The 71,545-nt window shown below is 32.2% G+C and overlaps 7 protein-coding genes and 1 non-coding gene across 12 annotated transcripts; 5 read left to right on the forward strand and 3 right to left on the reverse strand.

Annotated features, from left to right (window-relative positions):
• The first annotated feature begins 23,920 nt into the window (after positions 1-23,920).
• On the forward strand, positions 23,921-24,559 carry AGP23 (arabinogalactan protein 23). The gene has a single exon (XM_018121134.2). It carries the CDS (start codon positions 24,229-24,231, stop codon positions 24,418-24,420), a length of 192 nt encoding a protein of 63 aa, XP_017976623.1. The 5' UTR covers positions 23,921-24,228; the 3' UTR covers positions 24,421-24,559.
• Positions 24,560-31,963: 7,404 nt separating this feature from the next.
• On the forward strand, positions 31,964-36,336 carry LOC148762823 (zinc finger BED domain-containing protein RICESLEEPER 2-like). The gene is made up of 3 exons (XM_088806641.1): positions 31,964-32,070; positions 32,167-33,188; positions 36,329-36,336. The coding sequence occupies exons 1-3, from the start codon at positions 31,964-31,966 to the stop codon at positions 36,334-36,336; spliced, it is 1,137 nt and encodes a 378-aa protein (XP_088662767.1).
• Positions 36,337-36,376: 40 nt separating this feature from the next.
• Positions 36,377-37,315, forward strand: LOC148762824 (zinc finger BED domain-containing protein RICESLEEPER 2-like). Its single transcript, XM_088806894.1, has 2 exons — positions 36,377-37,176; positions 37,272-37,315. Exons 1-2 carry the CDS (start codon positions 36,483-36,485, stop codon positions 37,313-37,315), a joined length of 738 nt encoding a protein of 245 aa, XP_088663020.1. The 5' UTR covers positions 36,377-36,482.
• Positions 37,316-39,829: 2,514 nt separating this feature from the next.
• LOC18599034 (serine/threonine-protein kinase Nek6) lies at positions 39,830-45,573 on the reverse strand. Of its 5 annotated transcripts, none has more exons than XM_018121113.2 (14): positions 45,554-45,573; positions 44,946-45,070; positions 44,496-44,562; positions 43,334-43,399; positions 43,156-43,202; positions 42,611-42,656; positions 42,438-42,518; positions 42,316-42,358; positions 42,161-42,210; positions 41,831-41,912; positions 41,699-41,748; positions 41,503-41,576; positions 41,283-41,334; positions 39,830-41,199 (listed from the first exon to the last, which is right to left on the reverse strand). In XM_018121113.2, the coding sequence occupies exons 2-14, from the start codon at positions 45,062-45,064 to the stop codon at positions 40,021-40,023; spliced, it is 1,956 nt and encodes a 651-aa protein (XP_017976602.2). In that variant the 5' UTR covers positions 45,065-45,070; positions 45,554-45,573; the 3' UTR covers positions 39,830-40,020. The 5 variants fall into 5 exon arrangements, with proteins under 5 accessions (XP_017976602.2, XP_017976600.2, XP_017976601.2 ...); XM_018121111.2 differs by lacking the exon at positions 45,554-45,573 and adding an exon at positions 45,305-45,460; XM_018121112.2 differs by lacking the exon at positions 45,554-45,573 and adding an exon at positions 45,277-45,295.
• A 1,659-nt stretch (positions 45,574-47,232) lies between these two features.
• LOC18599035 (chaperone protein dnaJ 6) lies at positions 47,233-50,198 on the reverse strand. The gene is made up of 8 exons (XM_018121130.2): positions 49,829-50,198; positions 49,283-49,381; positions 49,046-49,147; positions 48,746-48,805; positions 48,548-48,654; positions 48,381-48,463; positions 47,721-47,811; positions 47,233-47,621 (listed from the first exon to the last, which is right to left on the reverse strand). Exons 1-8 carry the CDS (start codon positions 49,934-49,936, stop codon positions 47,417-47,419), a joined length of 855 nt encoding a protein of 284 aa, XP_017976619.2. The 5' UTR covers positions 49,937-50,198; the 3' UTR covers positions 47,233-47,416.
• A 1,118-nt stretch (positions 50,199-51,316) lies between these two features.
• Positions 51,317-51,409, reverse strand: LOC148762825 (small nucleolar RNA snoR8a). The gene has a single exon (XR_016026858.1). It is a non-coding gene; the product is annotated as a small nucleolar RNA snoR8a (small nucleolar RNA).
• A 2,517-nt stretch (positions 51,410-53,926) lies between these two features.
• LOC18599036 (zinc finger A20 and AN1 domain-containing stress-associated protein 8-like) lies at positions 53,927-56,316 on the forward strand. The gene is made up of 3 exons (XM_007028827.3): positions 53,927-54,065; positions 54,227-54,285; positions 55,502-56,316. The coding sequence occupies exon 3, from the start codon at positions 55,515-55,517 to the stop codon at positions 56,031-56,033; it is 519 nt and encodes a 172-aa protein (XP_007028889.3). The 5' UTR covers positions 53,927-54,065; positions 54,227-54,285; positions 55,502-55,514; the 3' UTR covers positions 56,034-56,316.
• Positions 56,317-63,989: 7,673 nt separating this feature from the next.
• LOC18599037 (Leucine-rich repeat receptor-like protein kinase family protein) lies at positions 63,990-67,709 on the forward strand. Its single transcript, XM_018121107.2, has 2 exons — positions 63,990-66,405; positions 67,101-67,709. Exons 1-2 carry the CDS (start codon positions 64,122-64,124, stop codon positions 67,469-67,471), a joined length of 2,655 nt encoding a protein of 884 aa, XP_017976596.2. The 5' UTR covers positions 63,990-64,121; the 3' UTR covers positions 67,472-67,709.
• The last annotated feature ends 3,836 nt before the right edge of the window (positions 67,710-71,545 follow it).

Below are 71,545 nucleotides of genomic sequence, written 5' to 3' on the forward strand. Positions count from 1 at the left end.
CAAAAACCACTCAATCTCTTTCGATTGGATCCAAGATGTGAACCTTTCCATCCATTACCTAAAATCATCCTTCACCCTCATTTTAGGGCAAGATGACCAAAAGATGAAAATTTCCCAATATTTCCAAAACACCTCAACTTGTAAGATACCTTTTGTTTTTCTCTCGTTTGGAAGATAACATAAGCAATTCAAAAAATAAATTGATGAGAAGACTTTGAAAGGGTCATTATTATTAAAAAAAAAAGTTCCATAAGCCTTTATCTCAATGGCAGTTGAGGAAGGACACTCTTGGTAAATCTTTCATGTTGGAAAGTTTGATTCAACCATAAGTGTTGAAGGCACGAAACAAAAAGTAAAAAAAAAAAGCAAAAATGAGAGAATGGCGAGGACAAGTTGATTGTAACATCCTACACTTGAGATATTCAAATGATACCAAGCCAAGAAAAAGAAAGAACAAAGAAAAATCAAGCCTTGCTCCAAAATTCATCCTTTATAAGGATTTTTCTTCAAGGCAAGTAATATATTTGAGATGAGAAATGGCCATGTTTCATTCTTCCTTCACAAATGAGAAATTATCCGCTTGCTACCTTTTTGAGTCTATTGAATTTTTCTAAATGCATCCTAACTAAAAATCATCTCTCACATTGGGGGGAAAATATATAGGAGAATTTTTGTAAAAAACATGGATAATAGAAGTCCCATTTCAAGAAAAAAGAAATCCTCCATATTATAAAGGCAAATGTTAAGTTGAGTTCCAAAAATTTTTCAACTCGATTCATCCAAAAAAAGTACATGAAAAAATGAGACAAGGAGACAAAAAAAATAGAAAAGGAACAGAGAAATAAAACGATGGAAAGAACATGCTTTGAGAAAAAAGAGGACAAATGTCCCAAAAGATTTTCAAATGACTAGAAATGATCTTTGGTTTGATTACCATTAAATACAATTTTGAGCTTTTATATCCATTCTTTCAGAACCCCTAACCTTAGCCTACATTACGTGCTTACAGAAGTCCATTTCGATCAAATGTAGATACTTAAATTGAAAAACTTTCTTTGATCAAGTGTACCTCAAATTTTTTTCACATTAACTATTTCTTTTTCAGAGGAACTTTCCTCCATTTGGATTATGGATTGCTAAAGTGAATTTTTATTATTCTTGTGATTGTTGTGGTCACTCCCAACTCCAAGAAAGTATGGACACATAATACAAGTCATCAGTGGCGAAGGGAATGGGGGGATAATAGGGTCACCCACCCTCCAAAAGTTTTAAAATTTCATAGTATACCTTTGTTTTTTTTTTAGAATTTTATAGTTTTGCTTCTACAACAATTTTTTGGCTTATTAAGATGTCCTACAACAATTAGTCAATAACTAATTTTAATAGAATTAAGGACTAAAGTAAAACCTATTGTAGCATTATTATTCCCCAAGCCCCACTACCCCATGACCTCACTATTGACCCACTTCTTGTTCTCTTTTCTTTTTACCAAATGTAACAACAAAAAGTTATTTTTTTCCTTACACTCTTTTGCTTGCCATCAGCATTCTTTGTGCAAAAAACCTCTAATCAATAACTCAATTTTCATGTTATAATAATTGGTAAGTTTGGTTTATTTACTGTTATTTTATTTTTAATATTTTCAACTTTAAACTTTTTCTTTATTTGTAATATTCACATGAATTTTTTCATTAAATTCCTTTATATTTTTGTCAAACATTGAACTTCTAGTATAATTGTTTTATAGACATTATCTTCGCCCCTCCAAATATGAAATCCTAACTCTATCACTGCAAGTCATTAGTTTCGTTAAGAACATTAAAAAAAGAGATTATATTTGATGCACTGACACTGTATAGTTTCTATACATGTCAGGCCATGGGATGTGCCACTTCATTAAAAAATAAATATAATTCTTTGAGGGACTTAAAAATAAATATTTTCAATTTTCTTTAAAAACATAAAAATAATCTTTTTATCTCTTTTCAACTCTCTCTCACCAGATCTCATTTTCTTCTTCCCTCTTTTTTTGCCCATTTTCAACGATAAAATCCTAAATATAGTGATTGCTACTATAATTAAACTCAAACTCTATCAAAACTTGAATGAAAAAGATGGTGTTGTTATTGTTCATAATTAACTTGTAAATTTCAATTGATTACTCTTAATTTTCACATTGGAATAGATTTTGTAAAGCAAAAACAGATACAACATGTTGTGAAATTGCTACATTGAGACCTGATACTGTTATCTAATAGAAAGATAAAAGAGTCATTAGAAAAATCAATAAAAAAACTAATGATTAATTTTCAATGAAAGGAAAATTATGGAAAATTAACAACTATTAAGTGGTTTGACTCTAGTGCTTTTGGTGTTAGATAGCTTATAATTTAGATGTAGTATTAAAAAGACAATGACTTTAGTTCAACTTTAATTCTTTAGGTTTATCTTTGAAAATGAATTTTAATTAGTTTTACTTCTTTTTTATTTTAAATTATGGATCAGTTTTTCTTGTTGATTTTCAAATGACTCTTTTATCTTTTGATTAAACAACAGTATTAGGTCCCAATGTTTCAATACATTTTGTATTGGTCAGAAAATCTATCCAATTCTTGTACTCTTTAATTTTATCTAATTTAGTCTCTGAACTCAAAATTTAAGCAATTTAGTCCCTTGATTTCAAGAATTCTTTCGATTTAGTCCCTCCCCCTAACGACATCCAATTTTGTCATTAAATGGAATGACATCAGCGCTGACATGGCACATTTTGATAACATGGCATTGACATGCTGACATGTCAATGCCACGTGGCAAATCAAAAAATTTCCAAAATAAAAATATTATACCACGTCATAGGGATTAAATTGAACAAAGATATATAATATAGGAACCAAATTGAATAAAATTAAGATGTTGCGGAACTAAATTATAAAAAATATTTGAAAAATACAAATCTTTAAGTAGATTATTGATATACTTATTAATAAGCCAAATATTTAAATGTAAAAGATTTATGGTGTTAAAAAATATATATAAATATTTTCTTACTTGATTATTTGATTTTAAAATATGTATATTAATTTATCTTTTTGGCAAAAATTAAGTTTGAATTCTCTTTCTATAAAAGAATTTTGAAAATATTTCATACATAAAGTCAAATTTAGATGGATAACTTACATTATGTTATAAAAAAAATAATATAAAATAACTAAATAAATTCTTTTTTCTTTTATAAAAATTTGAAATTTATTTAACTTTAGTTTTTAACTTGAGCTGAACTCAAATTAGTAAGACAGGTTAATTTAGTTATAACTTTCACAATTTACAAATATCCATTCTTTTGAAATTATTCAACTCTTACCTAATTTACCTTTTATTTAAATTTACTCAGTTTCTTATAAAATGATTTTATTTAAGTTCAAATACCACAATCAATTTCTGTTAAATGGTACAAATATTTACAATTATATTTAAATTTATCAATCATAAATGTTGTCTTTAATCTAGGAAATTTCAACTGAAAAAATACAACTTGAAATATTAAACAAAATAAAAATATAAAAAATAAATAAAAAATTGTAAGGGTGGAGTTCAGATTCTATGGTTGTAATAAGAAGTATGTCATTTCCAAATTGAGCAAGTTAGAACTAAAAATTATTTTTATAACCATCGCTAAGTCCATATCTCCGTTTTTCATTTATTTTAAAAGAAAAAACTAAATCAACCTATTTTGCTTATTTGAGTTTAACTCAAGTTGAAAACTAAGTTAAATAAATTTTAAATTTTTATATTATTATAAATAGAAGAAAAAGAAATTTATTTAGTCATTTTATATTATTTTATTATAACGTAATGCAGTTATTTATCTAAATTTGACTTTAAGTATGAAATTTTTTTAAAAATTTTTTATAAAAGGAGAATTCAAACTTAATTTTTACAAAAAGATAAATTAATGTACATATTCTAGAATAAAATAATCAAGTAAGAAAATATTTATATATATTTTTTAACATCATAAATCTTTTACATTTAAATATTTGACTTATTAATAAGTATATCAATAATCTACTTAAACATTGTATTTTTTAAAAAAAAAATTCAATTTAGTCCCTCAATATCTCAATTTTGTTCAATTTTGTCCATGTACTATATATTTTTTTACAATTTAGTCCCTATGAAGTAATAGAATTTTTTATTTTGGAAAATTTTTTGATCTACCATGTGGCACTGACATGTCAGCATGTCAATGCCACATCAGTATTGTCACGTCATCATATTATGCCACGTGACATTGTCACGTCATCACGTCGATGCCATGCGACCTGCCACGTCATTAAAATGTACCACGTCAACACTGACGTCATCCCTTTTAATCGTAAAATTCGATGCCGTTAGGGAAAAAGACTAAAATGAAGAAATTTTCAAAATCAATGGACTAAATTGCTTTGATTTTGAGTTCATGGACTAAATTAGACAAAATTAAAGTGTACATGGACTAGATAGGTCTTTTGACCATTTTGTATTTGCTTTTCTTTACAAAATCTATTCTAATGTGAAAATTGAGAGTTACCAATTGAAATTTACTAGGTTGATTATGAATGATTACAAACACCAGCTTTTCCATTCAAGTTTTGATAAAGTTTGAGTTTAATTATAACAACAATCACTAGATTTAGGTTCTATTATTGATAATGGACAAAAAAGGAGAGAAAGATGAGATTGGGTGATTGGGTTGGAGAGAGATAAAAAAAAATTTTTGTTATTTAAAAATATATTTTTATCTTTTTTAAGAAAATTAGAAATATTTATTTTCATGTCCATCTAAAAAAATTATATTTGTTTTTTGATGAAGTGACACTATCTCATTACCTGATAGTGTATAGAAACTAGCATCAAGTATAATTTCAAAATTAAGTATAAATTTCACTTAACACCTCTTATGATTTCATGTCACCTGTTCTTTTTTATTATTTTGTGAATATCTTTTCTCTTTGTTAGTACCATGTGGATAATTAATTTTTATTTTTAAAAAAGGTTAGATTATTAATTTTATTTTATAAAATTATAAAAATATTTTTAAATGTGAAATGAAATTTCCAAAATGCAGTGTTTTAAGTTCAAAACATCCTGCTGCGTGGCACGGCATATGTCGCTGACTTCATGCATGGACAAATGCGCGAATCTGAATCATGGACCGGCAAATATTGTAAAGAAATCCGGAATATCGATCACCTTGTCAGTCTTGGCCCCTAACCCATTGAGAAACTCGTTATACATTTTTATCACCAGTGGAAGGTTATGCTATTTACTTAGTTAAAAGAAGAAGAAAGTCGTAGTCGTCTGACACATTCATAATGATAGCATCTGTTAAAAAAGAAAAAGAGAAAAAGGGATTTCACAATATATTTTTCATTAGATTAAATATTTAATAAGTTTGTGAATTATGTCAAAAAAAAGTTAATTCAACTCTTATCTTTTTATTGTACTTAAATAAGTTTATAAATTTTTATTTTAGATTAAATAAATCATTTTTTTAATTATTAATTAACTTCTATTGATTAAAAATACACATGATATTTTTATATCATGTCATTTGTCACATGACAGTTTAACGTGACATTTTGATAACATCGTTACCACATTACAAATGATGTGACATTAAAAATTATTGATTAAAAGTTATAAATTTACTTTTTTGCTCAAATATATGTTCAAAAATAATTGATTAAGAATTTGAAGTAAAAAAAATTAAAAAAAAAACTAATTACCTTCTTAATTTGTTGAAGAAACATTAAGTTCCTAAACAAACTAAATCATCTAATTTAGGGTTTAAGAAAAAAATAAAATGAGAATAAATTGAATTCAAAATAATTCAAGATTTTTTAGCTTTCGACTTCTTAACTTTTAAATTAAAGTTTGGACTAAAAATTTCGAGTTGATCTACAAAAACACAGTAATTTAGAACACAGAGAGAAAGAGATCATGGCTTTGGATGCAATCGAAGCTTTGTCTCTTCCCTCTCAATTCCTTTCCAATTTTTATGTAGTTTCCCTTTTAATATGGGGCCTCTTTCCATGATATAACACTCTGTTGTAAGGCTTAAAGGAATTGGATTACTAGGGCTTGAATTTTGAGAAATAATGAGAGAAATCAAGGGAATGAAAAAGATATTGTAAAGCAAGATTTGATTGGTGGATTTGTTGCAGAGAGTCACTTATCTCTGTCATTTTTAACGAAAATTTGAATGCTTCTTCTATTTTTTGCTTCTATTTTTTTAGATAAAACGGTTTAAATTAGTTAGAAAGATTTATTTGATTTTTTGTCTCTACAATAATTTAGTAAGTTTTGGATATAAACCTAAATTAGCTGATTTATTTTGTTAAACACAAAAGGTTTGTATTCTGACAAATTATAGAAAAAAGTAATTAGGGTTTTTTTGTTTTAAATTCTTAATCAATCATTTTTGAACATGTGTTTGGATAAAAAAGTAAATATACAAATCTTAATCAACAACTTTTAATACTATGTCATCTGCCATGTGGCAATGACATCATCAAAATACCAATCAAATTGCCAAGTGATAAATGACATAATATAAAAGTGCCACGTATACAGTCAACGGTTAGATAAATGGGTTTATTTGATCCAAAATAAAAATGTAGAAACTTATTTGAATATAATAAAAGGATAGGAATTGAATAGACTTTTTTTTACATAATTTAGAAGTTTATTTAAATATTTAGAGCATATTTGGTTTGGTTTTTTTTTTTAACTTAAAAACTATTATAAAGCTCTTATGAAAAATAGTACCTTTTAAAACTAAACTAAAATTGTTTAGTAAGTTTACTTTTTATAACCTTTTTTTTATAGATAGACTGTTTGGCAAAATAACTTATATAAACTCTAATTTTGGTTAAAATTACTATAAAAGGTATTTAATAAATAACTTTTTATTAATCACTAATTTCTTTGTTCAAAATAAAAAAATTAACTTTATTTTTATCTATTTAAAATAAATTTTTAAAAATATAAAAAGGATTTTTGTATAACGAAAAGTTTATAATTAAAAATAAATCATAAAAAAAAAGAGTTTCACAAATAATTTATAAGTAACACATAGTTCATAAATAACTCATAAATTAACCATTGACTTATTTGACTAGTTATTTCAATCATAATTAATAAATATTATATACACCATCAAGAAGTTAAGAATAAATAAACATCACATAATTGACATATCAAACAATAAACTGAAAAATATCAATCAATAAAAAAAGTTTTCAAAATCCTAAAAAAATAAAATGAAAAAAAATAGAAAGAAAAAAAATAATATCTGAATGCAGTTTTAAATTTTAAATTTTTTTTTAAATTTTTGTAAAAACGAAAAATCCCTAGAATGATGATTTGTAAAAGGGGAGAGAGAGAGAGAGAGAGAGAGAGAGAGAGAGAGAGGGAGATCGATAGATAGAGAGGGAGGGGGTATTTTTTGATAGAGGAATAACTTGTCGTGTTTTTTTTTTAAAAAAAAAAAAGAGAGAAAACTTCTAATTAGAGCTTTTTTTTTAAGTTCTTTTTCTTCAGATTTTGTTTTTTAAAAAAAATTATTTTTCTTAAAAACTTCTCACGAAATCCTGTTTGATCAAATTTCTACTTTTAAATAGTAGATAAATTAAAAATAAATCAGACCAAACGGGCACCTAACCTTTTCATTTTACTTCAATTCGGACCACTTTGTTGAACAACACAAAGTCGGACTTGTTTAACATTTTCGGCTTCCCAATGGCAAAGGTTATTACAAATTTACAATGCTTCCTTTTCTTAATTGTTGCACCTTTCAAATTGGAGTAAATATTTTGAGATCTTTCGTAATTGCCACTATGCCGAATAACCCAAAGAAACGTTCCGGTGAAAGCAGAGGAACCAACCCAATAACAGGTCTAATCAAAATCATAAGCCTTTACTAACTACACAAAAGTTGAACACTGCTCATATACATAAATGCCAATAACATTATTCATTACAAATCAAATAGTCAATACAAAAATTTACATAACAATAATTAATAAGTAATTCGATACAATCCAAAATCACTCAAAAAATTATCAGAACCAATGTAACTCACTGCTTAAGAGCAAGAAGACAAACAATAAGAGAGAATGCAACAGCAACGCCTGAGACGGGCAGAGAGAAGGCAGCTCCGGTGTCCATTGACGGGGAAGGCGCCGTTGCACTGTCCTGAGCTGATACAGTGGTGGCCACCGAGAGTAGAGCGGCAACAAAGATGATCATAATGGCCTCAGAGAAGCAAACTTTTGCCATTTCTGAAAAGTAACAAAGAAATTAATTTGTTGAGGGAAGAAGTGAGAAAATGTTTCAAATCTTTTCACTGTTGATGACAAATTATATTGTAGCAATACAACATTTCAGGCTGTGGGGTGTATATATAGGAAAATGTAGGGGGTCCTTCACTAGAAATAAAAAAAATGTGGGGATTTGTGGACCTTAGAAATCAAGTGGAACAGCGTGTAGACTTGTTTACAGCGGACCTTTGAACAGCTCAAATTGTGAGTGGTTGGGGTTTGATTGGTTCACAGAATGGACGGCGGGCCAGTTGGAACAAGACACGTTGCCAATGTTTGTTGTTGTTTCAAGGTTTGAAGGTGATGTCGGTTGGCATGTTCTCATGAAAGAATGGGAAACCTCACCCAACACCATGTGCCGTGTGCAGCTAGGCCAAGGCGGCTACGCCTACTAACAAATCATTGTTGCCTGTTTCATTTTTCTTTTTCCCTGTTGGTTCTTGAAAAAGTATCCCTCACAGACAAAATATCCTTAAAAGAAGAAATGAGAAATGTAAGAAAACTTCTAAAACCCTCCTTTAAGTTACAACTCCTTCAAGGTTAATATAAATGTCTCAATTACAACAAAATCGTGAGGCAATCGATGGAAAACGACTGAAAATCAGAAGGCAAGACAAGGGCCTAGAAAGTCCTATAATGCTCTAGAACCTTGATGATTTGTTGTAGGTGTATCATCTTACTTTACTTTTCCACAAAACATTTTCCTTGGAAATTAAGGATAGAATTACAAGTCAAAGACATTATATTTTTGTTATTATTCTATGGATTGTTGCACAAACAAAGATATTCTTGATTTTGCTTTATTTGTACTTTACCTTTAGCAATTTGTGAAATATTGAGTTTAAAGTATGGTTAATTATCTTATATTTATTATCTAGTACTGTATTTGAGTAGATATAATGCCATAATTTGTAATTAAATCAAATATAATAGACAATTATTTTGCATTTCCTAAAAAACATATAATATCCAACATCCTTAATTTTCCTCAATGATCCAGTTTACACAAATAATCTTTGCATCTTCCTCTTTCTAATACATGCAAGAGTCCATTGAATTTGATTTACCTGAAGAAAAATACTATTACTGTACAAAAACAGCTTATATATATTTCTATACAAAAGAAAAACACTACTTTATAATTAAATAAATTAATAAAGATGATCATTGTCCTTTACAATTTTTTTCCTTATAGATGGTCTAGTTGCTTCATTCATATGAATAATAACATTGTCAATTTCCTTATCACTTATCGGTCAACAATCAGAAATTTTATCAAGGTTTATTTTAATTCTAAAATTGTTGGGCACTTAAAAATTTGTTTTGATTTGTGTTAAACTTGAAAGCTGCACTAAAACCCCCAAACTTCAGGGGGGATTACGTAATGAATTAGAATTTATTCTGCTTTGGGCTTCTATGGAGAACATGCCACTTGGATTCAGTAATCAGATTAATTGTCAAAAATTGCTAAGTTTTTTGGTGTTTATACAAAGTTCATACTGAAATATTGCTTTAAGTAATAATACTGAGTTAAGCTAAATAAAAATTGCTAAATCCACAAAAAAAAAATCACACTAGAATTATTATTATTCAAAGAATCAACTTCATTACAATGAGTCTAATGAATTAACAAAGAATGAAATCAGAAAAACAACCAATAGAGAACAACCAAACAAGCCCTTAAATTTAATGCTTCAACAAAGCAAGAAGAGAGACAATCAAAGAGAAGCCAACAGCTGCGCTAGAAACGCCCAGAGAGAATCCAGCACCAGCGTCTGGGGATGGAGAAGGCGCCTCGCTAACCTGCGCCGAAGCGGCAGTTAAGAATGCCATGATCAAAGCCACCAAAAAAGCCTTCAACATGCTAGCTTGCGCCATTTCTGAAAGAGAGAAGCTGAGAAGAAATTTCTTTTGCTTTCTTTTTTTCTTTTTTTTTTTAAACTGTGAGAGAAAAGTAATGTTTTCTGTGTTTTTTTTTGGGTTAAGGTTGGGAAGAGAGAGGAGAGTATTTATAGGGAGAGAGAGGGGCGCGTGGGGCCTACAGAGGGGAAAGTAACAGCTGGGTAACGTTCACATAACAGCTAATAAGTTGAGTGAACATGACAGAAGAGATTGTGTTGTGTGCGGTGTGAAGTGGAAAGGCTTTTGCTGTCAGAGAGCGGAAGCCAATTGTAAATTGACACGTTTGCTTGAAAGTTGGCTGTACAAATCTATGTCGGTAAACCAGTGGGAAGCACTGTGGGCTGCATGTAATGCTGGGTTAGATGAAAATGGGTAAAGGTGACAATTAATTGTATGGTATACTAATCGCTTTGGACTTTAAATTGCAAGGGAAAAATTACCCTTGACATCCGCTAGAAAATACATTTATCCTTTTAATATGAAAAATATATTTGAATCCTTCTAAATTTTGGTTAAAAAATATAATCAGCTTCTTGAAAAATAAAGATGATATATACAAAGTCAACTTTAAATAAAAAGATAAGCATACCTTTTGTTAACTCTTTTTATTTATAAAATTATGAGATTTAGTTAGTTGTGAGATTTAATTAGTTTTAGAATCATTTTTAGTTATTATCAAATTAAATTTTGTTTGAGTTATATACTGATTCGGTTACATATTATATATTTTAAACTTATTTCTAATTCAATTATATATTAACTTTGAGATGAATGTGATAACTTATCTTTTGTTTAAAAAAAAGGTTACCATCAATTTGAAAAAAAAAAAGGTTTAGTGATAAAGAAATTGGTTAATATGAAAAATGGAAAAAAGAGAGAAAAAAAGGAAGAGATAAACAAAATGATGGTATTTTTAGAATTTAAATTAAATTGTGAATAATTATTAGTTTAATTAATGGAATACTGATGTTAGTTATTTATTCAAGAGAAAGAGTGTTTTTCAAACTAATGAGAGTAAATTTATTGTCCCTAATATCTAATGGATGACAATTTTTTATTGGATAATTGCTTATTTTATTAATATTTGTCAAATTTCATTTCATGATTCAATTTATTATTTTTGTTTAATTTATTATGTAACTATATTGATTTTTAATTATTTATTTAAAAATCCATTATAAAAGATAGTATCTATATTACTGTCAATCAAATTAAGCGATTCAAATCTACATTTATGAACGATCACGTTCAAGTAGCAACGCTAGTCCTGTTAATTGTATTTACTAAATTTTGTCATTAATTTTCTTTAAATGAATAAAATTTGAAACATTACATCCTAATTTAATCAAAATGATAAATTGAATCTTGAAATGAAAATTTGACAACGTTAAATCCTAAAATTAGCATCTAACCCTATTTTCCTAATTGAAATATATATAATTTGATATTATTCAATATATAATTGAATTATAATAACTTCATTAAAAATTAATTTGATAGTAACTAAAGACAATTTTAAAACTAATTAAATCTTTCAATCGAATTTATAACTAATTAAATCTTACAATTTTGCATCTAAAAAAATTTTGGAAAAAAAGAAAAGAGATTTAAAAAGCAAAAAAATATATATGAATGGAGAAATAAATAACAAAGAGATACAGTTGTCTTTTCATTAACTTGATAATTTCTTTTCAGACAATAAGTTTATTTTCAACTAAATTTTAGCGGATAAGAAAAATTTTTTCATCTATTGGGGAAGGAGTGCATTTTCAGTCAAATAATAAGAAGTCTTTGTATTTTTCTCAAATTGCAAACAAGTTAATGTATTATTCGAGTTTGATTCATTCCTAATTGAATCGCGAGATAAAGTCCACACAATTCTAGTCACTAGTTAAATTAAATTTGAATCTTTAATTATTTGGTTCAAGTGGCTTGCAAATCCAATAGAGCTTTTAAAATTTTTAATTTACATTCATTAGAAATAAAATATAATAATTACATACATAATTTGAAATATTATTTGATTTGTAAATTCGAAGCCGAGTCATACTAAATTTGATTATGATAAAGTTTAATTGAATCGAACTTTTCATTGGGATATACGAAAAAGTTTGAGAAGAGAGAAGTTAGTTGTTGAACTGTATCTTTTGTAAAATTGATAAACCTTTTAAATCAAATTTGAATTGTTAAAATCAATTTGAACTTTAATAATTGAAATTTTAAAATCAATTTGGATGAGTTTTATTCAATTCTGGTTAACAACTTAATATAATTGAATCATTCAAGTTTGATCAACTTTTGCTACTTGTACAAGTGAGTAATCTACTTGTATGCGTGTCGGATTTGATTTAGTTTGACTTTTAAAAAATAAAACAAACAACACCATGCTAAAACTTCGATTCTATGTCCTTGACTTCTTCCAAGTGGCTAAAATTTTAAATTTGGTTTACTTATTTTGATTCTTCTTTTCTTTTTGGTCAGAGTTTGTTGGGTTTTCTAACAACATAGTAATTTGCCAATATTGAAGTTTACATATGATGGAAACAAATCTACAATTTCAGATTGTGTTCGCATCTCATGCTGCAGCTATCAAATTTATTTTTTTTAATTAGAGAAAAGATTTGAACTCTACTCTTTAAGTAGAGAGATCTATTAGAAATTTAGAAGAAGAGGAAAAATTTGTAGAGAAGAAGAAAGAGTATGACTTTGAGGGCGTGAATTGCCACTTTCCTTAAAATATTTTTTCAACTTTCAAAATACAACAAAGTCCTTAATACACTTATCAGAATTATGAAATTCACAGTGTAAAAACGTTGTTTATATAATAAGCCAACGTATACATCTTTTAATGAAAAGACTCGTATCCTTTCATAATATGACTCTTCGAATATGATGAAAAGACTTGTTTCTTTTCATAATATGACTCTTCAAATAAGATGAAAGGACTTGTTTCTTTCGTAATACAACTATTTAATAATTAATAATTATATCTACTAACCTTTCAAAAGTTATATTTTAATAAGGTAATTATTTATAATTATTTAGTAACAACTTTTCTTAACATTAACAAACTATCTAACAAGATCATGTACCAATTAATTAGTCCAATACTTGAATGCTTTGCAGCGATCAATTTTAATTCTTAAAACTCTTCCTTCTTGGCTATTGAATGTTGTCAAGAAGATTTTGTATATTTCTCATGATAATTGTTTAGAATTTTTAATATTTTATTCAAAATTATTATTTTATTAAAGATCTCATGATAGATTAGATTGTTGTTATATCTTTATTTAATAATTATTTATATTAATTTTCATAAATATATCTTAGTACCACATATATATGAATCTTCTAATCTAATTTTATTATGAAGTTTAAAAATTTTAACTTCTATCATAAGATAATTCGAAAGTACAAATTAGGACCGCAGTTTTGGTTCAATGTGCTTTTAATGTTCAAATCTTTAATTTTGGTGCTTTTAAGAATCAAACATCTGAAAGTTGGTTCCATTAACAACTCTTTCTCCAAGTTACCGTTAGTGTGATTAAAGGATGCTATGTGACAAAAGTCTTGTCACATGGGTACAATTTGGCAACGTTGCAGCTAAGTTTCAATTGTTTAATTTGTTTCTCTCTCTCTTTTTATTTCTTTTATACTACCTTTCTCCTCTCCTATAATTGTCAAATATGCTTGGTCAATGTCACGCCAGCCTTTAACAGAAAAATCATGATAATATTAGAATTTGCGTTAATATTAATTAATTTGAAAAATATAAGAAGTCTATTGATATAAAATTATTATACAAAAATTAAATCCATAATTTTAATAAAATACAAAAACCAACATAATATGACAAAGAAATTTGCTACCATACAAAATTTGTTCACATGACAAAATTTGACCATGTGGGGCCTCATGACTTCCGGTAGTCACATTAACCGTAAGTTAACGGAGGAGTGTTTTAATTGAACCAATTTTAAAACACTAGACCCTTAATTACTTAATTTTTTTTTTTAAAAAAAAAGCAACTTTTAATTATTCAAGCTAAACTTTGGAACGGGTCTAAAATGAATATTGGACTTAAAGTTGGATCCTATAGAACTTTTTAGGCAAATTTTCACCAGTGATCAAATCTAACGGGTAGTTTCAGTGCCTTGTCTAGAACTGATCAAATAGTTGCCAAATGTTTTGGGTTTTGGTGCATCAATTTCGGTAAAATATTATATACCAATGTCTTGTTACTTAAAACTTTTAATAAATTTTGAAACCTTGTAATTCAGGATTGTGATTTGTTTAAATTTATTAATCTTTTCATGTAAAGTAACAGACAGCAAATAAATTTTCTACTAGAAAGTAATCATAGTTCTTGAGGTTGGCAAATGACCTGTCCAACGACTTTATTCTAGCTCTGTAAGGTACTTGAGCCACTACTTACAGGAATATTATGAGCGACTCAAGGTTTCTCTCCCTTGGCGAATTATGCATGATTATCAATTTCAAAAGTGTTAGAATTTGACACTACTTTAAATTGAGGTCTCATATTCAAATTTTAAAATATACGAGATGAGATTTATAGATAAGATTTATCTTCATAATAATTTATTTGATATATGGTTAATAGAATATTAAACTCACAAAAAAAATTAGAAAGTTATCATATATTCTATTAAAATATATTTTAAAAAATTAATAAATAAATTGGATAAATAAAAAAAATATGCAATGATATTTTAGTCTCATTTATATTGCTTAAAAGCTTTGCCGTTGATGATAAAATAATAATCCTAATATTATATATAAAATAAGATCCCATGAATATCTATTTATTAGATAACAAAAAAATCCCGTAATGGAAAAATACCTTTCTCCTCATATGGTTATAATCTACAATTATAGGATAAATATTTTGATTATCTGATATATATGTTTCGCAAGATGGTGAGTCTATCAAAAACACCAATCTTGGAACGTAGATGAAGAAACTACTGACGAGAAAGAGGTTTAGTGAGCAAGTCTGTAAGTCGATCAGCATAGGTAACATGAGAGACTCAAAGTTGTTAACGTTGAACCTTGTCCCGAACAAAGTGGAAATCAATTTCAATGTGTCTCATGCGAGGGTGAAAGACAGGATTGACAGATAAGTATGTAGTACCATTATTCTCACAATACACTATCGATTGTTGAGAGGGCGAAATTGAGAGTTCACGCAAAAGAGATTACGCCCATCATAACTCAGCTATGGTGGAAGCCACAGCAAGGTATGGCTATCCTTTGTCGAGGAACATGCAACAGAACACTGCTTTTGCAAGCTCCACAAGATAGGATTGTTGCCGAGAAATAGAATATATGTACTGGTGAAAGTGCGATCATCTTTGTTGCCAGCCTAATCCACATCGGAGAATGCATGAAGTGTGAGTGGTGAATTACGATGGAGAAAGATACCATGACATAGAGTGCCCTTGAGATACTGAAGAACACGTTTGGCAGTACTCTAATGATTTATTGTTGGACAATGCATAAATTGTGACAGACAATTAACAACATAAGCAATGTTTGGATGTGTAAAGGACAAATATTGAAGACTGTCAACAACATGTCTATGCTCACTGGCATAGCTAAGGTGAGAACTATCATTCAAAGACAAGTTAGTGCTAGTAGATAGGGTTTACTAGCGAGGCAGCCCAATAATTCACCAACTGTCACCCCTATGGCCCAACGATAGCGTGTCTTGGACCTTTTTTTACTTATTTCGATATTAATAAAACATTTTCTTTATGTGGTTCCAGTGATTGCATATATAACATTCGCCATGCCCTATGATTTCAATGTTACATTACCTTAAATTAATTTGTAGCTATTGTTGATATTTGTTCATATCTAAACGAGTTATTAGTTGGTTTGTGTGGGAACGTCCACTCAAGGGCCTCACAAATTATCGCATACTTAAGCGAAGGAGCGTAGTTCTTGACAGTTGATGTCACGGTCCTCGTATAAACGTGAATTTCACATCGTAGAGATAATGCTCTCAGCAAGTAGAGCCATAAAGTCTCATATCAAAGAGAAACTCCCAACAAGAAGTAAAGGAGAACGTCATGGTCCTAATTATTGGAAAAATAGTGATATTTCATAAAGCTTCACTCCCACATTGCCTAGGTACAAAAGATGTTAAGTGCTTTATATAAGTAAACCCATTATGAGCTTGTGGTAAGCAAGAAAAGAAAGTGAGCAATAGAGCCAAGCCTTAAGAAAATGCGAATTTCCCCTTACGTGCAAGTATACACATGGGCTAAGCCCAAATGATATTTTGGACCTCGGTAACTTTATTTTTTACCTTACCTTGACTCAGCCCTTTTACCATGGTAAAGAAAGAATTAGTCTTTGATTGAATCAAATTCAATCCTTTCACCAAATCTTTCAGAATATTTTGTAACGTTCCTTTTACTTGGTCTTCTAAAATATTTTATAACGTTATAGAATATTTTATCTTGATTTTCTCTTGATTCTCTCAATCACTCCTCTCTATAAATACCAACTTCCACGTTCATTCTCTACACACCAATAGTTCTCACATCTCCTTTAAAGCTTCTTTTCATATTTTCTCTGTTTTCCTTACTTTTCTGCTAGGTTCTTTTACTAAAAAATACTTTCTACTATTCTTGTTATCCCTTACCAGTTTGTTCAAACTAATAGGAAGGGTCTGTTGAATCTTTGAGGATAATTGCTACAATCCATTTGTACTGAGTTTCATATTCTAAAAAGGCGAAAATTATCTTTAAGGATAGTGAAATCACACCTTAGACTTCTTTCTATTTTTACTTGCTTTATTATTTTTTATTTGTTTATCATATTTTACAACAATCTTAAAGATAATTTGGGATAAGTTTTATTTTATTATTACTTCCTTTCAATGTTGTCAATTTTATTTTTCCAATGATTTTTATGTCAATTCAAAGCCAGACGATTTCAATATGCTACTACAATGGTATGCAGGCAACTTTGCTCGTTGTACTTTTTTCTTTACAATGATGGTTCCTATATTTGCCATAACTTGCTATTATGTTAATATTTACTATTCTTTTGGAAGTTAAGTTGTCAGGTGGCTTGCTTCTAAGTGTAAGAGACAGTATTTTGATTTCTTGATGCGATTCCTAACTCCTACTATATATATCTATTGGAATATGTCTTATGTGCGAAGGTGTGTATTTATGTTGCATTTTGTCATGTGATGAGAATTACTTGTCAAGTGGTTGGTGGTATTGTGCTAAATCAATTAAAGCAATGATGGAAAATATGCTATAACATAGCTATATGATGTCGTTATTGTTGTCTTGAGAACCTTGTTACAAGTTCTTTTAATCTGGAGCTTATTTCTTAAGGTGTTTTTAAGGCATTTTTCCTTGTTTAAGGGTAGACTGCACAAAACTATAAGGTCTTAACCTATGTCAAACATAAGCATTATTATTAGTTGTCCTCACCCCTTGGTGCTCTTTAAAAATAACCTTTAATAAAATGAAAGTTTTACTATCAATATGCTTGTTATGCTTTTACCTGATTATTTCTTATTAATTATGAAGTTAAACTACATATATATTTTCAGTTGGAGAATATACTATTTCACTCTTATGTTAAAGAAAGTTTAATTTCTTTTTCTACCTATATAATACGTTTCTATGAAAAATCTACACTTATAGCATGTCAAGCCTATTTCATCCATCATTTTCTTTTAATGGTATATCTAAGGGTAAGTGATTTATATATGACTTCTTTGCTTACCAACTGATTAATAGGAAATGAAGTAGTAGTCTAATTTGCTAAACTATATTTTTCTGTTAGTAAGATTCTCGCCATATAGACTCAATACTTGCTATCATTTTGTGGCTTTCACACCTAAGAAGGATATGCATGATGTTGAGGAATTATAATGTTTGACTATGTAGATTAGAATTAAGTATTGTATGCGATAAAATTAATGGGAAACATGCTTTATTGACAATGCATGAGCAATTTGGATGAAGTATGTTGCTAGACTCATTGATTATGAATTGAATATAAAGTTGTAAATACTTATAACGTCAAGAAATATAAAATGTTCACTATGTTGTCTAGATTGCTAGAAAATAATGTTTATTGATCTTATATGATGAGATGAATTGCTAGTCATAAGTTGAATATATATAATGTTGTGAGTTTTGTAATATGTTTTGGCTTGAGTAAAATGTGTTGTGTGATAAAGATTTGCTAGAAAGATATGCATCGTTAATTATGCATAATCGTAGTGGATTAAATTGTATGGCTGATGAATCTTAAAGGCATCCTAGGTAAAGTTGGGTGACATGGTATGACTACTTGTTTAGATATATTAAATGAAAATTGGTGAATACATCCACCTAGTGAATTGTAATTCAATAATTTTAGTGGGCTCCAAGAGACTAAGATAATCAAGTGATGAATTGATAAATTATCGTGTTCTTGATATTTGCCAAAATGAATGATTTTGTGACTCATTGTAATTATTAGCTTATAAGTGAATGATATGCTTATTTCCTATACATGCATTGATTTTGTCAGTAAAATAAAAAAAATATTTTTAAATTTGATATGAAAGATTTGGGAGAAGCCAATGTTATTTTGGGTGTTAAAATCATAAGAAGTGATAATGGCTTAATGCTAACACAAGAGCATTATGTTGAGAGGCTATTTAAAAAGTTTGAACATTTTGATGTCACACTTGTGAGTACTCCTTATGATAATAATATCCAATTAAAGGAAAAAAAAAGGTGATAGTATGGCACAGTCTGAATATGTTCAAATTATTGAGAGTCTGATACATTTGATAAATTATACTCAACCTGATATAGCTTATGTTGTGTATAGACTAAGCAAATATACACAAAGTCACAATCAAGATCATTGGATTGCCTTGAGCAAAGTAATGAAATACTTGAGAGGTACAATAAACTATGGTATTTTATATAATGGATTTTTCGCTGTATTAAAAGGGTACAGTGATGCTAATTGGATTTCAGATTCAGATGAGACAAAATCCAAAAGTGGTTACATATTCACCTTTGGTGGAGGTGTTATAACTTGAAAATCAACCAAACAAATAATAATTGCTAGATTTACAATAAAGTCAGAATTTGTAGCTTTAGAGTTGAATAGCAATAAGGCAAAGTAATGAAGAAACATCTTAGCTAATATTCTATTGGAAATGAAACTAACACCTTCTGTGTCTATATATTGTGATTGTCAATCGACAATAGCCATTGCAAAAATAAAACTTTCAATGATAAGAATAGACACATTTGTTTGAGACGTGATGTACTAAAACAGCTACTTAGAGATGGAATTATGTCTATTAATTATGTCAAGTCGGAGATGAATTTGGCCTGTCCTCTAACTAAACCCCTGGGAAGAAAATTGATTAATGATACGTCGCGGGGAATGAGATTTAAGCCAATTGAGAAATATCAACAATAAAGGTAACCCAACCTATGTGCGTAGCGATCCCATGAATTAAGTTCATATAGATAATAACAAGTTAGTTGTTGATAAATTAATGCACTATAAAAATTATTGTCCATCCTATGATGTGTAAATAGTGCAAAACTGCAATGTAAGAGAGGTTGAGTTAAATTCTTAATGAATTTCATATCCCTTATGAGTAGTGTATTAAACTGCAGTATACACTTGATGAAATCACTTATATAAGTGTGAAGTGGGCCTGTTCCTATGAAAATTGTGACAAATTCTCTAGAGCACTTATAAATAACTAGGCACGAGCATGGCCTATTCACACAAAACCACGTTGAATAGAAGAAATTGTGAGATGAAAATCATATCTCACATAAAGAATTTTTAGTTCATAGAAGTTATAAACTTCACCAAAATTCTGTGATTTATATTTCATTCTTTCTATGGCTAATTCATAACTTAAAAAGCATCAGTCATGATGCATTACATTCAAATAAAATTTAACCCAAGAGAAACTTCCTATCGTGAAACCTTATAAAAATATATCGGCTATGTACTAGAGTGATACTGGGCATATAAGGATTCACACCACAATACCTCGCAGGGATTAATATGGATCATGATAGTAAATGAGAGTAGTAACAATATTGGCACCACTCATGTGAATACGATAAGGAAGATCAATGATGTATTTTTACTGAGAAAGAAAAATACTCGTGGGAGAGCGAGTAACCTCAATGCCTAAAAAATACTGAAAAGTGCCAAGATCCCAGATGGAAAATTGATCTCCAAGATGTTTAATGAATTGAGATTGGAATAGATGATGGGATGGTTTGATTTGCTTAGGAATTTGATTCAACCATTGACAAAGATGAGATATACGAGAAAAAAAAAATGATACAAGAAAAGGGCACTTAGGTCAGAAGCTCTGATACTATGTAGAGAATAGAATTCCACACGTTTTATTAATAATTCAAACCAATATATATATATATATATATACATAGTACATTAGAATTGAATTTCTTAATTTTAGAGAAGAAAGATAATATAAATCAAATAAATAAATTAGGGATTATAATCTACAATTATAGGATAAATATTTTGATTATCCAATAATAGGCACTCTTAGGTCCGTTTGGATACTTTGTTGTTTGTTTTATGTTTTATTTTATAGAAAATAAATAAAAAAGGACCACTAAAAAAGAACAAAAAGCAAAAAGGTAAATAGTAAAAAATAAATAGAAAAAATATAGACCCAATGAAACCTTATTTATTAACAATCTCTTGTGTATGGCTTTTCAAAAAAAAAAAACAATCTCGTGTATGAAAATAAATTTTGTAATTGGCAGATTGTAAGATTTGCAAAATTTCAATACCGTTTCAGTTTCATGTTCACACTGTACGTACACACGTTGAGCTCTATAATTAATTCACATGTAACAAACATATAAACAAAACCAAACTACATAATATGGTACAAAAGAAATAGGATCACTCCCCTTTATTTATGAATGATAACCAATCACTCCAATTATATATATATATTACAAAATCAAATATATGTCACTAATGTAACACGACAAAGATATCTGAAAATTTGAACAAAAGAAAATTAAAAACCGGTAGCTCCCAATCCATAATCTCAGAGCAGAATAGACGTCTCCCTCATGAAATCACCAGTGAGTGAAGGGTGGCATGTCACGGTCTTGAAACTTTTAAATTCACTGCAACAAGAGAGCAATTAAAGACGCCAATATGGAAGAACATACCAAAACACCGGTAACCGGCAAAGAAATCCCTGCTCCAGTGTCCATTGCCGGAGAAGGAGCGATATCCTGTGCCATGATTCCGGATACATAAAACAGTGCCACAACAAACATTGCCAGCAGAATGTGAGCTGCGGAGGTTCCAAACCACGCCATTTTTTAACACTAAATTGAATCACAAAATTAAGCGAGAGAGAGAGAGAGAGGCGTGGGAAATTGCGGTAAGAATTGCTTGGTTTTTGTATGAATTGTGCAAAGTACTAAGCTTAGAATTTATAGGTCTCTTGGTGGTATGTGAAATTTCCTTCAAATTTCGGATGCACACAATGTGAAAGCTTACACTAACAATTTCCTTTCCATGCCTTTTAAATTACGGCTTGTGCAGACCCACAAGCGTTTTATTTGACTCATTAATTTATAGATATTTTTCAATTTTTGTAGCCTTTTGTTGAAGTTTTTTGTAGCATTTTAAACTTGATGGAGGGACTAAGCAATGGGAGGAACACAAGCTTCCGGTGTGCCTCCGGGTACTCTATTTTATGCTTGTTTTCTTACTGGTGATAATTCCCTTTTGGCCAGCTAAATTTGTCGTGGGGTAATAAAATTTGCTGAGCTTTCAATTTGATACGTGGGACACAACAGAAGGTTTTTGGACCCCAATCTTTTGTTTTACTGTTCTTCTCTCTCTCTATTTTTTCTGCATTGATGGGAAATATATGAACCCAAAATCATAGAATTTATTAAAAAGAAATTTCATTCAATCTGTAAGAAAATGTTATATTCAAAATACTTATAATTGAAAAGTCTAAAATTTATATCGTCTAATTTTCGAATTTAAAATGATAACATATTTCACACAATTAATATAATACGTATGAATGGTGTCCAGGATTGTCAAACTTGTCTTTTTGTTTAACTTGAATAATTTCAATGATATATAGAAGTATGTTACACCCATATTAATAGTTCTAATATTTAAACTATTAATTAGAAAAGTTGACTTCTCTAAGTTCCCTTAGTTAAAATGTCTGATGCCCTGCACGCCATCAATCTCTTCCACTTGAGGAACATGGTATGTCCTTTTCATTGCGCTGGTGTCTTTTTTATTATTATAATCAGCGGCATCCAATGATAATAATGATTAACAATTGTTGGAAAGTAATAAGGTGAGATGTCTTTGCTTTAATTGGCTTAATTATGAAATTAGGTGTGTGTGTACCCCAAATAAAGGTAAGCTGCCATTGTTGAAGAGCAACGGGTAGGGAAAATGTTGGGGAAAACTAGCCGTTGGAGTTCCATCTGCTTTACTTTGAAGTTAGAAAAGCTGTCACTTTTTTTGTGGACCAAGTGTTGTCTTGGACTGTTCATTGTTCCTTGCTCTGAAAAATCTCATAAAAGAACAGCCCCACATAAAATTCTTTGAAGCGGAACCGATCAAGCAAGTTCTGTTCCACAATGAAATGAATGACCTGAACTATTCAAAGGAAACTTGGCATCCAGGCATTAGCTTTCAAAGATATCATTGGTGCAAATTAACTCTGTATCTCTGTATAGAAACAGCAGTAGAAAATAAGAAATTTTAAGGCGACAGGAACTCGAAACTTGAAACTTGGAAGGCCTGCGGATGAAGTAGGAACAATCTGCTGCAACAAGGATGACATGCAATTAATTATAGAGGAAAATCTTAGTTACATTGAGAGGGATAGAAACTGAAAATCTCAATCAGTTTATCAAGTCTTAATTTTGATGGTTATATTAATTAAGGCACTAACCCTGAACAAAAATCGGGTGTTCTAAGGAAATACAGCTAGCCTAGGGCCACAGATTATGAAATTATCTTGGAGACTAAGCATTGGGAAGGGACAGCTCGAAAACAAGAGTTACTGGAGCTAGTTAGGCCTCAAATAGACATGCCAGCTATCTCGGCAGGTTCAAAGCTGTCCATTTTTGTTCCCATTCAAAATTCAGTTATAACATTACCGCCTAGCTTCCGCTACTTTTGGTTGTTAGCTTATTGTTCTTCATTCTATTTCAGAAACAGGAGAGCTGATATGTGCCGTCATATGGATGATTCCTTTAATTTGGGCTCTTGAATAAAATGTAAAACTATTTATTCCAAAATAATAAAATTTCAAATATTAAAATATGAAAGTATATTTAAAAAAAATTCTTAATCATTATGATATGTGTATTTAGTTGATTAGAGACATTATGTGCATTATGAATACAAATAAATTATTATATTCGATAGATATATTAAAACATTAATTATGCAGAATACTATATTTAAGTACCAAAATTAGTAAATTTATAACGGTATAACATGGTCCCTATTCGTATAAAAGAGGGATCTATTTACACTTGGTGGATTCATATTGCCTTTACATTTTAATGGAAAATGCAAAATTTAAGGGGCAAGATGTTGTAGCTTTTGACAAAATTGTGCACCGCAAATTCATCATTGCAAATTATTCCAAGTTTTGCATGCCATTCTGTCCTCAAACCATGCAAAACCGAACATGTAACACCATCTTTTAAGCTGCAAAAAAAAAACCATTTCTTCCTAAAAATAACCCAGGATTTTACCTTTAAAACCCCTTCAACACCCTCATTCCCCTTCAGACCTGCGAGAAAAAGAAAAAAATAACTCCAACAAGAATCACAAAAGCTATTATCTTCATCACCAAAGGCAGGTCTCTCTGAGCTTATTCTTTTTCCCCATGGACATGAAGAAGATCTCCTGCGCTGTCATTGTCGCTGCCGCCTCCATGAGCGCAGTCTTAGCCTCCACTGATAACGCCCCAGCCGCTGCCCCTGGCCCTGCCGCCAGCGCCGCATCCTCAGCCCTGCCTGTCCTTGGTTCCTTGGTTGGGGCCTCGCTTGTATCTTTCTTCGCTTACTGCCTGCAGTAACCCAATAAATCTATGAAAAGCATACAAGTGTTGAAGAAGAAAATGGAGGATTATAATAATGTACACTAATTAGTAGCTCAATTTGATTACTTGGGTTCAATTGGTTGAAGATTCTCTCTTCACTTCATTTGTTGACAAATTGAATTCCTTGCGAATCTTTGCAATAAAAGATTCTCTGTACGTTATCTATTTCTGAAAATTGAGCATATTATACTTCAATTATGTTACGCAATGTCTTAAAAAATAATGTCAGGTGAGGCTATTAGAGGTGCTCCATTACATCTTCCTATGGTTCAACATAAACATCACAGGCTAAATTTACAGGGAACTGCAATGGATGGCACTCAATGTTTCGTAGATTGAGAGATGAGAAACATAAATTTCTGCAACATAGAGTCACAGACAGTAAATAAGGAATGAATTTTATGTTGGTTGGCAGAAAAATAGTAAAAGGAAAATCATTTCATGCATAGTTGCCGTAGACTTATCTGGAATTTGATTGGCAGCTTTGAATTTATGAAAACCTGATGAAATTTATGTGAGCTGGAAAGAAATTCAAAACCATGATCTTGTCACTGCATATTGGATGCATTGGTACTTCTGAGTTGATTAATAGTTACTCGATTAGATTTGAGGGCTTGGTTCGATTGACAATATATCAAAATTATTATTTCTAGATTTCGATTTTGATTTCGTGTAAATTAAGGTAGAAAAATTCGGATACAAATAACAAGTTTGCTATTTAGAGTGAAAGTACAATCTCTAAAATTTTTTAAAATAATTATCTAATTTTTTCTTCAATATTTTTTTTAAAATAAATATCTAATTTTTTCCTCAATAAAAATCAGTTTCCAGGGTTAAAAAATAATCTTGATTAAACAAACGGAACTGAGCTCCTCCTTTTTGCTGGAAAAAGATCAAAAAATCAAAAAATAACTTCTTGAAACCTAAATATTGGCGTTTTTTCAAATTTGTTTTTAATTTTTCAGAACTTGCTTATTGAGACTTTGGAGAAGCTTTTAAAGTCTTCAAAATCCTTTTTCTTTTCTTCTAATTCTGTGTCAAATGGCTCTGAATCGAAACACAATATTAATAGTACTAGATGAGAGAATTCCATCAAATTTAAACTCTTTGATTTTATTTCGAAAATATTTTAATTTAATTAGAAATAAAGCATGACTCACCGATGCATCTTGATTTGTCAAACTATAAGCTTTTGAATTTTGATTGGTTAAATTCATGTTTTATGTTTAAATTATCTTAATTTATTTAGTGATAAATTGGATGACTCATAGGTGAATTTTAATAGGTCTAAATATGATCTTTTGAGATTTAATTGGTTAAATTTGGGTGTTTTATCTATAAATTATCTTAATTTATGTACAAATAAACTATATAACTTGTAGGTGAATATAATTCAAAATATGAGTTTTTGAGATATAATTAGTCAAACCATGTGTATTTATCTTAAATTAACCAAAAAATTAATTATTTTGCAATTAGTTATATGACTAACTTTAATATGTTGTTAACTCCACATGACCATACATGATTGATCGTTGAAAAATTCTTCAATTTACTAATTTCAAAAGACACGTAACATCTTTTAATTGGATATACTTTTTCTTCTTCTACAATGCTCTCACAAGACTTATTCATGCATGATTTTGCTTGTAAGGAGTGGACAACTCTTGAAATTAAATTTGTTTTTGGCATGAAATTTGCTTGCATTTTTTTATTTGATGAGCACAATTGCATATACACTAAACACGTTATTAATATGCTTAAAATGATTGATGCTACCATCTTGGTGTACTTTTGTCTCGTCCAATCTTCACTTGTTCATTGATCAACCATGCAATAAAGATCAATGGACACCACTTGTAATTGGAATTCCGTTGACCGATCATGCAATACACACCAACTGTAACTAGATGTGTTGCACCTCTCATCTAACTTAAAAGTGCTCAAGGAATTTTTCTTCCAATTGATAATTCACTCCTTCATCGATTAGAGGTAGTACTTTTCCTCTACAAAATAAATTAATTTTACCAATTTTTTACACATCAAAATATCAAACACTTCGGGTTAGCACGATGTGATCCAAAAATCCAAAATTTTATGGTTATGCTCAACACATAAGTTGAAAAACCATACTTATATCAATACCAGATTTGATGATGTAGTTTTTTCCTCAAACTCAATTTTCTCATCCTATAATTTTGTCATTCAAAACGAAGGTTGCTAATCAAGATATGATTATTGAAGGAATTGGAATGGGGTGGGGGGGGATGACAAAAGACAAGTTGAGAGTAATAATGGAAAGGTCTGTGGGATTGTTCAATCTTCCTACGTTGGAGTGGTACTACTGTCTTTTTTTGTAACCCGACTCTGTTTGTCTATTGGAGCTTGTTGTATCTGGTTTCTTTCGTTGCCTGGATGTGGGGTGCTGGATCTTGACCAAATGCCGTTGGACTATGAGAGGGAGTGCCTTGCATGGGTTCCTATTTGCTGGATCTTTTTTTGTTTAATTTTGTCTTTTTTTGCATGGATCTTTCATTACCTCTTTGCTGGTTCCTTGCATGGGTGGCGTTGGGCAGTGTGTCACAGGCTGTATATGGAAGGCCCTGTGGATATTGGGACTTGTTGGTTTAAGTTACTGCTAGTGTAGAGACAGGGGTCACTGGTGGTTGGGAATTAGTGGTTTTTGGTCTTTGGTTGTTGGCAATTGCTAGTTTTTGGTCTCTGCATAGGGGAGGTTGTCTACTTTCTTTGTCTTCTTCTCATTCGCCAAAGTACATTCCAATGCCTAGGCTTTGTGGGAGTCATGAATTTCAAGGTTGATACTGTCGGGATTCCTGATGCAGTCACTCATTTATGGAAGCAGACTCACTCCGGTATTTGTGTAATTGGTGTCAAATTGCTTAATGAATGAAAGAAATTATTATCTTCAAAAGAAAAATTTACTGGAACAGCTTCTTCAAGTTACTTCATTTCTGGAAGAGGTTTTCCGCATGTCTGGAACATCTAAGTCAAAGAAGGAATATTACTTTTCCTATCTTTCGTTCAAAGAGGTTCTGTTTTTACCTTTATCTTGAGAAGGAGCCGGTTTTGCTTCTTCAGATTTCTTTTGGTTGGTGAACATCTTGAGAGCCCTTCTGTTCACAATCAAAGACGCTTTACTTTCACCCGTATCAGTCAACCTTCTTGTTCCTCCTGACCTTTTTCTGACTTTTGCATAAGAGATCCTTGCTTTTCTACTATTGACTTGCTTAACACAATACCATGTGTACTAGTAGCTAATTCTTCAAAATTCTTACGCTTAATGCCTTGAAGAATGCAACGTAAATCCTAGTATGTCTCCTGAATGCACATATTAAAGGCAAATGACTCAAACAATCACTCTTTATAGCTAAAACTCAAATTTCTCCACCTATAGATGTAACCAATTCCATGGTGTGAAGTTGTGCATACAATGATGCTAACTATATGACAAGTACTCTAAAAGCGATTGTGAAATTCCCGCTCCAATTGTTTCCAACTGTCTTAAGCTCAAGATCAATTTATCAATCAAAGACATTGCCTTTAAAGAACGAGCCAACTGCTTCACCTTAAAATCTTTATATGTGCCAGCACTGTTTTTGTCAAACTCTGTTTTATAAAATAATTACGACGTCATTTACATGCTCAATAGAATATTTGCAGATTTAAAAAGTTCGAGGAATCGTTAAAAGACGATATTGCCCCTAATGGTACCATTGAGTCCATTAAGCCTCGAACTAGTTCAAATAGGAATTTTAAGGTGAAATTAAGAGTTTCACAGTTCATGGATGACTCAAAATGGTAATTTGGAGTTCGAAGATCAATTTGGAGTCAAACCGAAATTTTCACTATTTAGGGGTAAAATGGTCATTTGCCACTTGGGGACAAAATGGAAATTTTTAGAAAAGATTTTTTTTGGTCCATTTGACTTATTGGAGTATGATTTAAGTATTGGAGTATGATTTGAAGTTTAGAAGTGAAAAATTTTAATTCCGGTATAATTTGGAGTATAAGGGTGAAATGGTAATTTTGCCATCCCGAGGGCAAATCGGTAAATTTTCACCCTCGACACTTGTCAAGACCAAGGGATTTTATTCATCATGGAAATGGATAAACATGAGAAATGTGTGGTGGAGAATTAAAGAATTAAAAGTCAAATATTTAAAATTTGAGCCAATAAGGAAATGTCATGTGTCATGTTTTTATTATTTTATTATTTTTTTATAAAAAGGTAAAAAATCAGCCCATTTCTCCCATAGTGATCAGCCAAACCAGAAGGGAAGAGAAACCAAGGAAGAACAAACCCTAGGTGGGAAAAATCAAGGAGAAAGTGTTGGAATTCAAGGATTTGATCAAGCAAAGGTAAAATTTCTTTGATTTTGCTAGTGATTTACCTTACCCATGCATTTTTTCTTAATTTCCATGGTTAAATTACATGTTTTCATGATGAAATTATGGCTGGTCAAAATGGGTATGGAGAGAGAAAGATGTTGGAATTGTTTGATTTTGAGTTATGTTGGTGTTTAGAGTTAGTTAAACATGTTTAGAAACATAACAACAAGAAAAGAATCCATTTTCCCCATGAACCTTCAATGGCCGAAAGTTCCAAGAAGAAAAGTGAAGATAAATTTTCCTAATTGTGTGTTAATTAGTTGTGCTTGGTGAATTGAGGGATTGGAAAAGAAATAGAGAAAGTTGGAGTAAAATTGGACGCATTGGCCAATTTATTAGATGAAAAATCGACTTAGGTCAATACCGGGTCTAGATGTCTACCTGTGCATTTTTCATTTCATATCATGCATATATATCAAGCCTGAAATAGCTTATGACTGTTAGACATAATTTAATTGAAATATGTGCCATGGATTATGTCTAGGTGGTGAGCCATTAGATACGGGTAAAGGACTGTACCCGCGGACTGAAAATAAGAGTATATCGACTCCTAGAACAGTGAGTAAACTTACTGTCGTCTTAATTATCTAGAGTAGATTTATTTAATTATGTGATTTTATGGAAAAATGGTTTAATTGGAAAATTATTGTGTTTTATGGGAAAGTGGGATTTTATAAAATAATTTTATAAAATTTTTGAAAATTTAATAATGATTTCAAAAATAGAGTAATTGGAGACCTATACTATGATTCTGTTGTTTATCCATGATTTTACATTAAATGGCCTATGATAAATGTGGGTTTGACTGGTTATTTTTATGATTTAAAGAATATGTGAACTGTTTTGATTTGCCTTGAATGTGTTAAGTGAGCCATGTCATACTATTGTGATTTTATTAGTTGGTGGATTATAAAGTGGGCACTGCAGTGACGGGGGTTCCGTGGGCCAGCCTAATTAGAGGGCACGGTTCCCAATTATTGAGCTTACCTCGATTGGAGAGGCGCGTAGGATAACTCCCGAGGTAAGATTTGAGTACACTTCACGCTGGCCACCACGTGAAACTGGGACTCAGCCAACGTCGAGGAACGGTTGTGTTGTCAGAGGTGAAATGTGTTTGTGTGTGTGACAATAAACAGCCTTGGCTAGGGGTGAGCAAATTAGAACCGACCTGAACCGAAATGAGTTCGGTTTTTTTGGTTCAGTTAGTTCGATTTTTCGATTATTTCGGTTATAATAGTTCGGTTAGTATAATTACTTCGGTTCGATTTCGGTTAGACATTTTTCTAACCGAACTAACCGAAGGACATTTTAGACATTTTACCTAAAAAACTATTAAATCTAAATATTCCCAATCTCAGTTATCCCTTTCAGCCTTTCTGCCTTATGGTTTCTGCCGTCCCCTCGTGAGCCTTCTGCCTTCCATCTCCAGTCCATCTTCAGGCGAATCTGTCCCCTGTGAGCCGTCCATCTCCACTCTTTGCTTTCTCTTCTCTAGTCCATCTCCGGTCCATCTTTGAAGGCTCTCTCTCAAAATCTCACACATACGCATCACAGTGATCGTCGATTTCAAAGGCTCTCTCTCTCAGATTTCCATCTCAATCGGTAAGCTCTATTATTCAAATTTGATTTTTGCTTTTTCAACTCAGAGTTTTTGCTTAGTCTTTCTTCTTTCTCTTTTTCTTTAATTCTGATTTTTTGCTTTTTTTTTTTTATTTGGGTTAGGGTTTTTCTTCTTTTTCTTTTTATTTGGGTTTAGGGTTCAATGAGGTCTGATTTATCTACTTTTTTTTTATTGCAGGAAAACAAGACTCTAGCCATCAAGTTTTGACTCTTTCACAAGTAAATATCATATTTTTAGCCAAAATTTTTCTTCCATTTTACTTGTTAATATCATAGTTAATATAATTTTCTAGAATTATGTTAATATCTGTAAACATGGATAATCAAGGAAGGGCGGTCATGATTAGACATGGCTATTCTCTGTTTTTGTTCGATTTTGACATGGATAATCAAGGAAGGTCGAGATTCTAAACTTGTGAAAAATTTTACTTGTATTTTTTTTGTTCGATTTTGATTGATTCTTTGTTATATTTAATTATCATGACAGTAATGATTTTACATTTAAGAAATTAAATTCTGTCGACAATAATTATATAAAAGTTTTAGCAAAATTAAATAAGATAAATATTAGTAAATGTCCATTTTTATTTATTGAAATTGGAATGTTTCATTACATAGAATGTAGTATACCTTCCCCAAACATACACTTAAGCTCCATGGATGTAGACCTTACATCCTTATTCAATGAACCTCATATGGGATAATAATGGGAACGTAATCTTCATGGAGTAGAACTTGGATTTTTAACCCATCCCACTGCATCAATGGACTCTTTCTATCAATAATCTATAAAAAGAAGCCCATTTGGATTCAGTAAAAATCAAGAAAGCTTTCTTAATAGTTAAAAGCTCAATCTCATTTCATTCAACAATTCCAAGTTTCCAACATGCTCAGAAAATAAAATATTGATAGTGTGATTACTTTTTACTCATTAGATGGTATGATTAAATAAATTTACTAAACAATTAAAAGTTAATGCTATGATTTTAATAACTATGACATTTATTTTTAATTTCCTCCAATATAATATAAGCACAAATTTGATTTATTGAATGTGATAGTACTATACGTTAATTTTTTCTTCCATCAATATTAAAATGAAAATATTGGCATGACATTTATGTTCACTTACTATTTCAAGCTCCCTTGAGCAATTAATCTTTGAATACAAGACGAATTTTCTCATTTGAATTCAATGGACAACCATTTAGTTAGAACACACTTAAGCTCTTAACAATTAGAAGTAAAAAGTCTGATATTTTCTTTGACTGATATCATTTTTTCCTTCCATTTTAAATGTCTAACATAGTTATAGGTTCTTTGACTGATATTTTCTTTTTCTTATGTTTCAAGGTGTAAAGTTGATTGATTAAGTTTAGCCCATTGTTCCTTTTACAAATTTTTTAGCATTTAATTTTTTCCAACAAAAAGTTATCATGACAAAATTGCTAATTAATTAATTTTTTTGAGTGACAGGTTGAAGATTTCAATGGCAAGTGAAAGCGATAATCCAGCTCCAGCTTCTACTCCTAGTGATGCTGCTACGCAATCTACTCCTATTGCCATGCTGTCAGCGTCACCAACACCAACTACACAGTAAACTATAATCTCCACTAATGAAAGTGATGTTGTCAATTCTAAGAAACGAAAAGCACTTCCACCGAGGTCTGAAGTTTGGAAACACTTCACCAGATTCGTCAATGATCAAGGTGAACAAAAAGCTAGATGCAATTATTGTGATAGGGTACTTTCTGCTAATACTAAATATAATGGCACAACTTCATTGAAGAATCACATGAATTCTTGCAAAAAGTTTCCTAGTTCTACTAATGATTCTACTCAAACTGAGTTAGCTTTTCAATCAAGGGATGGGTCCATAAGAACTTGGAAATTTAGTCAAGAAGCCATTAGAAAGTCTCTAGCTAAGATGATCATTAGAGATGAGTTACCTTTCAGATTTGTAGAAGGGGAAGGATTTAAGGAATTCGTGGCAACTTCATGTCCTAGATTTATTGTGCCATCACGATGGATTGTTGCTAGAGATTGCTTTAACATTTTTGTTGATGGAAAGAACCATTTCAAGTATATATTGAGAACATCTTCTTTTAGAGTTTCTCTAACCACAGACACATGGACATCAATTCAAAGAGAGAATTATTTGTGTCTTACGGCTCACTTTATAGACAATGATTGGAAATCACACAAGAGAATTTTAAACTTTTATCCCATTTATAGTCACAAAGGTGAGGCCATTGGAAAAATGATTGATAAATGTTTGCGTGATTGGGGGATTAGTAAGGTTTTCACTATTACTGTTGATAATGCTAGTTCCAATGATGTTGCAATAGCATATTTGAAGAAAAAATTGAACTTTTTAGGAAATAGCTTTTTAGAAAGCAAATTCCTACATATGAGATGCATTGCACATATCATTAATCTCATTGTCACTGATGGATTAAAGGAAATGGATAATTCAATTGCTTGTATCAGAGAGGCAGTTAGATATGTGAGACAGTCACCTGCTAGGTTAGCAAAGTTCAAGGAATGTGTTGAGTCTGCAAATATTCAATCAAAAAATTTGTTGTGTTTGGATGTTAGTACTCGATGGAACTCCACTTACTTGATGTTAGAAACAGCTCAAAAGTTTGAAGAAGCCTTTACTTTATTTGAGGAAGCTGATTCTCAATATAGAACTGATTTGTTGATGGGAGATGGTGTAAAACCCAACCCTATAAATACATGTCATGACATACATGCATTGAGTAGCATGTTATTACGCTAGAAAAGCACCTAAGAATAAACGAAACCTGATATTGTACCTAACGGTACACTTAAATTTATTTAACCTCGAACTAGTTCAAATAAGAATTGTAGGATGAAATTTAATATTTTATAGTCCATGAATAACTAAAAATGATTGTTCGGAGTTCGAGGGTTCATTTGGGGTAAAATTAGAAATTTTGATATTTAAGGGCAAAATCGTCATTTTGCCACCTAAGATAATAATTTGATCATGGAGTGAAATTTTTGACCAAGATTAACTATTTGGAGTATAATTTAATGATAGGAAGTGAAAAAGTTTAATTCTGGTGATTTTTGGAGTGTAGGGGTAAAATCGTAATTTTGCCACCCATGGACAAAATTTGAGATTTTAAGAGAATTTTGATCAAATTTGACAAATTGGAGAATGGTATGAGTATAAGGGATGAAAAATATGTCTATGGGCAATTTTTCAATTTTTGGGGCAAAAATGTAATTTTTGACTTTTACGGGGGCAAAAGTGTAAATTGCAAAAATTACTCCACCGAGACTTTGGATGAGTCTGAGAATTTTATCTAAGCTATGAATATATGAGACAAGTGTATGGTGAAAATTTGGAAACAAATGGATGAAATTTTAAAAATGGGCCAATGGGAAAGTGACACATGGCATTTTTTTAATGAAATAATATTATTTTAATGAAAAGTCAGCCATTTAAACCCAAATTTTGAGTGCTGGCCGGCCATAAGGAAGAAAAACAGAGGAAATAGAGAGGAAAGGAAGAAGAAAAGAAAAACCAAAGAGAAACAAGAAAATTCAAAGAGAAATTCGCGGTTTTCGACCGTTTACGCGTCTAACGGTAAGATTTTTCGATTTTAGCTTGATTTCTACCTTTCCTATGCCTTTATTTCCATTTAGCATGCTTGAGGAGAGAGATCAAAAAGTGATATCAAGGGCTGGACGAAATTCTAGGAGAGAGAAATTGAAATTTATAGGTTTTGATTTTTAGTTAAATTGATAGTTTTAGTTAGTTAAATGTGTTTAGAAATTAAATTGGGCAAGAAATCAGTAAATTTTCACAATACCCACTCTTGGCTGGATGCTCAATGCTGTACAATGATGATGAATTGATTTTATTCTAAGGAAAATGAAGAGAAATGATGAAAAACGATGAAACGTGATAGAAAAACAAAGTAGAAAATTTACCGAGTTAATGTCCCATTTTTGGCCGAATTTTCCAAGGAAGGGAGTGAGCTGATTTTGTTGTTTTTAGAAGGTTATTGGCTGATATTTAATGGTTAAAAATGTTGGAGAGAGAATGGGATGATTTAGAGCTAAAATGGAGCGCGTTAGCAATTTATCGGGCAAAGTGCCAAAAATAGGTTAATACCGCATTTAAGTCGTTTTAGGCTATTGCATTTCATACCATGCATTAGTATAGGATTTAAGTTAATTATATAGTGATTTAGCATCAATGTGATGAATTGTGTAAATTTTTGTAATGTGTCTAGGAGGAGAGCCTTCCGGAAAAGGCAAAGAAGTCGTACCCGACGAGTAGTGATCGGGGCGCTTAGAAAGCTTTTATTTTGTACAAACGGTGAGTAAACTTATTATTATTATAAATTATCTAGAGTTTATTTTAAATGCCCTTTATGTATTTTATGAAATGAGAACGAGATTAAAACGGGATTTTTAATGTTTTAGGAATAAATGTGACAAATAAAAATATATTGTATTGATTATGAAATTGAGTAATTGGAGGCTACAAATTGACTTGAGAAATATATATTTTCCTATGAATGGCTTATGAGAAATGAGTATATGTGGCTATATTTTGTGAATGCATTGGAAAATTTATGTAAGTTGTTTTACTATGCAGGCTGGATAAATAAATAAAAGCCACGTTATATTGTCGAAATTTTATTAAAATTGGTGGGTTAGTCACTGCAGTGACGGGTTTCCGTGGACTGCCTATTAGAGGGGCACGGTAAACCCAGTTATATAGTTACTCCGGTTGTAGAGGCGAGGAGGGTAACTCCTGGGGTAGTATTAGAGTTCACTTCACGTCGAACCCCCACGTGAATGTGTAACTCGGCCAACGCCAAGGAACGACTGGTTTTAAAAATAAAAATGTGTTTCACGTGTGAATATTTTAACACCCTTGGCGGACTCGGTTAGATGCCTCGGCCAAGGTATCCCCGAGGATTAGTTTTGGCTTGAGCCTTGTTTTTATAAAAGACATAAGCCTTAACAATTGTTTTGGTAAATTACAAATATTTTATGGTTTAAGAAATAAATTGAAAACATTATGAAATGGGTTGAAATTTATTGTTTAACTTGCCTCCATTTTACTCGCCTTTAGATATTTATGATAATGTCTGTTTACTCATTGGGATTGCAAAATCTCACCCAACTCCTTTCCACCCATTTCAGGTTCAGTATAGACTGTAGATAGCTGATCTCATCGAGGACTACTATTGGATCTGCATTTTCCAAACCGTAGGTTCACAGTCCTCTTTACTTTTGTTTATTCGGGGGCCCTCTGGTTATTGTAAATTAAATTAAATATTTTGGCTTACTGTATTTCAGTATGTATAAATTTATTTAGCTTTTACGCTATAAAAATTATTCACGTATAACTTTATAAATATTGTTTTATAAGAAAATAGAATATTTCCCTTAATATTTCTTTTATTTTCTTATTTTATTCAAATAATCGTAATTTCGTTTTAAATGAAGATTTTAGACTTTTAAACTCATTTTGAATATGAATTATGTATTTTGTACTTGTATATTACGTTTTAGCCAGTTTTGAAATTTTTGAGAAAAAAATGACCAAAATACCCCTATGTGGCGAAAATTTTATTTTGATTGTTTTTGATCTAAAATAGTATATATTCTCTAAAGACTCGATATCTAACAATGATTGCTCACAAGAAAGGAAAGAAACTGATATGTAAGCCTTGCGGGGTTCCGGTTGGCATTCCGGATAATGAGTGTCAATCGGGACGTCGCGGCGATTGTCATGGGCCTGAGGGAGGTTCCGGGTCGTGACAGATGGGATACCTGAACATGAGGATTGGGAAAATGTTAGGAGGTTGAATCTTTTCTTGAAACATTTTTACACACTCACAGTAAAAGTTTCAGGTACTTCTTATGCCACTATTAATATTTTTCTTGATGATATTTGTGGTATTTATTGCATTTTGAGAGATAGACAAAGGCATCCTGATGTTGAGTTGCAAACAATGGCAAAGAAAATGAAAGAGAAATTTGATAAGTATTGGGGAAATATAGAAAAAATGAATAAGCTGCTTTATGTTGCCTCTGTTCTTGATCCAAGGAAGAAACTTGTATTTGTGGAGTTTTGTTTGAGGAAAATGTATTCGAATGAGCAAGCTTTATCGATTTGTGTGAGCTTGAAGAAAACAATGGAAGAGTTGCTTGTTGAATACCAGAAAAATGTACAACCTCCTCTTGAGAAAGTTGGTGACAATAGCCAATCCCAAGTGAGCCAAATTTTAGAATTTAATGATGATGTTGACTCTAGTGCTAGTGTTGTTCTTTTGAATGAATTTAAGAGATATAAGATTGCAATTGGTAGGGAAGAGGATAAGTCGGAATTGGAGAAGTATTTGAGTTTAAATGAACCTGATGCAATCGATAATGATGACTTTGATGTTCTCATTTGGTGGAAACTCAATAGTCATAGGTATCCTACTCTTGCCCTACTAGCTCGTGATGTATTAGCGATTCCTCCATCCACAGTTGCTTCGGAATCAGCTTTTAGCACCGGTGGTCATGTGCTTGATGCATATAGGAGTTCTTTAATGCCTAAGATGGTGCAAGCTCTTATTTGTGCTCAGGATTGGCTACGTGGACCTTTCTATTATCTTCATGACACTGAGAATGATTTGGCAGAGCTTGAGAAAGTTGATGAAGGTAAGTATTTTATTTATATCATCATTTCATTTTTGCTATTTCAATTGTTAATATGTTATTGTTTTATTTCTTACATTCTTGTTTATGTATTGTAGAGTTGTCAAAGATTACAGTGGACAATGTACTTGATAATCTTTAAGGTAATCAAGTAAGGTTTAGTACTTGATAAATATACTCCTAAATATTTATCAAATTAACAATTTTATATTATTGTATTCATGAAAAAGTTAGCCTTTATTGATAGTCTTTATTGATAGTCTTTATTCTTGAATTTTATATTTTAGGTTGCTGTTAAAAATCCAACCCAAGCACCTGCCATTGCACTTCCCTTTGTTGCACCACTCTTGTCTCCTGCATCTTTCCTTCCATCTGAACCCCCCTCTGTTGTTGTTTTGTATGTTTAATTATCATGACAGTAATGGTAGTTGTTAGTTGTTGGATGTTCTTGTTGTTGTTGGATCTTTTGCTTTTCTACTATGTTGAAATTTATAAGGATCGAAATGATGCAAGTTTTTTTTTCGTTTTGCATATCTGAATTGTTGTAAAAGTGCAGCATCTTTCCCTGATTTTTTGTTATAGTTGTGCTGCTGTGGGATATTTCTTGCTCTATTTCTTGAATATATTCAGGGGAGTTGTAGGAACTTTTGGGATACTGGACATTTTTGTGTATATTTTTGTGTCTCCATTAAAGTTGACTGTACCTTTGTTTCATATATTTTGTCACACAAGCCTCATTTGGGAGTAAAGAGGTGTCGAAATAGAGTAAATAACATTTAATTTTTTGATTTGTAAAAAAAAAAATTATTAAGTTCGGTTTTTGGTAACAGAACCGAACTAACCGAGTTCGTTCGATTTCAGTTAGTTCGGTTAGTTTTTTACTTCGGTTCGGTTTCGGTTAGTTTTATATAGGAGTTCGGTTAATTCGGTTACTGGATATCCAGTAACCGAATTAACCGAACTACCCGTTTGCACAGCCCTAGCCTTGGCGATCTCAGTAAGATGCCTTCGCGGGGTATCCCCAAGAATGGATTTTTGGCAAGGGCCAAGTTTTTTAAAAGTGCATAAGCCATGTTGAGTAATTGGATGAAATCCAATTATTTATATGGGTTGGGATGAATTATTTTAATTGTCTCCTATCACTCGACTTTAGATTATTTTGATGATGTCTGTCTACTCACTGAGATTTTATAATCTCACCCCTTCTTCCTATCCATTTTTCAGGCTCAGGACAATTTGTTGATAGTTGATTAAGACGAAAATTAATCTCAAAGTTGCATCTTAGAAAGTAAGGGTTCGTAACCCTACATTTTCTTAGTCAGTTGGGGGCCCACGTGTCACTGTAAAAGAAATTTTATTCTTCAGTTATTTAATTTAAAATATGTATGAATATATTTAACTTTTACACCATGTTTTTGGTGAGTTTCGGTATTTTCGAAGAAAAATGACGAAAATGCCCCTGTGAGCCAGAAAGTAATATTTTATTGTTTTGATTTGGAAATGACTTATGATTTTTTTTAAAATGTGAGATTTAATAACTGTCGCTCACTGGGGAGATGCAGAAGCTGATGCTAAGCCTTTCGAGGTTTCGATCGGCATTCAGGGTAATTAGTGCTTATCGGGACGTCGCGGTCGTTGTCACGGGCTCGATGGGAGTTCCGGGTCGTGACATTTTAAGTCCACACAAAGTGTGCAACATGTTAGCAAGAATTTCTTGTATGTTCAAATTGTTAGAACTTTGGTGATTGAAAATTCTCAAGCATCTCATTCCATCAACTCTTTGAAACTATGATTTATTCTTTGAAAGTATGATTTTGCATAAGTGTAAGAAGCATGAGTAACACTTTCAACTTGATTTTTATCTTGACCAAATAGAAATTTCTCTTTTTTTTTTTTTAAGAACAAAATCGAAGAGCAACTTCTTGAAAAATCTTGAAGCCTAATATCCGTTTTTTTTTTTAATTTTTTTAATTTTTCAGAACTTGATTCTTGAGACTTTGGAGAAGCATTGAATCTTCAAAATTTTCTTCTACATTGTGTATCAAATGAATCATAAGAGTATTATATTTATAAGGCTAGACGAGAACCCCATAAAAATTTAATATCGTTTGATTTTACTCTAAATTATTTTAATTTAAATAGAAATAAATGATTCTTAGATAGATTTTGATTGACAAAACTATTAGCCTTTGAATTTTGATTGACCGGATTTAGATTTTATTTCTAAATTATTTAAAAATAAATTAAATGACTATAAATGAATTTTGATTGACCAAATATAAGTCTTTAAGATTTAATTAGCCAAATATGGATGTTTTATTTTTAAATTATCTTAACTTATTAGAAATAAGTTGGATAACTTAGTGAATTTGATGACCAAAATGAGTTTTTGATATTTAATTCATCAAATCCTGTGTATTTATCTTAAATTAATCAAAAAATTAATTATATAATTGAATTAAATAATATCATTACATCCATGTGACGCTCCAAAATTTGGTTTTTTTTTTCTAAATATTTAATTGACTAATTTTCAAAAAACATGTGATCCTTTGTAATTAGATGAAGTTTTTCTTCTACAAAATTATCATCCAGCTACAATTTGAAGTTTAATTCTCTTTAAAATTTTAGCTGCTTTTCTAATCAAAGGGACGAGTTTAATTAGATCACTTGAGAGTACTAAGATGTCTTCATTATTTCCATCAAAACCACCCGTGAGCCAACAATCTGCATAATATATATTCGTTTCTTGAGTTTCTTCTCTTCAAGCAAACCACTCGGATTAAACACTTTTATAAAACAAAAACAAAAACAAAACAAAACCCATTTTCTCACATTATGAATAAATTATTGCCAATCGCATTTTTGGGCAGACATGAGGCTCTTCGTTAACCAAATTGCTGTTTCTCTTGATGAGACAACTTCTTCCCCAAATGGTCGTAGCACACCAGCAAGCTCATCAAGTTTGTCTTGCTTAAGAAGCCGGGCACATAGCTCAAGCAGCGACTCCAGAGCATCCGCCCTTTGCTGACTTGGATTCTCCCACACACTCCTAATCTCATCACCACTTAAGGCTGTAAGTCTACTCAGCAACGACACATCACTTGGTGATAGGTTAATCGGTCGGGCACCCTCTTTTTCTGTTTGAAAGGAGCAAGTATTATTGTCTGATGTTGCCCCTGCTTCATTTTTACATGGAAGCACACCATTACTTTCTGATGACAAGTAGCTCGTGTCGGCACCTTCTGTTTTTGCTTTAGGACTACTTGTTTTATTCGAAGAGCATCTTCGTTCTACATCAGTTTCATAAACAGTAGATGAAGAACTTCCATCATCAGGGAACCCATTTTTATCATCACAGCTTATACTGGAGACTGTCAGTTTACTGGAATCCCCTGATCTACCAAGAATCTGCATGTCAAGAACCTCTTTTGCTGCTTCTTCTAGAACCTGCATGTCACAAAAAGTCTCCTCTTTTCTGCTTACAGACTTGATATCAGCTTCTGGCAAGTTTTGAGTGTGCTCAGAAGTGGGTTCTTCTTTTTCATCATGCTGAAAATTGAATGCCGTCTCTGAGGGTGACTGCACGTCAGCATCCTTTTGAGGAATTAAGTTATAGTGAGCCTGTTTGTCTCCATTGCTAACACTCACTTCAGAATCAGTGGACATGTCTTTGGAATCACTGATAGAGTTGGATATTTCGACAGTGCAGCTAGTAGGATCAACCCTCTTAGTGACAAGGTTGTCTTCTGTACTAGCTGTGGATGTTGGCTTCTCACAACTAGGAGAACTGCTTAGTTGTACATCAGCAAAGCTCTGCAATGCATGTATATTTCCTTGCCCATTTGATACCCCAGCATGTTGAACCCCCCTGTCCTTTCCACTGCCAGGTTTGCTGGACAATGATTTCCTAGGTGTCATCTCCTTTGGGCTGTTTGTGGGCTTTATTGGAAGATAAACAGAAGATGGGTTTCTGCAACGAAGGAGATAAGGCTGCAAATGTGGGTGCCTTAAGAGTTCAGCAGCCTAAGATATTCGAATGCTCTGGGATCAGTATGGATAGTAGTGTTTAAAACTAGAAAGCTAAATAAGGGGTCACTTGAACTCACAGTTGGTCTGTGCTCTGGGTTCTTCCTTAGCATACTCTTGATAATCTGTTTCCTGAAACATGTAGTCATTTCATTTTTTACTAACATAAGATTTTTTGAAAAGAAATGAAATAACATTAATTACTGATGTTAAGCAAACACGTCCTAGATTGATTATATGGATAAAATTGGTCATCAAGAAACAACTGATATTTGGAATCAGTTGGAAGAAGATGCTTACAGTGTGGAGGAATATAGAATTGGGAGAGGAGAAATGGAGGATCTGTTGATTTTGCTAATAAGTCCAGCCATATCCTGTTGAGTTGTCAATGATTTAGTTCGCTAAAGAATCTAATAGCAATGCAAATTACAGACAACTTGCTGGTAGTTAAATGATACTGAGGCATTGTACATATTGCTTGTATTAAAAAACTCACAGGAGCTCTAAATGCTGGTTGATGTGCAGCAATCCCAAACATACAGCAGCCTGGAATAATAAATTTATGTCAGTCCTAGTTAAAGGTATGAACAGATTTAGGTATCTTGAAATCATGCTTTGAATGTCTTACCAAGTGACCATATATCAGACTTATAGCCATAAGGTATATCTGCCAGGAGCTCAGGACACATATAGTTGGGTGTGCCAACAACCTATTGAGAATATGTAGAGCATAGAAAAGAATTGGAGTGAAACCCCAAAAACTAGTTTTGAAAAATTCTATAACCAAAGGTACTAAGCCATTACTCTAATCAGAAATAAATTAGAAGTGCTTGCAACTGAAAGCTTGCTGCACTGAAGGAGATCTAAGACAGCCTAAGTTTCAGGAGTCAACGGTCTTTTAAGGAAAATATTCTAAGAAAATTTCATAAAATGGGAAAAGATCAACACAAGTCCATACCGAGGAAGCAAGGTCTTCGGTGTTAAGTAATTTTGCAAGTCCAAAGTCACCTGTACAGTCCATACAACACATACATATCTTAGAAGACATCAAAAAGGAGGCCAAACCTGACAAAGAACATGAGTAATTTTACAGTAATCCTTTTGCCTACATACCAAGCCTGATGTCATTGTCCTTCGTAAGGAATATGTTGGAACACTGAGATTAAATAAAAGTTAGTATAGCATTATCATTTATGAGCTTTTCTTCACTATAGGGATGAATATAGAAGAAGTACCTTCAGATCCCTATGAAGAACACGGTTAGAGTGCAAGTAGTCCACAGCCAACAACAATTGAGTCATCCATTTGCAGATTTTCTAGGGAGCCAAAAAAAAAAAACAAATAAGAGGGTTAATACCATCTCTATCAGGTGCATATAAGTAGTTCAACTGCAGTAGTATTGCATTACCTCCTCAGGAAAGTGCATACCTCTGGCCTTCTTAATAAGCTCAGCCCTGATTCAACAAAAATTTTAAGTGCCCCAATTAGTCATTTATAAGCATCAGATGAATTTGCAAAATTTATTTTCTTGCTGCAATACCAATCTGTTATTTAATTACATTGTAATCCGAATAAAGCTGATGACCAATAATACATACATTACAGCTGACCATAAAATCCTACTCATTTAACTTTAGTGATGAGATATTTATTCTTTTCATCATTGACTGCTTCTGTTGAAAGATCGAAAATTTGAAGCATATGCAGCTGTTTAATTACTTCTTAACCAAACTGGCAAGATAAATAATGTTACTTACATCTACAAATGACTAGAAAATCCTATTCTTCTCAAAAATTAAGTTTTTTTCGCACACATAGAAAGACCAAAATGTATAAAAATGCAGTCATGAGCATAAAAATTCCCATAATGTGTTCAAGATGATTGAAGCTCTTAAATATTCCATCAAAATCTGATCCAGAAAAACCCAACAATTCTTTATGGTGGTAACTTACATGTCCCCTCCTTCACAGTAGCCAGTTACGATGCATATGCTGTTTCCCTAAGAAGCATGAAGACAAATTAACAAGTTAATGAAGAGTCAGTCATGGTCTTAACAATACAAATAATAATATTGTGCAGCAACTCTGTCATATCCAATGTAAATCTAAAATAGTGATATAACCCTTTCACCTTGTCAACCCAAGCATCTTTGTACTCAACAATATATGGATTATTCAATTTTGCAATCAATTCCATCTGCAATGCAAGAAAGCACATATTGAGACACACAATCTCAAACGTGAACTGCCTAGAAATGAATTAAGGGCATTTTTGGTTTGAGATATGAAAATTTTATGAGACATCAAAAAATAAGCTATCTAGACATCATTGGTATCTTATTTTGGCATCAATTTTACTAGTAATTTCAAGAATCTTTTTTAATTTTGTATAAATTTAGGCATTTTTGTCACTAACTATAACAAACCTTTTTCTCAATAAAGTAGGAAATCTTCAGACCCAAAATGTTCAAATGAGAAGGCTATTCACAACTTTTGAAGATATATATTTGATTGCAATACATGAGATTACTGAATATTTGAGATTAACATTTGAACCAAATAAAGTAAGAGAAGATACCCTCAACTAGATCAATGATTGTCTCCCTTTCTGCCCCAAACTAAACACACTAACTGATTTTCTCAATGGACAAATAAGGTTATGGGGGAAAATGGCACAAGTGGATGGTCATAGCAGCATGAACATATTTTCCGACTGTTTCCAACTGTCCAGTTGTTTGTGATTCCACTGCTTGTCTTCAGTTTCCAGGTGTGTTTTGTGTATGCGTGCATAGTTTGTTATAATATATATATATATATATATATATAGTTTTTCTAAATAAAACTAGGACTCGCCCAAAAAGAAAATATAAAGATCACAGCCTTCAGAGAGGCACTGAAGGATAGAAAATGGCAACAGGGGAACTCAGGTTATAGAGCATCCCATTGGGCAGATAAAGGTACGCAACCTAGATCATCACATGAATAAAAAGATTGATTGTTGAACAAAACATAGCCACCCATAACCAAAACTTTTCTTAAATCAAGATTTTTAAAATCAGAAATTTGTTCAACCATATAAAATCAGAAAACTAAGAAAGATACTGAAAATGAAATTTAACTAATTCACCTAATTTTATGACCAAGAGGATAGATGAGACAGTTAGAGGCCAAGAAAAACCAATGTGGATAATCAACATGAAAATATTTAAATCCTAATTCACTAAGGAATCATTTATGCAACTTTCACCACAACTTAATCCTTAATTAAATAGAAAATATTTCAAGAAAGTGACCTCTTGGTGCGCTGTACGCTTAAACTTCTCAGTTTGCTTGGCCAGGCGAATCTTCTTCAACACATACCTAACAGAGTAAGAAAAATAAAAGATATCAACTATCTGATAGCTAAAGTCAAAAATTGCTAAAAGACGAGGAACCATGCCGACAGCTACACTTGTGAAATAAAGGCCACATATTCAGAATATAGTCTTTGCTGCATAACCAATCACCGAAATCTTGATTTTTGCATTCCAGAAATCCATTATTGGGATAACAAAACAAACAACAATCCTAAACATTAACAATCACATGGAAATTTATTTCTTGGAACAATCATTTCTCTTGGGAAAAAATGAAACTTATACCATTTCCAAATTCTTTTCTATTGTATGTTCCTCTAAAAGATCCAGGTAATTGAGAAACATACAAGTTGACAAGAAGAAACAAAATATGGAGAAAATTCTTACTTCTTTTTCTCAAGTTTATGCAGAACAAGAAAAGCAGCTCCAAAAGCTCCTCTTCCAATCTGTTCTATAACTTCATAGTCTTCCATCTTGGACTTGACATCACCATTATCACTCTCCATGGAGACCTTCAAAAGACCAAAAACGAAAGATCCAATCTTTAATTGATCAACAAAAGTAACAACTCATTTTTGAAATCCCAGCTAAAACAAGTTTAAAAGCGAGAAAAAAGACAAATTCCAAAATTTGATGCAAAGGCAAAGAAGGAAGAGAAAGAAGATTTGCATAAAAGGCAAACAAAAACCCAGAAAGAGATAGGCGAGAAGTTAAATACAGAGTAAAATAGTTGAAAAAGATCAAACCTTTGAGACAATTGAAGCTCTCCAAGAAAATGTTATGATCTTATAGGTAAAAGAGAAACACACAAAGTTGAGTAAAGCTAAATTTGACAAATGATGATATCACAGTGGAATATAAGTGAGAGAGAGAGAGAGAGAGAGAGAGAGAGAGAGAGAGAAAGAGATAGAAGTGGATGGACAAACTCAAGTAAAAGCAACATCCAACACTTAATAAGATAATTAAAAAAATTAAAAAGTTGATGACTTACTTACCAAATTAATGAGGTGGGGAAGAAAAGAGGAGGAAGGACAAAGTCAAGTAATTAGCTAACACAGAAGTCCAAATAATACTAGTAATAACTTAATTAGAAAGTTGATTAACTTGATTATAAATTAATAATAATAATAATAATAATTCTACCAAAAGGAAATGACAAGGAAAGAGAGAGAGAATGAAAGATAACAGGGTAAGATGTGGGAAGACCAAAGTAAAAGGCAAAGGCTTTGCTTGCATTTGCAGATTCATGAGAGATCACTTACATAACACACACAAAAATAAAACCAGGGAATGTTTTGTTTCCCAGCGTTCTAGTTGAGATGTCACCATCTTTAAAAAAAAATGACAAAAAAAAAATTAAAATCCTATTTAGAGTTTTTGAATGTTCCAGAATGTTTCAATCAAGGGGGTGTTTTTGGTCTTTTTGGGCTTTTTTGGTTTTTGTATGTGTGTGATGAGTGATGAGCACCACTGGATTTTAGGTTTATTTATTGGTTGGCTTTAGGCACATCGATGGATTAGCTTAAACTTTTTTAAAAGACTTAAAAAGAATTTCATAATGTGCACCTTTAACATATGAAAATATTAATCATTAATTTGGGTATAATCATTTTGGTGGTAATGTAAAAATGTTGGGGAGGAAATGGAATCATCAATCCCGTAAAGCTTCTCCTTGTCTGGAGCTAATACAGCAGCTATCTTGTTGCTTAATCTAAGAGACAGCACAACCCAGTTAAACAAATACAAATGCCTCATCTTAACTTAGCTTTTGTGTCAAAACAATGAGGTATCATGTCACTATTGATTAGGGCTATAGCTCATTTTGCCAAGGTTTTTCAATAGGTAGTAATCATTATTATGCTGATTCGCAATGTTAACAAAAGTTGGGTGTAAACATTGTACTGTTCTCGGATCCAAATTGAACACCAAAGGCAAAATTCAGCTGCATGGAGAGACTCCAAAGGGGTCGCCTAATCCACACCAGAAAACCTAGAAAGCTTTTGGAAGAGGGGACAATGGCCCATTTCTCTACTATACTTTGAATTTCAATGAAACAATTTTTTCCATTCTAAGCTAGCCACTTTCCCCGGCACCGAGTTTTTCTTGCTATGAATCAAACATTTTCACAAGCCATTCCTTGCCACAACTGGAGGTGGAGAGTGGAGACCATTCCTTGCTCCTCGCTATAAACAAGTTGGAGCACATTCGAAGCCCTTTTCCACACGTTTTGAACTCGGGGGCAACAGCCAGATCCTTCAGTATTTGGCCATTAAACGTTTCAAATTCATGGTGCCCATGTTTGGCCGTTGAAGAATCTTCCAGTTGCTCTTGCTACCACTCTTGAAGTAGATCAGAAACCATCCAAGTTTAAGTCAATGATATAAAAAATATCATCTCCTATTGATGAGTTCAAGCTGCTTCCATCCTGCTAAGAAAGACATCTCCTAACCACCGGTTCTCTACAAATCCAACTTTTAAATAGCTACTAATTAATCATCATTACCCAACCAGTCATTGCTGTTATAGCACATGATGATGGTGGTGGGGAATAGGCTTTATCATAACTCACCAACTGGATACCAGGTAGGTTTCGTAACAACCGGGTTGTGTTTTATAATCAAAGTAGGCATATAATATAACTGCATCCAAAACCTTTCATCAACAAGCAGATAACTCAAGACAAATGAAAATGATGCTGTCATCATTTTTAACTAGAACAACGGCAACTTTCATGTTTCTTTCGATAGGCGATTTGTTCGCTTTTAGATAATTAAGACAAGTTGAATTTTGTAGAATTCTCACCAAATCCAAATTTTTACAGAAACAATCCTAGAATAAAATCTAGGTAAGATGCAATGTCACTTCCGCTTTGATTTGCTGGAGGCCTTACGGCTTTCAACTTTCCTCTGTGCAGCTTCAAATTCTTCTTCAGTAGGTTCAGAATCTGCATTACCCCCATATTTGGAGATCAGTGATGAAAACATGGAATCAAACCGGTCTTTCCTTTCACTTCGGCGCTCAGATATAATTGCAAATAGATCTGCCTCTGGCTGTTTATTCGATCTGTTAAATGACCAAAAAAAGGCAAATATTTTTACATCACAAGTGACTAAGATAAAATATCTTAACAATCTATAGAAAAGACCCCAGGACAAAACTCACTTCCTCTTCCTCCTCAAGGGACTGGTAGGTGGCTTGATTTGAGAAATTTTCTTTGCCCATTTCTGGTAGGCTTTGGTTTCTTTGAATTCTCCTACACAAAAAGAAAAAAAAGAAGAGTTAATATCAAGGAAAAATCATACATCAAAATTATCACTGTAAGATTTAAAAGACCTCAAGATTGTCCCCATCCTAATTTTGGTAATTTAGGACACTACAGAGGAATAATCAATCTTACTCATCCATTCTTAAACTGCAAAAAATAGCTATGAAATGGAATCGAGTTGATGTAAGAATCTAACAGGCCTCAAAATTATCCCCATTTTGGTAATTTAGGACACTACAGAGGAAAACTCAATCTAGTTCCTAATTTTGATCATTTACGACACTAGAGTGGAATAATCAATCTAGCTCATCCATTCTTAAACTGCAAAACATCTATTAACTGCAATCCATGCATTGATTATCATTTCTTGAAATAAAAACTTGCTTAGCAGCACCATTATAAGCACAGCAAGGAATCAACGGTAAAGATCTCACAATAGAGGATCCATTTTTAAATTGAAAACCAGGTAAGAAACAGATGCAAGACTTTCATTTTACTTCTAGAACAGAAAACTTCTAAGCCAGCTTGTCTAACCAAAAGCTGGAAGAAAGCCTCACCAGCAGCTATTGCCTCATCAAGCATATCCTTGAAACGGTGTGAATCAAGCTTAGGATCTGAACAAAGCATCGAACAGAAGAGCCTGTCAAGGGGAAAGGGGGGGGGAGGGATCAGAATTAATCTGGCACGCCTAAAGAAGGAAAGAAAAGCAAATCGCGTCCCTCACTTATTCATATTGCCCTTGCACTTCTTATAAAGGTCAATCAAATCTTTCTTCTCTGAATCAGATCCCCTATAGTTTGCTTCAAACTCTTCAATATCAGCCTCAGTGACCTTAAATTGATTCAAACCATTAAGAACTAACAGAATGGAAAGCCAAAGCATATAATGACATGGAGGGAAAAGGAGTCAACAAATGTTTAACCTTTTTGTACATAGCCCTGAAAAAATCTTTCAGATCCTGAACAACATCCCCTGCAAGGTCCTGATCAATAAAATAAACAGAGACAAGTTAGGTAATGAGCTGTTAGTAAGGTAATAAATTTGATAAATGCACCAATTAAAATGAACTGCATGAGTAACAATAAAAAGCCTAAGAGACATATTTTCACATCAATGGTGAGAAGAAACAGAAAAGTTAATATCCTAGGAGCTTTGAGTAGCCCTGATCTATATTTACTTAAAAGAGAAAAACTTGAGAGGTAAACGTTTTTGTAGCACTCACAGCATCATCAATGCAACCAGTTTGGTCATAGAGTGCCCGTTTCTCCGCATCACCAAGAATGGATATAACCTTTTGCAATTGCTGAAATTTCTCTTTAGCTTCCTGTAGAAATAATATAATGTATTACAAGTAGATCAAAAGGAACCAAATTTACCCTCATCTTCTTCCACAAAAAATACCACAAACAAACAGCAAACGAAACCTAACGTCAAGACACAACTTAACTTCAGCTTTTACCTCATCACCAGGATTTTTATCAGGATGTAGTCTCAAGGCCAATTTATAGTATGCCTTCTTAATCTCTTGCTGAGAGGCTGTCTTTTCAACACCAAGAACCTACAAATAATTGGTTGTTATTAGGCATGCGCTGCTCAAATTTCCAATGCAAATGTCAATATATAAACCACCAAAGAACCTAATAATTATGTTGGAATGAAAAAATGATAATATTTGGAGCAGTTGTCACATTAAACCTTAAAACAAATGTCAAATTTCACTTTAAATTCCTTAATTTTCTTTGACCATTTCATTGCATTTCTTTTCTAACATAAAATGTTAAACAAATCGTACAAAAAATGTTAAACAAATCGTACAAAAAATTACAATTTTAAACCCATGACCCTAATTTCCAATCTAAACCCAACGCAACATCAATTTATTAACAAATTTTCTAGAAATTAAAAAAAAAAAAAAAGAACTCTTCATAGGTAAAAAAACAACCCATAAACCCTAAATTCCAAATCTAAAATCAAATTTCAAATAAAAAAAAAGAATTAGAAATACCTCATATAAGCTCTTATCATCTGAAGAAGAGTGATTTTCCTCTTCTTCTTGCACCACTTCGTCCTCTTCTTCATCGCGTGAAACCCTAGATTTCTTTTTCTTTCCCATTTTAGCCCAAATTAATTAACAAATTTTCCGAGTTTTTTTTCCAATACAAGAAAATATAGGGGTTTTTTTTTTTTTTGTTGGTTTCTAAGGCAGGCAGAAGGAAATTTTGAGTGGAAGATGTCGTTTCTTCCTTTATAGTGGAGGTTTGGGGCTTTGATTCCTTCCCGCCATTTCGGTCTTTGCATTGCCCGTTTTCCCGCCGGTCGAGGATCTGCTGTGGACTGACCTACGCTAAAACTTCATCATATTGTGTTGAGAACACTGTATCGGCGCCGTTTATACGCATGAATTTTATCTAATTTAGTTGTATTCAAAAATTAAATAATTTAATTTTTTAATTTTAAAAGCTATTTTTATTTAATTTTTTTTAATGACATCTAATTTTATTATTAAAAATGATGATGTCAACATTGACGATATTGATGTAACACTTTTAATGATATAACACTAACATGATGATTTGATGATATGGTAATATCATGTGGTATTGATATGGTATTGATATGTTGACGTGACAATGTCATGTGATAATACTAACATGGCAAGTTGAGAAAAAAATTTAAAAAAATTTTATGTCATGTTATGAGGATTAAATTGAACAAAAATATATAATATATGAAATAAATTAAAAAAAATTAAAGTTTTTAGAGACTAAATTAAAAAATATATATTTAAAAAATATAAATTTTTAAGTAGATGATACATATAATTATTTATAAGTTAAATGTTTAAGTGTTAAAATATATATATAAATATTTTTTGCTTGATTATTTGATTTTAGAATATGTAATTTATCATCTTTGTTAAAATTACATTTGAATTCCCCTATGATAAAAAAAATTCTAATATTTTAAAAAAATATTCATACTTAAAAGGGATGAATAAATTGCATTATGTTGAAATAAAATAATATAAAAAGATTAAATAAATTCTTTTGCTCTTCTATTTATAACAGTATAAAAATTTAAAATTTAAAATTTATATTCTAATTTAACTTAGCTTTTAACTTAAGTTGAATTTAAATTGTTACAATAAGTTGATTTAGTTACAACTTCCACAATTTACAAATACCTATTCTTTTGAAATTATTCAATCTTTACATAATTTACCTTTTATTTAAATTTACTCTAAGTTTCTTATAAAATGATTTTATTTATGTTCAAAAACTACAATCAAATTCTATTAAATTTAAATTATTAATTTGGATCTACAGAAAATTCTTAAATACAAAATAAAATTGTATAAATATTTACAATTATATTTAACTCTATCAACCATATATATAGTTTTTAATTTAAGAAATTTCAACTTAAAAAATGTAATCTGAAATATTAAACAAAATAAAAATATAAAAAATAAACAAAAAATTAAAAGGATGGGGTAGCTCAGATTTTATAGGTGTAATATGACGTCTGTTATGCCTAAATTGAACAAGTTAAAATGAGGAATTATTTTTATAGTTATCGCTAAAAAGGAAAAAAACTAAAAAAACAAAAATTAAGAACAATGAGGTTAAGACACACACAAACGATGTTATTAAAGAATTTAAGAAAAAAAATCCAAATTAGAATCGAGAAATGTAAATCTACCATCATTACATTAATTGTAGCAATTAATCAATGAATTAAACTTTTAATGAGAAAAACAAATGAAAACAAAGAAAGAAGAAGAAAACTAAAGGGTGACCAAGGAGAAAAGTAGCTATTATCTTTTATAATTGTGAAAATGAAACCCTAATTTTGAGTGTTTTAAGAGTTTTGTGTAAATAGGATGTTGTTTTTCTATAAGAATATATCCAAGATAAAATTTTAGAATTTTTTTTTATAAAAGGGGAATTCAAACTTAATTTTTGTAAAGAAGATAAATTAATGAACTTACATTGAAATCAAATAATTAAGAAAATATTTATATATATTGTAACATCATAAATATTTTACACTTAAACATTTGACTTATTAATAAGTATATGTATCATTTACTCAAAGATTTATATTTTTTAAATATTTTCTTTTAATTTAGTCCCTTAACACCTCAATTTTGTTCAATTTAATCATTATATTTATACATTTTTGTTCAATTTGGTCTTCAAAATGTGACATAGATTTCTTTTATATTTTCGATCTACCTTGTCAACATTGCCACATGACACCGATATGTCAGCATGTCAGTGTCACGTTAACATTATTACATTATCATGTCAATAACACGTAGTATTGTCATATCATCATGCCAGTGCCACATGGCACTACTACGTCACCAAAAGCATTATATCAAAGTTGACATCATCACCTCTAACGAAAAAATTGCATGCCATTAAGGGGCTAGACTAAATTGGAGTAATTTCTGAAATCAACGAACTAAATTGCTTCAATTTTGAGTATAAAAACTAAATTGGACAAAATGAATGAGTACAAGAACTTTATGTTATGGGTATTTTAACCAATTTTTTTATAAAAAAGGAATTTAAACTTAATTTTTGCAAAGAAGATAAATAAAATGTACATATTCTAAAATCAAATAATCAAGTAAGAAAATATTTATATATACATATTTTTTAACACCATAAATCTTTTACATTTAAACATTTAACTTATTAATAATTATATGTAACATCTACTCAAAAATTTATATTTTTAAATTTTATTTTAATTTAGTCCTTAAATATCTCAATTGTGTTCAATTTAGTTCTTATACTATACATTTTTGTTTAATTTACTTATTCTGAAGTGGCACAAATTTTTTTAAAATTTTTTCTCATCTTACCACGTTAGCATTATCATGTGGCACTGACACATCAATATATCAGTGCCACGCCAGCACGTCAATGCCACATAGCACTACCATATCATTACGTTAGTGTCATGTGGCACTATCACGTTATCATGGTGGTGCCACTTCACAAAAAATGTCATGTTAATACTAACGTCATCACTTTTAATGATAAAATTAGATATTGTTAGGATGATGGACTAAATTAGAGCAATTTTTAAAATTAAGAGACTAAATTACTTCGATTTTAAGTATTTAGATTAAATTGTATTAATTTTGAGTACATGGATTAAATTGAATAAAATACATGAGTACAAGGACTTGATAGGTATTTTGACCTTTTAGGTCAAACTCAGTTCAACTAAAAAGTATTATTTTTTATCAAAAATATTATTTTATTAATAAATAATTTTTATTTTTAAATATTAATATATCATATTTATAATAGGTATAATGTTCAAATAAATCTCTAAACTATTAAGAAAAATTCAAATAAGTCTTTATTCTTTTATTGCGTTTAATCAAGCTTCTATACTTTTATTTTGGATCAAATAAATCTTTATAACTAATACTTGACTAATTACCATAAATTACAATACCATTTGTTATTTTATATTCACATAACATACAGAGAGTAAAAAATGTCACATGGTAATATTATCATACCAAATTAATATGTTACATCATCATTAATTATAATATGTCAACATAACACACTATCATAAATTATGATATGTCAGCATACCATATCAACGTAACTTGATATAAAATGATAAATGACATTTTAACTAAATTAGTCATTAGTCATAAGAGTTTGTTTGATTTAAAATAAAAATATAAAAATTTATTTAACTTAAAATAAAAATATAAGAGTATGATTGAATTCAATAAAAATATAAAAATTTATTTAAAATTTTTTAAATATTATGCTGTTATAATATTTTAATAATAAATTATATGACTTAACTGATCAGGAAAGCACAAGTTTGAATTTTGAAAATATGGCCCGATCAACCCAAGTAGAAAGCAATTTGGGCTCTGGCAGACCCAACTCGCCGGATTAATCTCAAAACTCCCAACAGGTCCCCTTGCTTCCTAAACCAATAAATAATAGCCACGTAATATACAATCAAGGGCATAACAGTAAATATAACCTTTTCCAATGGCAATGAGTCAAGCGTCACCGACTCAGTGGAAAGCGTTCGTTGGCAGCGAAAAAGTAGTGTGGTCTTTTAAATAAGAGGAAAAAGGTAAGAGGCAAAGTTTTAAAATCCGAAAAAAAAAAAATCATACCCCATAATTTCTCTCTCTTTCTCTTCTCCATTTCTACCATTATCAGACATAAATCTCTTCGATTAAGGTAAGGGTTTCCTTTTTTTCTTTGTTGCCCTTTTTGTCTCTTTTGATGATAAAATTTTGCTATTTTTTTTGTTAGTTTGGTTGATATAGAACTGAGGAGAGGGATTAGGTTTTATTAATTTTATGTTAAAATTGAGTTTTGTGGGTGTATTTAATTTGCAGGAGACAGGAACCGCCTGGTTCGATTTTGTCAGACAAGATCGGCCAAATTAGAATTTCAGGTAAGAGGCTTTCTTGATTAAGGTTTTCTTTGTTTTTTTTTTTTTGAAGTTGAATTCTTCGATTAGTTTTTTTTAGTGATAATTTAGGGTTTTTTGGTCTGATTGTAATTGATTTTTGCTGGGAAAGTTTTGGGGTCAATTGGGTGTTTAGGGTTTTTGGTGAATATTTTGAGCCCTTTTTTTTTTCTTTTTTAATTTTTAAAGGAAAACGGGAAACTTGTACGCTGTGCGTCTTGGCATGTTAAGAATTTTAAGTGTCAATTAAGATCATTTCATATCTTTTACTTATGAGCTTTATGCTGCCATAAATTATATGCTTAATTGTGAGACAAACGTTAAGCGTTTAAATGATGAGTCTTGTGATAATTTTTTATATGGAAGATAAAGAGGGAGAGCCCCTAGCTTAATTCTGCATGAAACGAACTAATTTTCTCTTTTGTGATTTGGCAAATTATTGCCTTTTTTACCGTGGAAAATATGTTTCTGATTCTGTGATTGGGTGGGACTGAGAGCCAATCCGCACCCAATACACTGGTTGTTCAGCATAATATAGATATAATGGATATGGTTGTGAGGTTGTGGGTTATTTATTTTGGAACTTGTGGTCAATAGGAAGCCTGTGTTCCCTGAAGCAGCAGCATGCTATCCTGATATAACTGTTATAAGAATGCTGCATATTAGACATATGTATGTGTTATTGGTATTGGCAGCTTCATGATGTGCTCTGTTCCTCCCACTCCCTTAGCTTTTTGCAATATTAATGTTCAGACATCTTTATTTGCTGCTCATACCTGTTCATTTCATCACTCTTGCCCTTGATTGGTAGTAGTGTCAGCTGACTCTTATATTGGAATTGTTGTCAGCTGATTCAGTATTGTCTCTTTAAGGGCTCCATTGTAAATAAATTGGTCATCTGCACCACCAAAGGTCCCCACAATTAGCAATGATATTAATGTCATGGTGCGTGATATAATGTTGATTCATGAATGGTGATGGTGATAATTGGTCTTAGGTGCTAGTTCTTATTGAGCAATATGATAATTTACATGCTTAGTGAGTGCACATGTCCTCTAGGTGCATAAATTGGCATGCTTGTTTCCATCTCACATTTATTGATATCCATCTTATAAGTTGAATCACTTGTGGTCCTTCTGCACTGTTATCTTTTTCCTCCTTTTTATTTGGGTTATTGATAGGAAGGTGGTTTCCCATGCAGGAGATTAGAGAAGATGGAGTCTCATGATGAGACAGGGTGCCAAGCTCCAGAAGGCCCCATCTTGTGTGTCAACAACTGTGGCTTTTTTGGAAGTGCAGCGACTATGAATATGTGCTCCAAGTGTCATAAGGCAATGATCCTGAAGCAGGAACAGGTGCAACTTGCAGCATCATCCATTGGAAGCATTGTGAATGGCAGCTCTAGTGGGAATGGGAAGGAACCAACTCTAGCTGCTGCTTTGGATGTACAATCTGGAATTTTTGAGTCGAAGAATGGCTCAGCAGAACCATCTATTGATCCATCCAGAATGACTTTTGGAGGGATGAAGATTAAAGAGGGTCCCAATAGGTGTACCACATGCCGTAAGCGTGTTGGTTTGACAGGATTCAATTGCAGGTGTGGAAACCTCTTCTGTGCAGCCCATCGTTACTCCGATAAACATGACTGTCCTTTTGATTACCGGACTGCTGCTCGTGATGCTATTGCTAAAGCCAACCCTGTAGTCAGGGCTGAGAAGCTTGATAAAATCTGAGAGTCCAGGATGAAAGTGAAGATTGTGTAATGAAATATGGTGCTTCTCCCTCTACCCCTGTCCTCAGGTCATCATAGTGAAGGTGTATGTAAGTTGGCTCTGCTCGTCTGCTTAGAGTGTCCCCTTGATTGATCTAATGGTCAAGTCCATGATAGGGAGGACATCATTGCAGTGTAAGGAACTCTATATTCCTTGTCGATTGGTTGGCATTACGTTCGCCCCTGTTTGTAAGTCTTTATTTGTGCTGGTTTGATGGACATCAATATGATCACCTTGTAATGCTTCTTTGTGCTTGGTATGCATGTCTTGCTAGTAGCACGGATAAATGGAGTATTTGTGCTACTTAAGATGCCTATAATTTTTTCTCCTTTTTTAATTTCAATAACAAAAAGTTTTTCCGCTTTGCTGAAAGTGCTAGTTCTAGTTTTTGATTGATTTTAAAAGACTTTTGTTTTTTTTTTTTCAAGTTAAAACTGTTAAAAGTCTACTTTTAGATAAAAATTTGAATATCAGAAAAATTTAAAAATTACCAAATAAATTGCAGTCAGTCCAGGTATGATTGTTGTAACTTTTTAATTTTTCTTCAATTCATTTTTTCTATCTATTTGCCATTTTTGGGATATTTCAAAATTGTGCCATCTTCTCTATCGTTGAATGTGTAAAATAGTCTTATTTCTCTTCTTTATTCTAAATTGATTTTCCATGCTTTTAAGTTCTTATGTATATAAAAAAGCACAGTTAACACCAATAATTATAAAATGATTTTTTTAACTAAGACTTACTGTTTTAAGTTTAAAAAAGACTTTAAAACTTTATAAATAAAATATCTGAAATCTAATTTTGGTCTTAATTTATGTGAAAATAATATTGAGGTAGGAGGGGAATGAACATCCAGGAACGTGTCAAACTCATACGACTCAAGTTTGGGGCCAAATCAAATTAGTTTCAATCTCTTAAGAGTGAAAGAGTGGGTGGATGGATGAAAAACTTGAACAGAAAATGATTTCCTCTATTGTCTGGTATGAGGGAAAATTGGGTGGATGAAAGAATGAGAAGAAATTGATTTTCACTATTGTTTTGTAGGAGAGAAAAGTAAGGAAAGAAAATAGGAGAAACTATCATTTTTCATACTTATTCACAAAATAAACTGTGAGAAATTGAAAATATTAGGGGAGAGAAAGTAGGAGTGGTATTAATTAAGTGTTACGCATAGATTTTATCTTTTTATTTGAACTTACAAAAGATATAATAGTGTAACAATATAATTATTTTTTTCTTTCATTTTTCAACTCTACCAAAGATTAAAAGAAAAATTATTTTTTGCAATCTTTAATAAAAAGTTGACTATAATGTATTTTTACTTTTCTCCTCTCCTAATTTTTCATGTTTTCATATTTTTTTTAACCTTACCAAATAAAGCCTAAAATCTATCGCACTGGATGTTACTCACGTGATCCTTCTTAGATTCAGGATTTTTCCTTTTGAGGGAAAGGAGAAGAGAGTGTTTTTTTTACTCCCTTCATCTCATATAATTTTTCTCCTTCGTTGATTTGCTTGTTCTAAGGAATTTATTTTTGACAAAATAAAAAATATTTATAAATTTTTAAAAATAATATTTATAAATTTTGAATTTTAAACTTTTTAAAAATATTGTTTGAAATTTTATATAATATTTAAAAAATAAAAAAGAAAGAAATAAAATAAGATGGATGAAATATAAAATTACATTTGTAAATAAAAAGATAAACTCTACTTATATCTTTTGTGGTTTTAATTTTTCTCACATAACATCTTGTGATTTTTTTTCTTTCAATTAGCACTTTGTAGATAACTTTTGCTCCCACAAAGGGTTAGAATGTTAATTTTTTTGTTATATAAGTTGCATGCATGTCATGTTCTAAAAGTTTAATTTGAATTTTTTAAAAAAAATTAAAAAAAAAAAGAAAAAAGAAAAAAGCAAGCCATTTTAATTTCTCGCTGTTAATTATCACTTGGGATGCTTATAATTTCATGCAGTTTAGATCCAGATTCAATAAACAAATGGATATATATTAGGCCCTATATATTTAGGTATCTCATTGGATGCTCTTCCTACAATACTATCAGTCAGCACTATGGTTGATTTTTCTTTTTGCTCGTGAGTGCACCCCAAGAAAGAAAAAAGTAACAAGTTTTAAGCTGCCTGACACTGTGCGGCAAATCATTTTGTTTGGGGGCAAATATTTTGTGTAATGAGTAGCTATCATGCTTTGAGCTTCAAAATGCTTGCTCAATGTTTGTTGAAGATTATGCTTTCAGCCCTCATTTGGTATAAACCAAACTTTGGCTGTCCACTTTTATTTTTGACTTTTGGGTCATGAAGTTAGTAACTTGATGGGGTAATTCGAAAAACAGTCCCCCCTGGCCCTGGTGGAGATTGTGGAAGAAAGCAGGAAAAATGAAATGAAGCAATGCCTTCAAGTGGACATCGACCTGCTGCTCTGGATATATCCTGGATGTAGTAGGTCTCTTTCAGGGGAATGGGTGGTCGTTTACCCCCTCAATTATCAAACTCTATTGTTTTTTTCTTTTTGTACTACAATTATTCAACAATAATGAACACAATTGTGTATGTATAATGATTTTTGACTTACCACAATCATGTTCTCTCACATTTGAGAACCAAAATTCCTTTCTATTAAAATGGAAATCCCTGGACACTTGTATGCTTAAATATCATTATTTCTGTCATATGAGCATTTAGATCAATTATAAATTCATCTATTGTCTTCTCAAATAGTTAGGTTTTAATTCTTTAATAGTTGTGTTCTTGGTGTTTGTTTGCAGCTTGTTGTTTTCTTAGGATATGAAAGAATAATATAGTTTGACTAATTAACTATGAGGGAAGAAAGCCAAAAAAAAAAACAAAAGGAAAACCCTGTATGTAAAGAGCAAAAAGTTGAACATGGCATGATGGAAGGCAAATTAAATCAACAAAGAAATGACCCACCGTCTGCTGAAAGCAATGTTGGTATTGAATGTCTACACATTATTGTTCTCATAGCTTTCTTCACTGCAATAAGTAAAAATTGATAATAGCAACTTTCACTCACCACCATCCACCACATAATGGCTTTGGTTTGTTTCATCAAAGACAAAAAGGGCTCCCTTAAAATCTTTTGTTGGGACTTGGAGGACTCCTTATCTAGGGAATATTGCAACCAACCAAAGCACAAACAACCATAACTCTCCCTGTGTGTTTTTTCTTCCACAAAATACAAAGATTTTTTGCCCTTGGATGCTTCTGTCTCTTTCTTACCCTTGGTACTTTAAAAAAAAAGTCGACTCTTGAGGTACGAGATCATGCCTATAACTTTTCCTTTATTAATATCTATACATATGCTTCATAAATAATTAAATTAGGTATTGATTTATGGAATATTTAAGGTTGAACACATCTTTCAATTGTTTGACATTCTTAATCGAGAGCCTCAATCAAGCAGAGGAAACAGTTTGGAAATATTTGATTAAATTATGTGGTAAAACAAGTGCTTATTTTCTCAACCAAACGTCATGATTCGCAGGCATGTATGGTTAATTTGATGAGTTGACGAGTCAGTACCAAAAGAGCAGGTAGCAAGTATACAAATTTTCTTCTCCTTCTTTATCACTCTTGATTACATACTATTTACTTTATATTGAGGAATGATTATGAGTAAGGAATTTAGCATTGCAATTGATTGTGATTTATACAGATCTTCTTTTTCAATAATGGCATGGTAACCATGAAATTATGATATAACATGGCTTTTCATATGAGGGTAAAAAAACAAAAAAAATCAATGTGTGTTGTTATTCCCTACTAATACATAGTATTCCCTTCATCCTTGACAACTGATTCACCCTTTTTCCCCCTTTGTTTGGCTAACCCTTTTTCTTTTCCATCCAACCCATACAAACATGATAGAAATTGTTGCATATTGGCACTATAACATCAGCAAATACACAAGGTTAACAATCCCAAATCCTTTTTTTTTTTTCTGAATTTAAAAGGGGATCTTAGAATCTTTTAAGTTTGAAGTTAAAATTTCAAATCTAATACCAAGAACCATATTAAAACCAACATATTTGTGAAATTTGGTTGTCCTTTGTATCTAAATATTTAATTTTTTAAATAAAAAACAATACTAATAGTAATATTCGTTGAAAATGTTGAATGTGAGGTTTGACTGCACGCCATCCCCGGCCTGCTGGCAGGGCCAGGCGACTAGATTTCCTGTGTTTTGAGGTTAGCTGGTAAGGAAGTTTCTTGGGATGCTTTTAGGGCTGACCTCAGAGAGCAGAAGGGCCAAAATGATGACTGTGCACTTTTGCTTTCAAAGAGTCAAAACTTTTTATCGAAAGTCAACTTGCAACGAAAAAGAGAAAATTGAAACCCATTTCTATTGACATTTTCACCGTTTTGGTACCAAGTCGATTGGTGGCAAATGGACTACAACCACAGCCCATCGGTTTACGCCTTTTTTGGTGTCCAACACCCACTTGATGTTTCAAAATCTTGAGAGTTTGAGCATGATTATGCCAAAGGGGGGAATAAAAGTGTACAAGTAAAAACATCTGACGTTGAGAAATCAAATCATTACCCATGTGTTGACGTAATTAACCACCTCTAAATTCATTGCCTTTTACTTTTAAGTCAAATATATATAAAAAGATTCGGACTTGTTTATATATTAATTATTAAGTTTAATGTTCCAATGTAGTTAAAAAATATTTTAGTCTTAATTGAAATGATAAAAGTTTAAGTACATAAGAATTCTATGTTTGAGTAAATGTACCCTTTCTATGCAAAAAAAAAAAAAAAAAAAGAAAAAAAGAAAAGAAGAGGAGATTATTTGTTTAAGCACTTATAAATACACATTATTAATATGTTCATTGCCTTTCATGGGAGTCATGGAATCTATCAATCGTTTTGGAAAGGCACGAAATCTGTCAATTGATAGATAAGGCGATGATTATGTGATATTTACATAGATAACAGTACCCTGCCCCTTTTATTTACTTATTATTTATTCAGTAAAATGACCCAAACAACAAATGAAGCGAATTCCACGTCAAATTGGGATTTAAACAAGACAATATTTGTGTTGATATTCACCTAAATTTCATGATTAATTGAATTTACATCAAGAGTGAGCCAGAAAACGGATGAGGAATCATTTCAAAGATATGATATCCATGGTTAGAACTTAGAATGATAAAACTCTCATCGTATATTCCCTGAATTCTGATGAATTTGCCAACCCCACTTATTAGGAATATTTTCAGCGGCAAAACCGGGTGTCGCTTTCCTCAAGAATTATCCTAACATCACAACCTCATATTTTTTATTTGATTCTTCCCCTTCAAGAGCTTTAACTCCCTTAGCATGCAAAGTTGTCCATAGACGGCGACAACACAACAATATATTTCTTACGTTTTTTTCCCTCTTTTCAATGATTTTTATTAAGAACAAAAGAAAAAGTAATTGTAGGCATTCCAATTGCTTACTTTATCCTTTGTATTTGTAGGGACTTTTGTCTGGTCGTCTCAGTCTTGGGTTGTCGTGACTCTACTCTAATGCTTACTCACGAGAACAACTATTCTACCATGAATTATATTTTCGTTTTTCGTTTCCAGGTTTGACATTGACTCCTTGTCGACTTTCCTGTTTTCAGCTCTGATTTTTTTGTTCTCTTTTTGACTTGCCCCGACTAAATTCTCATGAACGGGAAAAATTTTCCATGTCACTTGTACATGCATGAATGCAGGACAGGAGTTTAGTAATTGAATATTTTAACAATCACAAACTCACAATGCAGACGTTCACATACAAGTTACTTGTATCAGATAGAGCTTACATGGATAAGGAATCTGTGTACTGTTACAGTAATGGGAGCTGCAATCTTGTGATTCAATTCCCTCTAGTTATGGACTCTGATTGGTCAATCTTCTTCTCTTTTGCTCTCATATTTTTACTGCCATAGTATCTATATGCAAGCGTTTCATTTGGCTGTGTCTCTACTTACATGATAAAAACATTGACTCCGCCTATGCGTGGTCTAAAGTGCATGTATTGGGTTTATGTTCTCATTCAAAATTTTTTTTTATTTGATTAATTTCTTTGTTTCTTCTTTGGTTAATTACTTTTCAATTTTATCATATGTTTATGTTTGATTCAGTTCTATAATGTTTTTACTTTTCCATTTTTTACTGTTGTTATTTCATCTTGACGACACGTTCATATGTAGACAACGTATATTCTCTGCTTGCTCACATTTAGGCATGTATGAAACTGATATGTCAGTCTTCCATTTTTACTTGTCTGTTTAACCGTCAGACATTTACAGCGTTGGCCGTCGTTTGGCCATTGTCGTATCTTCCTTTGCAATTTGGTACTTAACTAGCATAACTTCCTTTTCGAACTATATAAACCATAAACTACGAACTATACCTGGCTATCAAACTATAAATATATGCTAACTACAATTGGTTTGATAATTTTTTTAAAAAATATATTTTGAAACTGGTATTAACAAAAATGTTCCTGCTTTTCAAGATTTTTCTCTATTAAGTCAAGTTATATATAGATTACAAGCGAATAGATTTGGAAACAACATCATCTCCAAAAAAAATATTATATCAACTATGTCAAATTTTCAGTTGAAGAAATGCAAAAATGCATGAAACCTAACCTCAAAACCCACTGAAAATTAAGTGCAATCATCTTCCAGATGAAGACCCAAAAAGAGCATGAGACCCAATGTAAAAAGGATAATAGTTGAAAAAAAAATTGAGATCATGATATGTACTTGATTTTATAAATTAATAAATAAGATAAAGTTACATATGCATTAATATTTCATTAATACATTAATACATTAATAAAGACCAGGGTGTTAATTCACGAAGTAGTTGACTAGGCTTATTATTTATGGGGAAATATTTTCAAGGCGTTAAAATGAGAATATAGGGTAGATGAGGGAGCAGATAAAGAGAGGGTGCATTTACTGTGGGTTTCCATTAGGGGTTCAGTGTGGTTGGTGAAGGGTCAAATCCTATCAGCTGTGGATTTCACTGGGAAAAGCAATCAACCCTGTCTGTCTTAGGGGGCCATTCATAAAGAAAGTAAGCCATGCAGTAAAGTAAAAAGGTTGTTTCCTTTTTGTTTGTAGTCAGATAAAGCGTCTCAACTTTTCTTTAGCTTCTTCGATCTAATTAATTTGCTTTGCCTTGGTAATTTTTCCAATATTGTTAGTTGACTTGTAATATTACTGCAGTAATTCGTGCTTTTCTTGTTTCACTTTCCTTAAGTTGTGAGTCTGTAAAGTAAACATCCTAGATGAATCAGCCAGTTTGCTCTTTGGATGGATTAATTAATTATGCTTGTCCATACATCGGAGCAGGGGCGGAGCCTCGTACACTTTTGGGGGCATCTTTTATAATATATAAACTTTTTAAAATTTTTGCTATATTCTCTTAATGACTTTTTTTTTTGAAAGGTAGGAGAATAAATTCATTAAGAAACTGGGAATTTGGCTTTCCCCTTTACAATATCCATGGCTGGTAACCAGGCCGTAAGAATATTATTTTTCAGGTTTACCTTCTTTTTCTCTGTCTCTGATAAAACCTGCAAGGCTGTAACAATTTACACAACATCTCTAATCACCTCTCTCTCCTCACCAATGGGTCAACACTTTTGGGCACAATACTCAATGCAATACTTTTATGTTTCCTTAGAAATTCATATATACCTACGTTAAACAGTACTTTCAATTTTGCAGAAACTTTGCAAAAAATTGGAAAAAAGTTTCGTAAGGGAAGTCCATTTTCAGTTTCATCAAAAGAAAAAAAGGAAAAAAGAAAAGAAAATAGAAAGTAGCCGTGGTATAAGAAAGTGTAACAAAGAATTCCCATGACTTTATGATGCATTCTTTTCAACTTTGCATACATATCCACGAGCCTATCAACATCTAGCAGTCCATTTCTCTGAGTTATACTCTCTTTCACTTCACAGATTATATAGAAAACATTGAAAACAACCAAAGCTAGCTCTTTCAGTCCCCTCCAATGGCTACAGCCTGCATTTACCCTTTTCTTCTCTCTCTCAGCTTCACGTTCTTCATGTTTTGTTCAGCCTCAACTGAAGCTGATACCCTTCTTAGTTTTAAGGCTTTCATTGATGACCCAAAGAACTCTCTTTCCAGTTGGTCAAACACTTCTGGTGTTCATCACTGTAACTGGACTGGTATTATTTGCATTCCTACTCCTTCACTCTATGTATCTTCCATTAACCTTCAAAGCTTGAATCTTTCTGGTGAAATATCATCTTCCATATGCGACCTACCATATTTGTCTCAGCTCAACCTTGCTGATAACCTTTTTGATCAGCCTATCCCACTACACCTATCTGAGTGTAGTTCCTTGGAGACTTTGAATCTTAGTAACAACCTCATTTGGGGTACTATCCCAGATCAGATTTCTCAGTTTGATGCCTTGAAAGTTCTTGACCTGAGCAAAAATCACGTTGAAGGGAAGATTCCTGAGACTATTGGGTCATTGGTGCATCTTCAAGTGCTCAACTTGGGAAGCAACTTGCTTTCAGGTAGTGTTCCTTTTGTTTTCGGCAATTTTACTGAGCTTGTTGTACTTGATTTGTCTCAAAATGCTTACTTGGTGAGTGAGATTCCTACTGATATTGGGAAGCTCGAGAAGCTTGAGCTGCTCTTTTTGCAAAGGTCGGGTTTTCTTGGTGAAATCCCTGAATCTTTTGTGGGTTTACAAAATTTGACCAATTTGGACCTCTCTCAGAACAATCTGACTGGTAAGCTTCCCCAAACACTTGGCTCTTCTCTAAAGAAATTGGTGTCTTTTGACATCTCAGAGAACAAGCTCTTTGGGTTATTTCCAAGAAGTATTTGTGATGGGAAAGGCCTTAAATTCCTCAGTCTCCACACAAATTTATTCAGTGGTTCAATACCTAACTCCATTTCCGAGTGCTTGAATCTTGAGATCTTTCAAGTTCAAAATAATGGGTTCTCTGGTGGTTTCCCTAGTGGATTGTGGTCTTTACCAAAACTCATGCTCCTCAGAGCTGAAAACAATCGATTCTCTGGGGAATTGCCAGATTCAATATCAAAGGCTGCCCAGTTGGAGCAAGTTCAGATAGATAATAACAGCTTTACTGGTAAAATCCCTCAGGGCCTTGGCTTGGTAAATAGCTTATACAGATTTTCTGCTTCTCTAAATGGCTTATCTGGTGAAATTCCTCCGAACTTTTGTGACTCACCTGTTATGAGTATAATAAATCTTTCCCATAATACCCTGTCTGGTCAGATTCCAGAGTTGAAGAAATGTAGGAAACTAGTTTCATTGTCTTTAGCGGATAACAGTCTCACTGGAGAAATCCCACCCTCCCTTGCTGAATTACCAGTGCTAACTTACCTTGATCTATCTGATAACCGTCTCAGTGGTTCTATTCCACAGGGGCTCCAAAACTTGAAGCTAGCTCTCTTCAATGTATCCTTCAACCAACTCTCTGGTAGGGTCCCATTATCTCTAATATCAGGTCTCCCAGCTTCATTTTTGGAAGGAAATCCTGGACTCTGCGGCCCTGGATTGCCAAATTCTTGCTCTGATGAACAGCCAAAACATCACACTTCTGGTCTGACAACCTTGACATGTGCTCTGATATCTATAGCATTTGCTATTGGAACTGTGATTGTTGCTGCTGGTGTTTTTGTGTTTCATCGATATTCCAAGAGAAAGTCTCAAATCGGTGTTTGGAGGTCGGTATTCTTCTACCCTCTTAGACTCACTGAGCATGATTTGATAATAGGAATGGACGAGAAAAGTGCTCTAGGAAGTGGTGGCCCTTTTGGCAGGGCATATAGCATAAGTCTACCGAGTGGTGAACTGGTTGCTGTAAAGAAACTGGTTAATTTTGGGAGCCAATCGTCCAAAGCTTTGAAGGCTGAAGTCAAGACATTGGCCAAGATCAGACATAAGAACATTGTGAAAGTTTTGGGGTTTTGCCATTCAGATGAATCCATCTTTCTTATTTATGAATTCTTAAAGAAGGGAAGTTTAGGGGATTTGATTTGCAGACCAGATTTTCAGTTGCAATGGATTCTTCGATTGAGGATTGCCATTGGGGTTGCACAAGGATTGGCATACCTTCATAAGGATTATGTTCCACATTTGCTTCACAGAAATCTGAAGTCAAAAAACATCCTTCTGGATACGGATTATGAACCAAAGCTTACAGATTTCTCTCTTGATAGGCTAGTTGGTGAAGTTCCATTTCAGTCAACTATGGCTTCAGAATTTATACATTCCTGCTATAATGCACCAGGTAACGGATCCCATAGAAACTCTATATTAGAGTAATGCAATGTTCCTTGATGCATTGTTACATAAATTTATTATCTGTTGAAATTTAGTCCAAAATCAATGCTTTCATGTATCTAGATGGAATTTGATGGACGAATATTATCACATCATATTGCTAAACGGAATTTGATTCAAACTCTGTTTTGCCTCCGTCTTAACAAATAATCCCTTTTGCTGCATTTCTAGGATTGTAACTTTGCAAGTTCATTCTTGGGATAGAAAACATCTTTCAAAGTTGATTCTAATAAAATTCAAAATTTCATATAAACAAAGATATCTCTTTTGTTGTTCTCGGAGACTTCTGAACCCTGAAGTGCAGTCAAGGTCTTTATTTAAACACCATTTTTGCCAATTGGTGGTATTTCTTTCCTAGGCATTAATTCAACAGAGTAGGCTTCTATTAATATTTTTACATCATATGGTATATTTAATTAATCACTTCTCAGGCATCTCTAAACAACGGCCTTCTCTACATGATGTATTATTAATCAGACTACTTTGTTTTGGTTAATTGAGGCATATGAGAAACAATTATGTGGACCAAACAATATTTTTAATCAGTTACTTGTGATTACACTTTTTATGTTAGATAAATATAAACCTGATCTTCTAAAATTTTGAGCTAAAACTCTAACTGAGTCAGTTGTTTGATTGCAGAACATGGATACAGTAAGAAAGCAACTGAACAAATGGATGTTTATAGCTTTGGTGTTGTGCTGTTAGAGCTCATAACTGGCCGACAAGCTGAGGACATTGAATCCTTGGACTCCCTTGATATTGTGAAGTGGGTTCGTAGAAAAGTTAATATTACCAATGGGGCATTGCAAGTTCTTGACCCTAAGATATCAAATTCTTCCCAAAAAGAGATGCTAGGAGCTCTTGAAATCGCCATGCGTTGCACTGCTGTTATGCCTGAAAAAAGGCCATCAATGTTTGAAGTGGTGAGAACACTTCAGTCCCTTAACACAAGGAATTGCCTTCCAAATCTGGAGCTCTCCACTTCTGAGGATCAATCACTTCCCGTTTGAATGAATATCAAAGTAAAGATCAACTCGGTTTTGTTCATGTCTTGTATGTATTCATCTCTTTTTGACTTATTATGGGGAAAAATGTTTGAGCCTGGTGTTCTCAATTCTGGTTCTCTACCAGAATTTGTTTGGGAATTTTATTAATAGTAATACGAGGTTTTTACAAGGTATTACTAATCACAAGCGCACACAGCATTGCAAGTATTACAGTCTCATATACTTTTAAGTCGCTTCAAGATTTTGCCTCTAATCAGATAATACTGTTGTTCTTTAAGTTTGAAAATTCCTGTAAAATGTTTGTTAATAGGTATTAGACCACATGGCTGGAAAAAAATTTTAGCTGAGATTTGATTGCTATTAGAGAGGATGACAGGCTTGAGGGTTTGATGAACTTTAAAAAATAAAGTGAAGGAAAATGAAGGGAAAGTAAAGAGAATGTTTAAGGGCAGCAATGTGAAGAAAAAACAGAACTACTTCTTCTTTCATATCAGTTTGTTACTTAAAGCTTAAGTACAGGAAAAAAAAAAACCATAAAACATGAAATTAGAAACTGACAACTACCCACTAAGTAAATTCAATAGATAATTGATCTATAATTCTAAGTGGTAGACTAACATGTGCCAAGTAGGATAATCAACAATAACTGATTGCAACATAAAAGTAAGACTAAACTTAAACGAGTCTTATGCACCAGCATGTAGTATCTGCTGGCTGCTCAGATAAACACTAACAATAATTAAAGAGATGCATTCCAACTTCAACACATCTCTTTGGACTGTATCTCACACACACCAAGCACAGTCCTGAGATAAACAAATCTTTCCTTACTCAAACTCTTGGTTAGAATATCTGATAGCTGTTCAGAAGAATTGCAGTGATATATAGCAATTTCTTTTTCTTTAATGGCATCTCGAATAGCATGATATTTCACCCTAATGTGTTTTGTTCTCCCATGATGCACTGGATTGTTGGCAATATCAATTGTAGATTGATTGTCAATCCAAAGAGTTGTTTCTTCTCTTTACTTGAATCCAATATCTTTAAGCATTTTTCTCAACCACAAGGCGTGATTAGTAGCAGTAGCAGTAGCTATATACTCGACCTTCACGGTGGACTGTGCAACTACATCTTGTTTCTTGCAATTCCAAGTAAACACAGCGTTATCGAAAGAAAAACAAAAACCTGTGGTGCTTCAAGAATCTTCAAGAATCTTCAAGACTTCCACCCCAATCATTGTCGCAATACCCCAATAGATTATTGTTGAATTTTTAGCTGAATTTGAGACCAAAATTCATTGTCCCTTCACATACTGTAACACCCCTTTGGTTGCAATAAAGTGAAATTCTGATGGCTCTTGCATATACCTTGAAAGAACACTAGCAACATACATTATATTAGGCTGAGAAGCTGTCAGATACAATAAACATCTAACTAAACTTCTGTAAACTACACCATTAGCATCTCCACTACCATCATTCTTGCAAAACTTATTGTTTGAGGCTGATGGAGTATCTATTGACTTACAAGCTTCCATGTTGAATTGTTACAACAACTCCCTTGCATACTTGGTTTGATGGATACATATATAATTTGGTTTTTGAACAAATTCCATGCCCAAGAAGAAAGTCATCTCACCAAGATTTGTCATTTCAAACTCCTGCTTCATCTTCATTTTAAAATTATCTACAACATAACTATCTGGACCTATGACCGGTAAGTCATCAACGTACAATGAGACCAACAAATTTACAAAGCCATTTGAGCTTAACACATACAAAGTTGGCTCATTTATGCTTCGATTTAATCCTTTACTCCTCAAGTAACTATCAATTCATTCATACCAGGCCCTTGGTGCCTACTTAAGACCACATAGTGCTGTAATAAGCCTGCAAACTTTGTTCTCACTTCCTTTCTCTTCAAAACCTTCAGGTTGCTTGCAAACTTTGTTCTCACTTCCTTTCTCTTCAAAACCTTCAGGTTGCTCAATGTAGACATCTTTTGTTATGAAGCCATTCAAGAATGCAAATTTCACATTTAAGTGCCAGATCTTCCAACTTTCTTTGGCTATTAAAGCTGTTAGAAGTCGAATGGTATTGTGTCTAGCCATTAGTGCAAACGTCTCAGAGAAGTCTACCCCATATTCTTGAGCATACCCTTTAGCTACCAGGTGTGCCTTGTATTTGTTAACTGTTCCATCTGCATTAAGTTTAGTTTTAAAGACCCACTTAACCCCTATCACTTTTTGGTTTGCTGGTTTGTCTACAAGATGCCAAGTTTGGTTCTTGTTAATCATCTCAATCTCATCACACATAGCTTTAATCCAGTGTTGATCTTTAGTTGCCTCTATATAACTTGTTGGCTCCAAGATAATAACATTGCAACACTCATACACATCTTGCAGAGATCTTGTGTCTCGCACTAGATAATCATCAATATTTTCATCTTTAAGCTGATTCTCCAATTGAGCTGGACCATCATTAATAATACTCAAGTCTTTTGAGCTTTCAACTGAGTTTGTCCCCCAATTGCACCTACTGAATTCATCAAATGCAACATCTCTACTGACTTGAACCTTCTTGGTCTCAACATCATATAGTCGATATCCTTCGGAGATTTCGCTGAAGCCAAGATTAATAACAACCTGTGTCTTAGCATCCAACTTCGATATCTTTTCATCAGGAATTTGGGCATAGCTTACACAGCCAAACACTCTTATGTGAGAGATCGACAGCTTGTATCCAAACCAAGCTTCATGAGGAGTCTTTGAATTCAAGCTTTGAGTTGACAAAATATTTAGCAAATTCACAGCAACATTGATAGCTTCTACCTAGAAGCTTTTTGGTAATCCTTTCTAAAAAAAAAGACATCGAGCCATCTTAATTATGGTTCGATTCTTTCTCTCACTAACCCCATTTTGTTGGAGACAATAGGGTATTGTTAACTAATGCTTTGTACCATTCTGAGCTAAGAAATTCTTGAACTCATTAGATAGAAACTTAGTACCATTGTCAATTCTCAACATCTTCATAACTAGACTAGATTCTTTTTCCATAAGAGCTTTAAAATTCAGAAACTTAGCATAAACTTCTAACTTATGTTTGAGAAAAGATACCCAACTATACCTGGTAAAGTCATTGTAAACACTGTAAAATTTCTTAGATAAACAAAAAAAGAAATAAAAATTAAAAATTAATTAATTAAAAAATAATAATAAAAATAGAAGAAAGAAAGAGGGGTACGACTGGCAGGGTGAGGACACACCCTGCCAGGCACCACTCTCACTCTGCCAGACGCGAAAAATTCGCATCTGGCAGAGTAGTGGGAACGTGCCCCCTCTAGAAGCCACAAACGAGTATAAAGGGGAGGGGGCACTGTAGCACCCCGGGGGGCAGGCAATTGAAAAACCATAGAAAACCCCAACAACCAGAATAAAAAAAACCTAAAAATCCCTAGCAACCAAGCTATCAAAAATCCATAGCAAGAAACAGCAACGGAAAAAAAAAAAAAAACAGCCGCATCCAAAAATTACAAAAAATCAAAGAGAGAAACCTTAAGTCTCCTAGTAGCCAAAAACCATAAATCCATAAAATATACCAAAAAACAAAAAAAAGAATAAAATAAGGAATAGGAAAATGGTTTTGGTTGGAGGGTTGATAGCTCATTTTAAGGGAAACTTTTGATGGGGTTTTGGTACCACCGACTATGGGAGTCGGATTTGGGTTTTGGGTGGTTCAAATCGGAGATGAGAGAGACCTTTTGTGCCACCGGTGGTGGGGTTCTTTTTGGAGTTGGGTTTTAAGAGCTGTCCGGCAGTGAGGAGGAGCCCGATCGACAGTAAAAGAGAGAAAATGAGGGAGATCTAATCGGTTTGCTAGGGGGGTTTCTAAGTCGTGCTCCCTGCTCACCGGTAAGGAGCTGTCCGATGGTGAAAAGGAAGAAGAAGAGTTCAGCGTCGGAGCAAGGGAGTAACGGGAAAGCCCCTTGATTGCCGGTGAGGAGCTGTTCGGCAGATAAAAGGAAAAAGAAGGGATCAACGGGGAAGTTAGAGAGAAAGAAGAGAACCAGCAGCTAGAG

This window comes from Theobroma cacao, chromosome 5 (assembly GCF_053813885.1).
Source record: "Theobroma cacao isolate CCN51 chromosome 5, ASM5381388v1, whole genome shotgun sequence".
Classification (NCBI taxonomy): Eukaryota; Viridiplantae; Streptophyta; class Magnoliopsida; order Malvales; family Malvaceae; genus Theobroma; species Theobroma cacao.

Bases quoted from the DNA above. Each gene is read 5' to 3' on its own strand.
- AGP23 (XM_018121134.2), top strand. From the start codon at position 24,229: ATGGACATGAAGAAGATCTCCTGCGCTGTCATTGTCGCTGCCGCCTCC.
- LOC148762823 (XM_088806641.1), top strand. From the start codon at position 31,964: ATGGCAAGTGAAAGCGATAATCCAGCTCCAGCTTCTACTCCTAGTGAT. The intron at 32,071-32,166 runs GTAAACTATAAT...ACACTTCACCAG, and splicing joins TCACCAACACCAACTACACA to ATTCGTCAATGATCAAGGTG.
- LOC148762824 (XM_088806894.1), top strand. From the start codon at position 36,483: ATGGCAAAGAAAATGAAAGAGAAATTTGATAAGTATTGGGGAAATATA. The intron at 37,177-37,271 runs GTAAGTATTTTA...TATGTATTGTAG, and splicing joins GCTTGAGAAAGTTGATGAAG to AGTTGTCAAAGATTACAGTG.
- LOC18599034 (XM_018121113.2), bottom strand. From the start codon at position 45,064: ATGGAGAGTGATAATGGTGATGTCAAGTCCAAGATGGAAGACTATGAA. The intron at 44,563-44,945 runs GTAAGAATTTTC...TTACTCTGTTAG, and splicing joins CATAAACTTGAGAAAAAGAA to GTATGTGTTGAAGAAGATTC. The intron at 41,749-41,830 runs GTAAGACATTCA...TTATTATTCCAG, and splicing joins GTCTGATATATGGTCACTTG to GCTGCTGTATGTTTGGGATT.
- LOC18599035 (XM_018121130.2), bottom strand. From the start codon at position 49,936: ATGGGAAAGAAAAAGAAATCTAGGGTTTCACGCGATGAAGAAGAGGAC. The intron at 49,148-49,282 runs GTAAAAGCTGAA...TTATTTCTACAG, and splicing joins ATAAAAATCCTGGTGATGAG to GAAGCTAAAGAGAAATTTCA. The intron at 47,812-48,380 runs GTGAGGCTTTCT...CTTTTTGTGTAG, and splicing joins TGATGAGGCAATAGCTGCTG to GAGAATTCAAAGAAACCAAA.
- LOC18599036 (XM_007028827.3), top strand. From the start codon at position 55,515: ATGGAGTCTCATGATGAGACAGGGTGCCAAGCTCCAGAAGGCCCCATC.
- LOC18599037 (XM_018121107.2), top strand. From the start codon at position 64,122: ATGGCTACAGCCTGCATTTACCCTTTTCTTCTCTCTCTCAGCTTCACG. The intron at 66,406-67,100 runs GTAACGGATCCC...GTTTGATTGCAG, and splicing joins TTCCTGCTATAATGCACCAG to AACATGGATACAGTAAGAAA.